General features: G+C 40.1%; 2 long non-coding RNA genes across 2 annotated transcripts; both read right to left on the minus strand.

Annotated features, from left to right (window-relative positions):
• Positions 1 to 4,948: 4,948 nt before the first annotated feature.
• On the minus strand, positions 4,949 to 18,047 carry LOC306767414. Its single transcript, XR_013771627.1, has 3 exons — positions 17,971 to 18,047; positions 14,111 to 14,196; positions 4,949 to 7,571 (listed from the first exon to the last, which is right to left on the minus strand). It is a non-coding gene; the product is annotated as an uncharacterized lncRNA (long non-coding RNA).
• A 16,011-nt stretch (positions 18,048 to 34,058) lies between these two features.
• Positions 34,059 to 44,910, minus strand: LOC306767313. Its single transcript, XR_013771616.1, has 5 exons — positions 44,824 to 44,910; positions 36,719 to 36,803; positions 35,332 to 35,523; positions 34,346 to 34,492; positions 34,059 to 34,218 (listed from the first exon to the last, which is right to left on the minus strand). It is a non-coding gene; the product is annotated as an uncharacterized lncRNA (long non-coding RNA).
• Between the last annotated feature and the right edge of the window lie 27,179 nt (positions 44,911 to 72,089).

The following is a 72,089-nucleotide window of genomic DNA, read 5'->3' on the forward strand; positions in this document are numbered from 1 at the left end:
GAAGCAGAAATACACTCAGATGTGCCCTTATCCCAATATTAACAGCAGTAAAAGGATGATTAAGTCTTTTAATCCGCAAGCATCCAGATAGCCTTCTGTATAACTTATTCAGAAAAAAAATTCATGAAAAAAAAAAAAAAACCAACAACAGAATGGCAACTATAACTCAAAAATACAGGCAATTGTAATTTTATTTTAAAAATGTGTAAGACACTTTTGCAAAAACTATTAAGCCAAGTTTGAACATTTGAGTCTCCTCTAAAGTCTCCCCTAATCAATGAAAAGGTTGAAATCCAACTAATATGGAACATATTCAGGAAAAAGTAAAATCAAATAAATAGAAAGAAAAAGCTATAAAAAAGAAAGAAATGACCACTTTAAGTTATAAATGGAGCAAACTATCTTCATGAAAAAGGGGGAAAAGTATGTTTATAGAGATCCATTTCAAACAAGAAAACCAATACAAATTCAAAACTGGCTAAAATTCAATTAAATTCAACTTTATTTTTATAGCGTCAAATCACGGCAATGCCATCTCAAGATGCTTTACAGACAGGAAAAAAAACATAATGAAAGCCAATTCATAATAGTCTATATAAGGAAACCAACAGATTGAGTTGGAGGGTCCAACTCAATCTCCCATCCAGAGCAAGCACACTGGCAACAGTGGGAAGGAAAAAACTCCCTTTTAACAGGAAGGAACCCGGCTCAGGACAGGCAGCCATCTGTCTCTGCTCTGTGGGGGGGAAGAGGACAGAAAGACAACAGACAAGAAAGATAACAGACAATAGGAAGTGCTACTCCTGGCTGGGGAGACCTGCTGAGACAGGAGACATACATGTTAATGATGGAACACTGTTATTGGGGGGGAAATAAGAGAGAGATAAGAGAGAGAGATAAAAGCACAGTGTATCAGGAAAAATATGAAGTATCTAATGTAAGCCCAGAAAGACTTTTTTTTTTTAAACGTTTACATTTTTTCGTAGAAAACAAAAGCAGGTTTGACAGTATTAAACTTATGGAAGACCATTTGAGTCCCAAACAGGAAAAAGAAACAATGAAAAGTTAAATATCCAATAAATATGGAAAGATTAAAAGGTCAAGAGAATTTTATTATTTTATTTGTGTGTTTATTATAGTGAAAAAAAGACAACTGAAATTAAGGCAACAGACACAATTAGTCTCATATTTCTTTATTTGAAGGATTTTCTCCTTCCAAATCTAGACTTCATTTCCTTCAGGTCAATGTCAACAATCACATTCAGTGTGCTGAGCATATAAATATAACATAAATTAAGGCAACAATCATTCTGAGGTCTTATACTTCAGATGTTACCTATGCTGATAGTCACTGTTTATCCAATATAGCTGAAAATAAAATTAGAAAAACAAAACAGTACAAAAGCAGAAAAACCCTAATTACTAGCAAGTGAATCGTTACTCTGAGGGAAAACAGCTCTGCTCTGAATAAGACAAAGTCAGTGAAGCTAAGGTTAAGATGCTTACCAACTTCTTTAGTTTTATTAGTCCTGATCTGGAAATGTTGCTGTTCATATCTCTCTTTCTCCTTAAATTTAAATTAAAGTTACAGATTTAAACTTAGCACATGTGAGTTTTCATATGTACAGACTTTTAAAACACATCTACTGTAAGTCTAAGCAAATGCACTGAAGATGTCTACCGAGCTGTTGTGATCTGTTAAAGCATCAGCTCGCCAGATGTTCTGAAGGCCTTTCAGAACCAAGCCTGGAGAACAATTCCTAAAGAAATGACAGATAATATTGGATAATGAAGCTGCTCAGACTGAATACTGACCAAATTACCATCTCAGTTTTACCCACTGGTCAACAAACACAATGCTGAAGCAACCAAGTGGTCAGGGTGTCCAGACATATTTGTGTTAGTTTTTTTTTAATTGGTTTTGTGGTTTGTGACGGACATCTGTCACCCTATTACAGACCCCAGAGCCCTTTTGTTGCCGTGCAACCAAACCTCCTGCCTACTACAACAGCTAAGCTCACAGCTTACTGCAGTGGGTCAGTTTGACATTGCTAGGAGTCCTGGATAGAATTTAGACTTCTGAGCTAACTTTAAATGAATAAAAAAGTAATTATTTCCCCTTTTGATAGATCCTCTCCTCTCCTGGCATTTTTCTCAGTTTTTCTGCATTTTTCTGCTTTTTTCCTTATATTTACTGGCAAGAATTTGAAGAAACAAAGACTGCTGATCACTTATAAAACACTGGAGCGATACTTTTTGGAGAAATGTTACTGTTTGTCTTCGAAGCACAAGTAGAATGTCTCAACCCTGTATCCGTGAGCTGCACAGAGTTTGAGCAACTTGTTTTTTTTAGAATAACAGAGCTTGAGAAGAGGATTAAAATGAAAATAAGAATTTATTGACTCATTTTTAGCGCCTGTCCAAGCTGTTGAGCCTTTTAACAAACTCAAATTTTTGCATGCAGGAACACATCAGATGTGAAGCCTCCCACTACAAATCTGGCTGACACACTTCCATGGATTTGTTCAAAGAACAACTGAGAAAGATCCCAAACTAGATGGTCAAACTGATCTCTCCTACTGGAACCATGCCAGACCAAAGTCATAAACCCCAGCCAGAACCTGGTCTGATGTTGTCCATTGCAAGATAAATCCAGCAGAAAATTTAAAGCTCCAGCACTCTACCACCTCAAATCTCACTGCACAATAAATTTGATCTGTTGACTCCAAGTAAAATGTATACTAAAAAGAAAGTGAGAAATGGCCCCAAAACCCCACCAAGGGCAAACCAAAACATGTGGAGTGGTCATAATTCACCATCACCAACTCCACTGAAAAAGAAATGGATACAATTCTGATTGTGTACTCGATAAAGCAACATGTGAAAATGGCAAAGACAAAAAATATAAATTTTCCTGATACATAACTTTTCTGACAGAACTGACAGAGATCTTGCCGACCATTCTGTTCCCACGTCCAGATGGCATTGAGATCGTTGTCCAAATGGGGTCTCGTGATATTCTGAGGAGGAAAACTGGCTCTGAGATTCTTTCTGAAGAAAGACTTTTCTCTACTTTTGGAGGGAATATGTCACTCTGGAGCACACCGTCTCATTCCTACAGCAGGGTAAGGAATTGAAGTTTTCAGCAGACTTTTGGGTCTAAACACAACACAACACACCTGGATGAGAGAGAAATTTTTTCAATGAAGAAAAAACAGATCATTCTGGTTGGTAGCAAAAAGAAGAGGGTCAGTGTTGGTAAACACCTGGAGACTCAGGCTCTCACAAAACTACCAATCAAGTGTAACCTTGGAGTGTTGATAGACTCAGATCTGGCTTTCAGCAGCCACATTTTTTACCAAAGTAGAAACATCAACAGAATTAAAAGTTTGGTCTCCCAAAAAGACCAGAAGAAAATCATTCATGCACTGGAACAGCCTTTTACCAGGACTTCCTAAAAAGAGCATTAAACATCTGCAACTCATCCAGATGCTGCTGCAAGAGCTTTTACCAATGCGAAGATCTGAACACATCACACCAGTTTTAAAATCTTTATCAAATAAGAATTAAGCTAAAGCAATAAACAAAAGTGGGAAATGTCAGGAAATAATGAAATTTGATATTAGGAATTTAGCTATTTTATTTGGAAAGAATTGCCAAAACTAAAACAGAAAAAAAAAAGTTCAAAATAATTACCAAAATATTGGGACTGTCTGAAACGGTAAATTTCTCTAAAGAGAACTCGGAGAATTGGCAGCATTACAACTCAAATTAGACAAAATTTATTAAATAAAAAATGGTTAAAACTAGGATTAAAAAAGGCACAACATATTTTTTTAATTTGGAAAAAAACTATGAATCATCTTTCATGTCTAAACTCAAAATTAATGACCAAATATGTGAAGATCAAAAGCAATATATCCCTGCATATTATTGATTTTTATAAGAAGTTATATGCTTTAACTCTGAAAGTGACAAAAGCATCAAGGCATTTATTAAAGGTGGAGTATTTAAGATTTTCAATATTTTCAAAATAAACTAAAAAAAATAACTACAATCATAATTAGATAGTTTTTTGAACATGTAGGTTCCAGTCTGTCCATATTTGATGCGTTATTAAATTACAAGTTTAATTAACGACAAATGACAAAAAGCCCTTTTTTTTTTTTACTGGTAGGCAAACATTTAAGAAGGGTCTGTCATTAATTAAACTTGTAATTTAATAACATCAAATATGGACAGACTGGAACCTACATGTTTAAAAAAAACTATCTAATTATGATTGTAGGTATTTTTTTAGTTAATTTATTTTGAAAATATTGAAAATCTTACATACTCCACCTTAAAGGTATATAAAAAAAAAAAAGGACAAGGATTTAAACTTGTGACCAGAAGATCAGTTTGGCAGAAGTGCAAAAGTGTATTGGCTCCCTTAAAGACATGAAGTCACCCTGTAGTAATGGTCCCATAAATTACTTTTACAAGACATTTGGGAAGCATTCAGCCCCATTTCTAACGGAGGTTTTTGAAGAAGCCATAGACAAAGGAGAATTACCACACACTCATTGCCAAGGCCTCATTAAATTGTTCCCCAAACCAAAGATTAATTACAGTAGTGAGAACTGGAGATCAATTAGTTTAGATTGATCTCGATGCAAAGATATTTGTCATGACCTTCGCCAAAAGATTAAAAGTAGGATTAGGCTATATTATTGATGAGGAACAATCAGGTTTCATGCCTGGCAGACATATATGAATAGCTTTGGTTTTGGACGCAGATTTTTGAGTAGTCAGTGCACTTTATAAAAATTATAATAGTGTTGTAAAAGCCCATGGCACGACCCCTAGATTCAACATTCATTAAGTTATAAGACAAGGTTGTCTTCATAGTCCTTTATTATTTATTTTTGTTTCAGAAATTGTGGCTGTACATATAAAAATAGTCCATTTAAAGGCATTATGACAGCAGATAGAGAATTTCAACAATCACAACTCGCAGATGACAAGAAGTTTCTTATCTAATAACAAAATTGCCAAAGTGGTCCAATATATAGAGATGTTTTCCAAAGTATCAGGACTTAAAAAATGAACTTAAGCAAATCAGTGTTTTTGCCACTAAATCCTAAGTGACATGATGGAGTTAAATGGTTTTCCTGTAAAGTATACCTGTACATATTTGGGTATTGTCATTAAAAAGCCCCGAACCACCTAGATTTTGACTCAACAGTTGAACAAAAAACAAAAAAATTAAACATGCGGTCAACGAGGGATTTTCCCTTAAATGACAGAGCCTTACTGTCCAAGGGTGAAGGGATATCACGAGCTGTTTATGTATCTTTGGTTCAAGTAATGCCTACTACATATAAAAAAATTGGATAAGATTCTGTTCAATTTCATTTGGAGAGAAAAACTTCATTACGTGTGGACATGCATGTGTCCTTTTAAAGTTTCAAGCCACCAAAATGATTTACCAAAAACCTGGTCCAACACCTGTGTGGATTGTCATGTTTCCGTTTTAGTCTTTTGACTAAATCTTTGTCCACATTCACCACAGCTGAATGGGTTGACTCCTGTGTGGATTCTCATGTGCTGGTTAAAGTGTGTTTTTTCACTAAATCTTTGTCCACATTCAACACAACAGAAGGGCCTCACACCAGTGTGGATTCTCATGTGTTGGTTTAGGCTGGTCTTTCTACTAAATCTTTGTCCACATTTATCACAGCAGAATGGTTTGTCTCCTGTGTGGATTCTCATGTGCTGGTTTAAGTGTGTCTTTTGACTAAATCTTTGTCCACATTCATCACAGCTGAATGGTTTGTCTCCTGTGTGGATTCTCATGTGTCGGTTCAGATTGGTCTTTCTGCTAAATCTTTGTCCACATTCATCACAACTGAATGGTTTGTCTCCTGTGTGAATTCTCATGTGTTGGTTTAAGTGTGTCTTCAGACGAAATCTTTGTCCACATTCATCACAACAGAATGGTTTGTCTCCTGTGTGGATTGTCATGTGTTGGTTTAAGTTTGTTTGTTTATGAAATCTCTGTCCACATTCTTTACAGCTGAATGGTTTTTCTCCTGTGTGGATTCTCATGTGTCGTTTTAGGTTGGTCTTTTGACTAAATCTTTGTCCACATTCATCACAGCTGAATGGTTTGTCTCCTGTGTGGATTCTCATGTGTTGGTTTAGGGATACCTTTAGACTAAATCTTTGTCCACATTTATCACAGCTGAATGGTTTGTCTCCTGTGTGGATTCTCATGTGTAGGTTTAAGTGTGTCTTTTGACTAAATCTTTGTCCACATTCATCACAATTGAATGGTTTGTCTCCTGTGTGGATTGTCACGTGTTGGTTTAAGGTTGCCTTTTGACTAAATCTTTGTCCACATTTTCCACAGCTGAATGGTTTGTCTCCTGTGTGGATTCTCATGTGTCGGTTTAGATTGGTCTTTCTGCTAAATCTTTGTCCACATTCATCACAACAGAATGGTCTCACACCTGTGTGGGTTCCCATGTGTAGGTTTAAGTGTATTTTCAAACTAAATCTTTGTCCACATTTATCACAGCTGAATGGTTTGTCTCCTGTGTGGATTGTCACGTGTCGGTTTAAGGTTGTCTTTTGACGAAAACTTTGTCCACATTCATTACAGCTGAATGGTTTGTCTCCTGTGTGGATTGTCACGTGTCGGTTTAAGGTTGTCTTTTGACTAAATCTTTTTCCACATTCACCACAGCTGAATGGTTTGTTTCCTGTGTGGATTCTCATGTGTTGGTTTAAGTGTATCTTTTGACCAAATCTTTGTCCACATTCACCACAGCTGAATGGTTTGTCTCCTGTGTGGACTCTCATGTGCATCCTTAGATTCACTTTATGATGACAGATTTTACTACAAATGTCACAAGTGACTTTTGTTTTTCCTGAGTGGACTCTTTTATGGAAATTTACATTTTGTAATGGTTTTAAACATTTTTCAGTGTTAAGACAGCTGAAAGACTTTTTGGTTAAGTGTCTCTGATGAGATCTTTCGGAGTTACACACACATTCAGAGCTGAACGATTCTATGGTCACATTAGTGTTTGCATCGGATCCATGTGCCCTGCTGACATTCCATCTTTTATCACCACTCTTTGTTTCAATTTCAACATGTGACAAATGTTTCATCTGTGAAGAACCTGAAGCCTTTCTGTCACTATTTAGTTGTAAATAACTATTTGGGTGTGGATCACTGGTTAGTTCTGATCCTCCACAGTCCTCTTCATCAGTTTCAGATTTAATCTGTTCAGCTGGGTTACTGATCACAGCTTCTATGTCTGTGTTGCCTTCAATTTGGGTTTGATGAAGGACAGCTGAATATAACCAAGGCTGAAATTCTTTTTCATCATCTTCACTCTTTACAGTAGCTATCATTGGTACTCTTGAGACACTGTCCACTAGTCCATCATCAACTGCTCTCCATCCTGGCTGGGCCATAGTTCTTCTGGTTCTTCTATTATGAGATGGGACTCAAGGCCCTGCTTGTCCAGACTCCATTTACAAGGAACTCCCTCTGAAATCACCAACATCTGCAGGGAACACTGAAATAAAAAGATAAAGTTGGTTTTCCAGACCATGCAGCAGATAAAATAAAATAAAAATCTAATCTTCTCCCCTTCAGAACTTCTTCAAATTCACACCTTTAAAATGTTTGCATGCACAAAGCCTTGGTCAACAAGAGGAGCAGTGTTGTATAAAATATTTAGTGTTGCAGAGAAGATCTTGTATTACCAGCTAAATCTTATCCATTGACAACAAACATAACACAGTGCTGCAACAAACAAGTGGTCAGGGGTCCTCACAAATTTCAGTTTTTTTGTTTTTATTATTCTCTCACCCTATGATAGACAGTGATGTTGGTAGGTTTTCAATGTCATGAGTCTCTGGGACTCAGATGGCAATTTGAGTAGGTCCCTTGGAAATTCCATGGGTCCCCAATTTAAAATTAAAGTGTTTATTTATTCATTTATCAAATTCTTTTAAGGAGTCATAACCTGGTCTTTTGATGTATCCACTGTCCTATAAGTGTTTTTAAAAATTGTTTAAAAACTTAAAACAAAAAAAAATTAAAAAGTGCTTTTTCTGACCCTTTATTCTTAATTAAACTTTTCTCATGAGATTTCATACAACATTTTGAAAAACATAGATGTTAGTTTAAATGATGTCAATGAGGTGCATGCTGATTGATCGCTGGAAGTCCAGTGCTGGAAGGGGGCTAGGCCCAGAATGTTTGATGCTAAAAACATTAAACTTTATAAAAAACTTTCATGCCAAAGTTTTTTTTTTGAAAAAGTATATTAAAAAGCTCATTAAAACATTGTGTTTATTAGTGTACAGAAATAAAATCAATGCAAATTTTTAATGTATAAAATGAAAATGACATTTTTCACTCTGTTATTGATTCTGTGAACACAGTAGCTCAGTTTTCTGGGTTAAATATGGCTAAATCAGGTGTCTGGTGGTTCTGGAGCCACTGAGCTAGGCTCCAAAGAAATCTTCATCTTCCTTCAGACTGAGTTGAGGCTTCTTCAGCAATGGCTGTTAGGACCAGGGAAGGCTGGAACCACGAAATCAAGAGATGTGCAGACTCCTGCATCATCTTTACTGCTGTTGCTTGGGTTCCTTTTCTGCACAAAACCAGATATTGACATCAAAACAAGCAATAAAAGTGCCTCTTAGCTTCCACTAAGAATTTATAATTTGACTGATATAGTTTGATTAATTATAATTTTCTGAATGTAAAATGAATGAAAAAGATGACAAACCCGTACTTCTCAAGTGAGGGTGGAAAGTCCTTGATGACAGCTGTTATCTGCATTATAGGGTCAGTCTATCAGCAAACATCTACCTGTAAACCACTGGTGCTGCGCATGGCATGAGATGTGCTGGACTAAAATCTGCAAATAGAAGTTAGAAAAATATCAGATCATCTCATGAATAAATGGTAGCTGTAAATAGCTGCAGTTTATGAGTCACCAAATTATTAGGAAACCAAAAGGTGAAATCAAACTTTATACAGAACTTTCATGCAAAGTTAAAAAAAAAAAAAAAAAAAAAAAAAAAGCCTATTAAATGAAACAGTTTTTCAAAATATACAACAGAATATTAAAAAACACACCAATTTTATTTGACACACTGCTATACACAGACAACGTTTTGCCCCCCACAAACCTCATGTTGATTAAAAATATATTAAAATAAAAGTAATAAATATCTGGCTTGATGCGAATGTGACGAAACATATATTCCAGATCCATATAGGCCATAAGTTAGACACCCGCAGCCACAGAGACTGTTACCATGGCAACCACCCAGATAAAAGCAGGTGGGGGTCCACACCTCAGCCGTAACATGTAGGACCCTCCACCACCGGACTTTACGGGAGCAATACAGTAATTATTGACTACACATTACAGCCTCGAACACAGTTCAGCAGCTTCAGCCTCCAGTAGGTTTATTTCTTCCCAGTGTTACCAGTAAAATGTATCTACAAATGTTACATCCTGCACAGCTCCTGCTTTACACACATTACATGAAAATAGAGAAATTAATAGTTAATGGTTCAGTGATTAAATCTGATGCTGTTGGAAATAAATTAGTAAGATGCCACTTTTTTAAAAAAAATTCAAATACATATCTTTCCTGATGAAATGATGGCAGATGACAGTCACCGTTAGGGCTGGGCAATTAATCAATTTAATCGAAGAATTCAAATTTGCTGTTTATGAAGATTTATTTTCAAGAAAATCTGTTTTTTCCCCCCCCACCATCACCTTTTGGGCTTCTGTACCTGATAGTGACGTCAGCACACTCCCGCTGGTTTCCCACAGAAACGCATAAACACAACAACATGGCAGCTAACAACGGACAACAAGTGTACCCTCTGCGTTTCCATTACATTTTTTTGCAAATTAAAACGATAAATTATTATTAAATATTATTATTAAAACTTGTACTTGCTGCAGACAATTTGCTTCTGATTTTTGCAGCTTTTCTCCCTCACGTTTTTTTTCCAAAACTTTGAGATTCACTGTTTCTTCCACACTGCATAATCTTAATTGGAAATTAACTTGTCACAACCACAGATGGTCATGACCCCCCACGTCACGTCTGGGGACACGTAAACGCAAAAAAAGTGTTTCCACACTTTTGCAATATATTTCAATATGGAAATGTCTGGAAAAACCACCTCTTGATATCGTAAAAACTTTAGCAATATTTGAGACTTTGTTTTTAGAATGTTGGTGTTTCCATTAGCGGGTTTTTATGACGACATTGTTTTTTTGTGCAGTTCTAGGTGTCATGGAAACACAGGATTTTCAGTGTGGGAGGGGGCATTGTCACATGCCACAGAGGAAGCCAGATGCAGTTGACAGGGTTGTCTTTCTTGCCAAAAAATGTGTAAATTAAACAAAAAACAACAAGAATGTATTAATACATGTATGTTAGAAATATAGCTTTAATTAACATTCAGGGATTTTTTTTAAAAAAATGTTTTTGTATCAAAGAGGTCAATTTTCTCTGAACACATGTTAAGTGTAAAGAAACATTCATTTTTATTACCTTATTGCCAATGTGGGAAATTGTTTTGGTTATTTAATGTCAAAATACTCTAAAAGTAATCACTATTTTTCTTCAACTCTTCAATAAGAGTTGGCACTTTTATTATTTTATTTATTATTTATTTTTATTTTAGAATAAAGTTACACAAGTGAAGTGAGGCCTATTCTTAAATGTATGATCAAAAGTTAAAAACTATCTCACAGTGGAAATGCACTAAGTGCAAACATGTTTCTTATAATGTTTACAGTGGCAGTACCTGCCATCTCTTTTTACAATCTTGTTTAACAGCTTGTTTAGTTGCACTTTATATTCAGGTAAACTCCTAGGCTGACTGCAATAAAAGCATTTTTTAAAAAGAATACTTTTTGACATTTGTAATTTATTACTATTTTTTTCCTCTTTACAGTAAGGGAAAAAAAAAAAAAATCAATTAAAATCGAAAATCAGATTTGGTTTAAAAAAATCTGAGATTTTATTTTACAGCCATATCGCCCAGCCCTAGTCACCATGTCACATTAAATGATACCTGCCATGTCGTGGTCGGAAGAAAACACCGGCATCACGACAAACCAACCATCATGAATACTGTACTTACTGTGTGGTAGCAGAGATGAAGAATAAGAAATAGAGAAGTCTTTCACAAATATTTACGTGGCAGAGCACAAGATAGATAAGAAAATTAAATACGGGGCATATTTGTACACAGCAGGAGGTTAAACGCTTAGGCTTGTCTCGTTAGCATTAGCGTTAGCATTATCTGCATCAGGTTAAGTCACGTCTCAGCCACAGTAAAAAATAACTTTATATCAGTTATTATATATATAGCAAAACTTACCGACTGCATGGATGGTGAGCCGCTTAAAGTTCCAAATGCCCCTCTTTTTAGCCGCAGCAGGGTTGATGCAATCTTCACCTGGTTTTTGCCTCAAATGCTTGCAAAATCCACAAGCAGGCTGCAGCCGCCAGAGATGCAGGTGCATTTTCAACAAAACCTAAGGTAATCCATTTTTCCCTGGTAGTGATGATGAAGGGAGAGCAAAGACATCCCGGTGTTTGTTTTGGCAACAGACAACCGAGCAGTGGACATGGGACCGCAGTTTCCACATTTTCTCAATGCTTGTTGATAACTGCGACTGAGGCAGGCAAACAGATGTAGTTACGTCTAGAACAGGGGTGGGTTTATGCAATTAGCTTCCCGGGATGACGAAATGCTGGGGGCAAAAAAAAACAAAAACAAAAAAACATCTTTGCAAGACTTCCGCCTTGGACAGTTTTGCTGTGAACAGAGCACCCAGACGGAAAAACTCGACCGTCTTCAAAAGAAAGGCTTCCAGGGATGTTACCATTTCCAGCCAACACCAATACACACATTTTAACTTGAAAAAGTGCAATTTCTTGGAAATAACCCCCTTTAATGGTTGTAACTAAGAAGGAAGAGCAGTAATCTACCAACCAGAAGATCAGTGGATGGATTTTAGGCTTCTCCTGACTACATGTCTACTGCCCCTTTTCCATTTTTAAATACTGGACCAGACCTCACTCTACAAGGTTTCAGGGTCTTTCCACTTGGCGTTTTTGGGGCTGAGTAGATACTTTGACCTATTTATCAACGCTCAAGCAGGAAAAGTCAGGCCTAAATCGTGACATCTCTTGACTGATGTGATGTTTGTGCAGAATATTTCAGTTCAGGTTTGGAGAGTGTAAGTGTTGATTATTTATTTATTTATTTATTTTTTTTTAATTCAAGATCTGTTTTAATGTGATCCAGATGCACTAATCATAATAAAACAAGCCTAATTTGCTTTTTCAAAAATAGAATTAAGATTTCTCATATCAGAAACTGAATCTGCACTATGTAGAATATTTCACTCCAGGTTTGATGGGTCCAAGTATTGTAGTTTTTTGTCAGAACCTGGTTCAATGTGGTCCAGATGCCAAATAAAGTCCTAAAACTTGCATTTTCACAAATAGAACAAAGGTTTCACAAATCAGAAACTGTGTTTTAATTAAACTGTATGGTATGTGGAATATTTCAGGTTTGATGACTAAGTATTATAGTTTTTTCTCACCACCTGGTCTATTGCAGTCTAGTTTCCCAAAAATTCTATGGAATCACATTTTACAGATATGGCGAATCGAAAGCTAACTTCAGCCTCGTCCTTCTTTTTATGTCCGAAATAAACAATTACTTAATATATTACTTTATACTCTTCTCAGAATCTATAACCTTAGTTATTTGCATATACAAGTAGGTGGAGGTATTTTCGAGGAATTCTCACCTTTAATGCTTAAACATACTCATTTGATGCTTGGTGGAGCTGGTAAACTGTGACAGCATGTCCTGGAGTCACAGGACACAATATTCGGTTTACCGTATTTTCACGACCATAAGGCGCACATAAAAGTCTTAGATTTTCTTCAAAATGTGCGGCGCGCCCTATAGTGCAATGAGCCCTTTGTGTGCGTGTTGTTGTTGTAATCGGACGTAGTAGAGAACACCATGAGAACGTTAAAGGGTGAAGCTTGGGCGTTGATCGCATATAAAAGAACAGGTATGTGCGTTATGCAGAACACCTTTTTCTAACAACCCTGAAAATGGCAAAAAGACACGCTTATGACACGCCAAGCAACGTGGAAATCGAGCAGCCGAGAGAGAATTTAAGATTAATGAATCGATGGTTCGCAAGTGGAGGAAGATGGAAAACGAGCTCCGACAGGTAAAGAAGACGCAGCTGAGTTTCCGTGGACATAAGGCAAGGTGGCCCGAGTTGGAGGACAGACGCTTGGGCTAACGTGTCTGCTGGCACTGTTGTCCGCGCTTTCGCAAAAGCCGGCATCATTTCCGAGGAACCGCACGGCACGGAAAGTGACTGACAGTGAAGAAAGTAAAGCTCGCATGTTTGCTGGAGATTTAGCGCAGCTGTTCAATTCAGAAACAGAGGATGAGGACTTTGATGGGTTTGACTGATGACGATTACCGGTAAAAAAAATGTGAGTACCAAACTCAGTTTTGGTCCCGGTCTATTTTTAAATACGCACAATTGTGTGCTTGTTTTATCCGTGTGTTTTACCATGCCCGCACCTATTGATGATTGATTGATGATTAAAAAATGTTAGTACTTTGTAATCAATACTTAAATAAAGCACAACCAAACTCGGTTTTGCTCCCGCTCTATTTTTAAAAAGGCATACTTGCATGCTTGTATGCATTGAGAATGTTAAAGGGGGAAGTGTGGGTGTGGATTGTACTGGTATATAAAACCCGCGCCCTATGGTCAGGTGCGCCTTATGTATGTGTTAAATACAAAAAGGGCGCACATAACTGAGACTGCGCCTTTTAGTACGGTGCACCTTATGGTAATATCCGCAACACAAAATCCAAATCAACGCCAAAGAGCCTCCACTCTGCCCCTACAACAACAGCACCAAACATCACAACCACACAATTCCCCGGAATATTACCCTTTACTGATCAAGGCAAACATGTGGGAATGTAAAAAGGAATGTAAAAACTCACCTTATTACCGAATGAGGCTCCCTCCATAAAAAGTCCCTGATCTCATCCTTCTCAGGCTGCGGAGCTTCTCTCCAGCAAGCCTGTCTCTGTTGAGAACAGAAACAAATAATAGTCAGTATTCAAGATACTTTGAAATCCCCAGCTGTTGTGAAAGTAGGATATCAATTAGGGCTGCACGATTATGATCAAAATAATACTCACAATTATTTGTTCAATATTGCAATCACGATTATTAATCACGATCATTCATTGTATATGGAAAACATGTATTTTTTTTATTGCACCACTTGTAAAAAACCTACCTAGCAACTCTACACACATATATATATATATATACATATATATATATATATATATATATATTTTTTTTTTTTTTTTTTTTTTTTTTTGTCTTGTCCAGCATTTGAGCAGGCAAAATGGATTTTCTGGATGCTGTATACTGCTGGCCAAATTTACTTTGCCAAGGGAAGCATCATAGATATAATGCTCCCCTTGATATTCTGGATTTTTAATTTAATTTTTTTAAATTTATTTTGCATAATTGTTTGTATTACAAAGTTTGTACTGCTGGACCGGAACGGAGAGAACAGAAGAGGGACAGAAAGAGAATCGTAAAGAAGAGAAAACAGAAAACACCTTGTAGAGAGAAAAACAGAGAGAGAAAGGGGAAAGAAAAAAAAAGATTGAAAAAGAGAACAACCTACATACATTTGCGTCTATATAGGCACACATACACACCCACTTATATATACACACATCCATACACCTATACACACTGGAGTCATGTTCCCCCTGCGGGAGGACAAAGCAAGCAACTATCATGAAAATCCAGAGCTCACAAGCTAAAGACACACAGGAAGAAAACCAGCCATTGTTAGGAAATGAACCTGCAGGCGACTCAGTGACTGTGTCACACGCAGAACATGCAGAGTGGAACGTTTTCAGAGAATAGTGATCATGCCAATGTGGCCCTGCCCGCACGCAGGCAAGAGGAAGGCCCGGAGAACCCTGAGGCTCGAGCAGCTGGCGGCCGTCCCCAAGCACAAATTCCAACCACCCCGCTCCAGAGCCAGCCATGCATCTACCCAGGAGGTGGCAGAGGGGGGGGGGGGGGGGGGGCACCAGCTGAGCCCCCCACGGTCAGGGGGAACAGACCCCAGCAGGCCCAGACAGGCAAAGCCCGGCTCCGCCGGGCACCAGCCACCCAGGGCAGACAGAGCGCGGGCCCCAGGGCCCCAAGAGCCAGAAGGCAACACCCCACCCCCGTAGGCAGAGGGCCCAGCCCACGCCAATGGAGAACCATGATCCCCGGACCGCCGCCGAGTGACAGTCAGGCCGCACCCCAGTGCACCAGCCGTGATCCCCGGACACAAGACACCCCCCAACACACACACACACACACACACACACACACACACACACACACACACACACACACACACACACACAGACACCATCCCCAACTATCTTGGTCCCGGGGCCACTACCAGGCACCAGGACATGGACGTCAATTGCAGCGGCAGATCAAGGTCAGCCCAAAAACCCCGGCTGAGGCCGACCCACCACCCCTGAAAGACAGGGGACAGAGCCTGGGACCCCTGCCCAGTCCATCCCGCCGCAGCAGCACGGCTGCCCACCATGGATCCAATACCCATCAACCCAGCCCCCACCAGCGGGCTTGCCCCACTGCCACAAGGCACCTCCAACTGCTGACCCATCCAAGTCCCCCCACCAGGACTGGAAACACAGCCGCCCCAGCAATGAAGCAGCCAAGATCCCCACTCAGGGGCCCACCACAGACCCGCAGCTACCAGACACAGGGGACCAGAGGGAATAAAAATGCAGCTGATTGATCCTTTGAGGAGGTAGACATGGTCTCTATGCTGATGTGATCTAATAAGAGATTTCTAAATCTCTTTATATTTTGAACTGTTGCTGTAGAGCTGCAGAAGGTAGGCCTATATTCTACAGATTCAGGGGTATACAGGGTTGACAACTGTTTTCTTACAAATTAAGTTGCAATCATTTTAAGCATTTATTTTGCATGTAATCTTTACTGGCTTGAAAATGCACTTACAGCTCTGCAATGCTGCTTCTATATGATAACTCTCTTTCTTTATTCAGACTCTAGGTCCATTAAAAAAAAGTACATACATACAAACATATTTTAAAAAAGGCATTTGTACTAGTGTTTCTACATATCAGACTGATATCTCATGGTACTAAATGCAGGCTGGATAAATATTCTCATAATCTTATAATGTAAGTGTAGCGTGGTACAAAGGGATGTCCTCCACTACACATTTAATTTTTAGACTCTTTTATTTTTTATCTGCAAAGAGCAACAAAAACATGTTTTAATGCCAGTTCGCCACACACAACTGCTTTGCGCTTATGTGTTCTGATTCACTTAACACTCCGATCGGTTACTAAGCAACCAGGCTTGCTACTAACTAGCCATTATTAGCATGCAACCGGCTGTTAGATGAAAAAGAAACGTTTATACAACATAACACATTAAACCTTAATTATAAGCACACATTAAACATTTTCACCGAGCAATCACAGTTCCCTATCTCCCTTCTTACCTGCAAAGAGCAACAAAAACATGTTTTAATGCCAGTTCGCCACACACAACTGCTTCGCGCTTATGTTCTCATTCACTTAACACCGCGAGAGTTCCCTTTTTCCTGAAGAGTGCAGTGAACGCGCCCTCCGCTGGTAGAAGTTTGGCACTACATCATGCTGGATAACATTAAATTTCTGAACAATAAATCAACTTTTCTTCATCAGAAAAACAGACACTTTTCACAACCCTTTGAACATTAGCTGTACTAAGTACAAATGATTAATAATCAAATTAACATGAAAATAACTGTAATTTGAGTGCAGGGACCCACTGATGACTGTCTGCCACATAAGGAACAGATTATAAAATTGATCTGATCCTGTATAGACACTTTTTGATTTTTTTTTTTTTTTTTTTAGCAAGTTGTAGTGGCCTGTAAAACAGGGCAGATCGACCCAAAATCAACATTATAATACCCAGGCTTGTAACGGTATCAAATAAATTCCAGCATTACATCTATATTTTCCTTGCATAGGGATTTATTTTTAAGCAAAAGAATTTTAATGAGAACAAAACTGTTTTTGCATTGGACTTTGTTTTTCCTCAGGCAATTGTGTGACAATATGGAAAACTGTTATTTTATTTTGTGGCATTGTAAATAATATAAAATAACAACACAAACTACACAGCTTTAAAAAAAAAAAAATCTATTAAAAACTTTTATTTGACAAAGATCTTTGTACTTTGTTTTATTACGATCCTGATCAACAATGAAAGGCAAAAATATATAAATGATTGTGAAATTGAAAGCATAAAGCATTCAAAAATAAAATGAAGGTTTCACAAATCCAAAACTGCATTTTCTTGAATCTGCATAATATGTAGAATATTTCAGTCCAGGTTTTAAAAAAAATCTAAGTATGATCGTTTTTTTGTCAGGACCTGGTCTAATATGGTCCCACAAAACGCCAGAAAAACGTCCCCAAATGAGCCTAATTTGTATTTTCACAAATAGATTAAAGTTTTCACAAATCAGAAACTTTGTTTTAATGACTCTGTATAGTATGTAGAATATTTCAGTCCTGGTTTGAAGTCTTATAGTTTTTTGTCAGGACCTGGTCTAAAGCAGTCTAGTTTTCTAAAAATTCAGTAGAATTGCCCTTTAAACATTTTGCGAATTGGAAACTAAATTCTGCCTCATAAACATCATAACCACACATTTTTCCGGGGAATATCAGCACTTACTGGTGAACCAGAACACATCACAGCAAGAAATGTAAATTCTCACCACCTTTCATGACGACGCTTCCCCCATTCAAAGGTTTTCATTCTGCTCTGATCCTCCTTCTGTCGCGTGCGTTTTTCTTCTTCGTCTTCTGCTGCTTCTACTTCTGTTGTTTCATTGGCAGTTGGCAAACATCGAGAAGGCGTATTACCGCCACCAACTGGTAGGGGGTATGGGAGCCAAAACGCAAAGCACTTCTATTGAAGCAAAGGCTTAATGCTTCCTCAGTATTCAGATGGAGGCTGCATGGTGACGTGCTGGTTTATCAAAAGCGGCAGTGGTACAAACCAAAGGGGGGGGGGGGACCCAAGGCGGTCCTAGACCGGCCGAGAGATATAATCCCCTCCAGCGTGTCCTGGGTCTTCCCCTGGGGCTTCCCAGAGGGACATGCCTGGAAGACTTTGCCCAGGAGACATCCTGACCAGATGCCCGATCCACCTCAACTGGTTCCTCTCGATGGGGAGGAGCAGTGGCTCTACTCTGAGTACCCCCCCGGATGACCGAGCTCCAGTGCTTTAAGTGAGCCTGTATGCAGCAATATGCAATACCGGCACTTTTAAATTCTATCCCTTTGCATACTGGGACTATTGTTTATTGTGTATAGTGCACTCCAGGGCTATTTTTTTTTACAGCGTATAGTGCATACCGATACTTTTACCGGCTTTCCTCAACAATCAGTATACCCTCCTGTGACTTCACCACATATTACAGCTTATATTTGTTGATTTAAAAAAAAAAAGAAAAAAATTGTCGTCTCAAAAGAAATGTATTGCTAAGACCAGTTTAGACGCACATCACTTTGTGTAGCCCACAACATCACGCCGGACCTCACATTGTTTACTCGCTTCTGTGTTTACATTGAAGTGGACGTGCTTTCAATGAGAGGAAAGGCGGAGAAAAAAAACTATCGCAGCTGTAATGTTAGCCTGGCTCCAGAAGGGCTTGAGGTCATGAACTGGAGCAGAGTTGAGTGATGACAGTCGTACTACTTAACAGTCATTTACTACACCAGAGATTGAAGGTCAGATGCTGCAAACTAAGTGTATTGCTGGTCAGTAGTTTGAGTTTTTGAAGATTATTTCTTGATAAAAGATAAGATAATATTGCTAAGTGGCATGGACCAGGTCTAATGCTGTGAAAAAAATATTTCACAAAGGAAAAGTGTAAGAGACTAGTTTTTAGCTGGGGAAAGTTGTGACGTTCAGACTTTGCCTGCATCTTCTCGGACTTATGGCGTCGGTCATTTCAGTGGTACAGCTCGGGTTTTTGATGATGCAAGATTTTCAGCGGTGGGTCGCGTCTTTGTGGATGTGCACCTGCCGTCAAAATCACACCGGCATGTATGGCAGCTCTTTTGCCATGGAGAGAGCCAACAACTCTCACTGCGGGAGTGCCGCTCAGTGCAGTGTCATCCAGGGTTACCCTGACAATGAATGCTTCCTTGAAAGGTTGGGGCACAACTATGATGGACAGAGTGGTGAATGGCGTTTGGTCACAGAAGATGACCCGCCTTCACATAAATATGTTGGAGGTGCAGGCAGTTTTCCTGGCTCTGAGACACTTTCTGCCCCACCTGGAGGGCCGTCATGTCCTGGTGAAGACGGACAACTCCACGGTGGTAGCCTACATAAACTGTCAGGGTGGGACCCGCTCACTGCACCTGCACAAGCTGGCCAGGAAGATTATAGTGTGGTGCAGCGCCATACTCCTGGTAGGTGAGTTGCTCGAATGGATAGGAGCCTTGAACAGAGGTGCAGATTTATTGTCGAGGGGGAACCCCCTGTGTGGGGAATGGAGACTCCATCCTCAAGTTGTGGAGCAGATTTGGCAGAGATACGGCTGAGCTGCTGTAGATCTCTTCGCCTCATGGGAAAACACCCACTGCCCACTGTTTTTTTCCCTATCCGAGCAAGACGCGCCACTATGGATGGATGCTTTAGCCCATCCATGGCTGAACGTGCTGCTGTATGCATTCCCACCTCTCAGCCTGATCCCCCCCCCCACTTTAACCAGAGTGAGGGAGCAGGGTCTGACACTGCACTGATCCTGGTGGCTCCTTGGTGGCCATCCAAACCTTGGGTAGCAGAGATAATTCAAATGCTAACTGCGGAACCGTGGTCTCTCCCCATCCGCAGGGACCTTTTGTCTCAGGCAGGGGGAGAGATTTACCATCCTCACCCAGACCTCTGGGCCTGGTCTCTGAAAGTTGGATTTTAAATGTTACTGGTCTCTCCCCAGGAGTAATTAATACTATCCAGAGTATTAATTACAATGCATGTGCCGCCTCTACACGCTCTCTTTACAGCTGCAAATGGCGAGTGTTTGAGAAGTGGTGTGAAGAACGGCAACATGTACCGTTCCAGTGTTCTGTTGCAGATTTGTTCTGTTTTTTACAGAATTTGTTGAAAATAGGGAAAGCCTTCTCCACCCTCAAAGTTTATTTGGCAGCAATTTCAGCCTGTCATGTTGGATTTGGTGACAAACCAGCGGGTCAGCACACCCTGGTGTGTCGTTTTATGAGGGGTGCACGCTGTAAATTACATGTCTCCAAACTATTCATCCCATTATGGGATTTGTCGCTCGTTTTGGATGCCCTCTCTCAACATCCTTTCGAACCAATTGAGGGGGTGGGACTGAAGTTTCTCTAATTTAAAACAGCACTGCTTTTGGCTTTGACCACAGGCAAACAAGTCAGTGATCTGCATGACTGTGTCTCAATCAGCGCACTAACACTACTTCGCGCACTATGTTTCAGTGCGTAGTGCGTTTACACTGACTTTTGTGCCAAAGGCTCAGTGCACTGAAAGTACCCGGATGCTGCCCTAAACCCGCCCAGAAATGCAGTGTGGAACGATGGACACTTCGCGCACTAAATCGACGCCATTTTGCTGACGTAGCGGAAGAGGATGGACTTTCCATCAGTTTACCGGGTAAATAATGGCGGAGTTTAATGCCGGTCCAGGCGGGGATTCATTTGTATAAATGTGAGTATTAAATTATTCCGTTATGGTTATGATGTATACTGCAGCCTGCTAATCTATCCCTGACGACAGTTATGGATCTGATCATTTGTCAGACTCTGTGGTTAGCACCGTAGGTTAGCACACTGTTAGCAGTTTTTATCTGCTGTAGTGGACGTATACAGGTTATATGTGTTATAAATGATGAATGTTATAGGATCTGTATGTTCATTGATCCTCGTTGAACGTCCAGATGAAGCATTGTGGTGTTTATACCGTAAACTATTAATACCGATATAGCGCCAGTTTTTAGAGAGCGGTCCGTTACTATGGTTACCACTGATGCCATAAATCTGCATCGTATGGTCAGATCTGAACTCCTGAGACTGAACGAGAAAATATAGATATAAAATAAACATAGTAGTGAATTTAGTTGGTTTGATTATTAGAGTGCAAAGTGTGAGGTGTGTAACTTTCTTCTGCATGGCTCCACCTTGTCTGTCCCTGATTGAAAATCGATCGAGTGTGTGTGTGTGTGTGTGTGTGTGTGTGTGTGTGTGTGTGTGTTTAGTTTACGTTGTAGTTGGTGTCATGTAATATTTACTGAATGTTTCGTGTGTTTTGTGTATGGTAATAAATTAATCATTACAAAATATTTAATTATATTTGAAAAATGTAAAGAGAAGTTCATTGTAGATCTTCATTATATAGAGACACACAGAATTTGTTTCCCATTTGCCAAATTATTTATTGTTTAGATATAAATGCAGTCATGATCTGGGGAGTAACACATCATTGCCATCCTCTGCTTCTCATCAGTCTCACAGACGGTTCCTGGAGATGCTGCTGCTGGTTCTCCTTCTGGTTATTTCCCAGCTGCCCACCTGACATCTTCATCATCATCTGGCTCCAGAAGGTCACCGCTGCTCATGCAGATGTTGTTGGGGATGGTGGAAGTACTTCACCTCCTTCCAGAGCCTTTAGGAAGACGGACCTCCACCTGGTCTCTAGGATCCTGAAAGACCTCTCCACACACACCTGGCTTCTGACAGGCAGCAGTTGAAGTGAGCTTGCAGGTGGATTCAGACAGGCTGCCTGAGGAGCGTCATGAGGAAAATGGACTGCAACAAGCAGGGGGAGATTCAATAAACGATTCAATAAAATGTTTCAATAACAACTTTGCTGCATCCCTGTGTCTGAGCATCTTCTTTACAGCATTGCATTCCCTACATTATCATTTATAATCCGTTTCCTGTGCCAAATGTGCACAGCATCAGAGTAAACAACAGTTAAAACAGATGTGTTTAATGTAAAGGACATTTTTTCCACTGAAAATATCTTTGCATATTTAAAAGCTGTTTTATTAGTGTTTTGATTTGCACTTTATTATACTAATAAGCATGTGGGAGACATGCAGAGACACATGACAGTCTGATGTTGCTTTGTATTGTTAACAACTGAGATAGATCACTCTAGTGTAGGCCATAATATATGATGATATGATACATAAAGTTAAGTTTGCTGGATTTGTTCATTTATTTATTACAACTTCCTAAAAAGAATTTAGTGGGACGAACCGTCCCTGAAACGATAAGCCAACAATGATGCAAGACTGGCAATAGGTCCGCACTCTGGGCACGTATGCAGGCAGGTCATACACGTTACAAGTAAATAAATATACGTACCAACTCATGTTCAGCCAATCGGAGGAGGATCCTTCGTCACCCTTAATGCGATGGAGTTTCATAAGAGAAGCAAATTCATTCTCGTAATTTAGCGCTTTATTTTACTTTTGACGGCAGAATAATTGTGGTCAAATGCGAGTTCGTCACTACCGGTTAGTGCACTACGTCCAGTGTTCCATTTGGGACAGTACTTACCCACCGTAGTGCGCACTAGAGAAAAGTGCGTAGTGCACACTATGCACTATACACTAACGAATTGAGACACAGCCCATGTCTTTTCTATCCACCCCTCTTGCTTACAGTGGAGTCCAGGAATTACCAGGGTGTCTGCAGCCCAATCCTGCTTTTGTGTATAAGGCTATGGAACCATTATACAGGTGGTCTTTGGTGGAGCTACAGGCATTCCACTCGCCACGGTGGAGGAGCAGAGGCTAAACACATTGTGCCCTGTGTGAGCACTAAGGGTTTATGTAAACAGAACAGCTTGCTTCAGGAGGTCTGACTAGCTGTTTTTTTCCTGGGTCACTTCCCACAAGGGCAAACCTGTGTCTCGTCAAAGTTTATCACACTGGATCGCTGAGGCTATACATCTGTCTTACAGATGTAAAGCGGTGCAGCCACCCACAGGGATAAAGGCTCATTCTACCAGGAGCATGGCCACATCATGGGCTTTGTTTAAAGGGGTGTCTATTCAAAACATCTGTGCTAATGCTAGTTGGGCCACACCACACACATTTGTGCAGTTTTACAGGATGGATGTTGCTCAGCCGTCTCACGCGGTACTGGAAGTTGGGAGTTAGGTCTAACTTTTATCTGTCAGTAGCTATTTCTTGCGCTTCGGCATTGTTCATGCAATCCAGGAGTGGGCTATATCTCCCGTAGTGAAACATCGAGCAAAGTTAGAAAAAAAACGTTGGTCAGAATCTGGTCAGAATGGCTCCTGGATGCCTCCCTGGTGAGGTGTTCTAGGCACGTTGCTCTGGGAGGAGACCCCGGGGAAGACCCAGGACACGCTGGAGGGATTACATCTCTTGGCTGGCCTGGGAACGCCTCGGGATACCCCCCACAGAGTTGGCAAATGTGGTTGGGGAGAGGGAAGTCTGGGCTTCCCTGCTTAGGCTGCTGCCCCACGACCCGACCCTGGATAAGCGGTTGAAAATGAAGATGAAGATGAAGAAGATGATCTCTCCTGCTAGTCCTCATTAGAACCCTCGCTGCAGCATTTTGGATCAGCTGAAGACCTTTCAGGGCATATGTGGGACAACCCATAAATAAAGAATTGCAGTCATCCAGTCTGGAAGTAATAAAGTCATGGACTAATTTTTCTGCATCTTTCTGAGACAAGATGCCTTGATGTCTGTAAGACATCTCTGTCATCTAAGAAACTGATTTGATTCATCTGGCTTCATGGAAAGGTAGATCTGAGTGTCATCCGTATAGCAATGAAAATTTATACTATGCTGCCTGATGATATTTCTTTAGGGAAGCATGTATAATGTAAAAAATATTGGTCCAAGTACAGAACCCTGAGGAACTCCATGACTTACCCTGGTGTGTGAGGAAGACTAATCATTTACATTTACAAACTGAAATCTATCCGATAAATATGACTGGAACCAGCCTGATGCTGTCCCTTCAATACCAATAACATGTTCCAGCCTCTGTAGCAGAATATTGTGATGAATAGTGTCGAATGCAGCAGAGATCTAAAAGAATGAGTACAGACAGAAGTCCTTTATCTGAGACCATGAGAAGATCATTAGTGACTTTCAATAGCACTGTCTCTGTGCTATGTTGAGCTTTAAATCCTGACTGAAACTCTTCAAACAAATTGTTTCTGCTCAGATAGGCGCATAGTTGGGTTGAAAAAAAATCTTGATTTGACATACATGACTACACCACCACCATTTTTAAGCCTGTCAGTAGGATAAACATTGTATCCCATTACACTGCTAAAAAGAAAAATAAAGGGAACACCTAAACCTTCCTATATAGAAGGCTGGAGTTTCTTTTGTTACAATCGACAACTATGTATCTGAGCAAGTGGCCATGACTTGTAGAGTACGTCAGGGGTCAGTCCTTGGAGAGTTTCTGTTCAACTTGTATACCCTGCCTTTGGGTCAAATAACGCAGAACTTTAACATCAATTATCACAGTTATGCAGATGACACCCAACCATACCTATCAAGTTCTGGATTTTAAAGTACAGTAAATTCTCTGGCAACAGTGGTGGGAACAGAGGAGACATCGTTCCCGATTATCATCAGCGGAGGGGGCTGCGCGCAATTCTTCCCGTGTCGGAAATGAGGTTATGGTTGCTGCTGTGCGATTATTCTTCACAGAGGTGGGGGGTTTCTCTTCTTTTATTGGTGTATTTTCTCATTTTATTTGAAAATACGGGAAAAATACATGAAAATAAAAATATGGGATGACAAAACTGGGAAAAATATGGTAGTTGCCCGGACAAAACAGGGTACTTGACAGCCTTGCACGTGACTTTATGTGTCTTTGTCACCAGATGACCACAGTTCAACAGTTGTACTGTGTCAGTGTTTGGAATAATAAATAAATAAACACCTGGATGAGAGAGAACATTTTTTCAATTAAATGAAGAAAAAACAGATTATTCTGTTTGGTAGCAAAAAGAAGAGGATCAGTGTTGGTAAACACCTGGAGACTCGGGCTCTTAAAACTACCAATCAAGTCTGAACCTTGGAGTGTTGATAGACTCAGATCTGACTTTCAGCAGCCACATATAAGCTTTGTACCAATAGAAACATAGAAACATCAACAGAATTAAGTTTGGTCTCCCAAAAAGACCAGAAGAAAATTATTCATGCACTGGAACAGCCTTTTACCAAGACTTCCTCAAAAAAGCATTAAACATCTGCAACTCATCCAGATGCTGCTGCAAGAGCTTTTACCAATGCAAAGATCTGAACGCATCACACCAGTTTTAAAATCTTTATTTAAGAAGAATTAGGCTAAAGCAATAAAGAATAATGGTAAATGGAATTAATGAAATCTGATAGTAGGAATGTAGCTATTTAATTTGGAAAGAGAATTTACAAAACTAAAACAGAAAACAAAAAAAAAAACAAAATAATTACCAAAATATTGGGATTGTCTGAAAGAGTAAATCTCTCTGAGGGGAGCTCAAATTAGACAAAATTTATGAAAAAAACAAAACAAAACAAAAAATCGTTAGAACAAAGATAAAAAGGCACAATATATTTTTTTAATTAGGAAAAAAACTAATTATGAATTATCTTTCCTGTCTAAACTCAAAATTGATGACCAAATATGTGAAGATAAAAAGCAATATATCCCTGCATATTATTGATTTTTATAAGAAGTTACATGCTTTAATTCTGAAAGTGACAAAAAACATCAAGGCATTTATTAAAGGTATAAAAAAGGACAAGGATTTAATCAACTTCTGACCAGTGTAGTTTAGCAGAAGTTCAAAAGTGTATTGGCTCCCTTAAAGACATGAAGTCACCCTGTAGTAATGGTCTCATAAATTACTTTTGCAAGACATTTGGGAAGCATTCAGCTCCATTTCTAGTGGAGGTTTTTGAAGAAGCCAAAAATAAAGGAGAATTACCACACACTCATAGCCAAGGCCTCATTAAATTGTTCCCCAAACCAAAGATGAATTAAAGTTGTGACAACTGGAGATCAATTAGTTTAGATTGATCTCGATCCAAAGATATTTGCCATGATCTTTGCCAAAAGATTAAAAGTAGGATTAGACCATATTATTGATGAGGAACAATCAGGTTTCATCCCTGGCAGACATAAATAAATAAATAGCTTTGGCCTTGGATGCAGATTTTTGAGAGTCGTCAGTGCATTTCATAAAAAATTAGTGTTGTACAGGCCCATGGCACAACCCCTAGATTCAACATCCATCAAGTTAAGAGACAAGTGTAGCAACCTCCCAAGGCCGAATTAACCCCCGAATCAGATAAGAACTCATGACTTTCTACTTCAAAAGGAAGCCCATCCACACATCTCCAAAACAGGGCTCAATGAAAGCCCTAAAAATCAGATCCATCTTAATCCGGGTAGACAGACCTCCACTTTAAACCAGGAACCCTGCTGGTTTTATCTTGTTCCTGGTAGGAAATGTCTACACAGACAGACTGTGACACCCTTTTGAAGTTGGACCCTGGTAAGAGCCTGTTGTCCATCACGCCAGGAGGTCCCTTTGTATCCACAGCACACAAAGACCAAATTCCAGAGCAGGACCTTTCAGCTCTGAACTCTAAAACTGTATAAAATCCTGAATTCACCCTCAACACACCTGGATAAATGGACTCTCCTGACTTTCTCAATTAATCCAAGACTTTAACCGTTTTTCAGATGTGAAATCCACAGAAGTTAGCAAGTTAGTTAATTTCTGTGATTCCTTGGATGGAGCAATGGCGCCATCTAGCAGACGCCCTCAAACAGGTTGAGATATGCATTTCAGGCTGATTAAATACACAGTGTTATATGTATTATATGCTGTTGTTATTAACGACTCTGACTCAAACTTGTGTGGAAATGATTTCTTGACCCACCAGGTCCGTAGAAAGTGAAAACCATCGATGAAATGTATTTGAAATGTCTTGTACCTGTTAACAAACCTTTTTCCTCTTTTGACAGCAGCAAAACTGTTTTTAAGGTTCATGGTTATAAGAATCATTCATACTTTTGCTCATCTATAAATGGATTTTATAGACATGTTTTGAGGTTGGAAAAATGTTAAGTTTAATTCCCCAAGAACTTAGTATTTTGACCAAACTTTCAGACCCATGTCCTGACCCCTGCGCTCTGATTGGATAATCTAAAGTCCGCCCCAGAGTGCCGGCAAATTTAACTGCGGGTCTTCCCGGAACTCGTTCTCTTGTTTTCTCTTGTTTTTTTCCTCTTTTGTTGTCCTTTTGTTTCCTCTTGCTTTCTTTTTTCCCTTCTTTTGTTTTTTGCTTTTCTCTTGTCTTGTTTTTCTTGTTCTCTTTTTTTGTTTTTTTTTCTCTTCATTTTCGTTTGATGTTTGCTTTAGTAGTGTTTTTGTCCGTCTGGTGCCGTGTTCGTTTTTTATTACAGTAAGCTCGCTCGACTCCTTAACACCAGAAAACTCATCCAATTCTGGCTGAACAGTTTATTTGCTTCTGACACACCACCGAAGCTACTCTCCTGGCCCAGCAAAGACTGTGACCAGTAACGTACGGACGACCCGAACGTCACTACTCCAGCTGATCCCAGGACTTTGCCGGCACCCGTGACCCGTGGATTCTAATCGGAGTTGGGTCCAGCTTCAGACGTCGAACCAGGCGGTTCCAGGCGAGCTCCTGACTTCTGCGGAGGTCCTCTTTGGACAAGTATCAGGACGACCACTGAATTCTTGCCCACTGGACCCAAGGTTCGGGTTCTCTGGGTAAGGCTGACCCATTATTCCACTGTCTCCGATCCAGCTGTTGTCTTAGCAGAAGCTGCCCCTTTTTAAATCTGTTCCCCCGGTATCCGCCTGATAGTCTACCCTGACATATTTAGTTAACTTCATTAGACTTGCCATCTTTCCAACCTTCCTAGTTGTGTAAGTTATGTAAGCTGCTTACATAACTAACTTTAATAATTTTATTTTACATTTTTGTTGGCTCGGCTCGAGCTTCCATACTCTCTCTCTTGGCTAATTCAGTATTTGATGCTTGCTGACGCTATTTCTAGTTTACATTATTAATTTCATTTGTGCCTGATGATTTTAACCGCTGTGGTTTTTAATAAAGTGTGTTATATTTTAAGAAGTTGTGGTAGCGTGATTGATCTTTGAGAAGTGATTTGTTCCCTCTGACGAGAACTTACGTAAGCGTATTCTGAGACTGATGGTTATCTGTTATTAGACAAATATCATTGTCACATTACGGTATTCCCTGCCCGAACATATAACAAATTTAGGGCTGGGTGGTGCCCCGAGATCGTCCGCTTGTCTAAGGACACAGCAAATTAATAATTAAAACACCCACTGTTGCTCCGACATTGGATCACAGGTCAATGTTAATGATAATACGCTACACAAGGTTGTCTTCCAAGTCCTTTATTTCTTCTTGTTACAGAAATGATGACTGTACATATTAAGTTAATTTAATTATTTAATTTAATGGCATCACGGCAGCAGACATAGAATTTCAACTATCACAACTCACAGATGACACGTTTCTTATCTAATAACAAAATTGCCAAAGTTGTCCAATGTATAAAGATGTTTTCCAAAGTATCGGGACTTAAGCAAATCAGCATTTTTGCCACTAAATGTTAAGTGACATGATGGAGATAAATGGTTTTCCTGTAAAGAATACCTTCGGCATTGTTAACAAAAATATAAAAGCCCGGAAGATTTAGATTTTGACTCAATAGTTGAACGAAAAACAAAAAATGACCTTTGTGATGTTCTAACATGCACAGAACTACAATGTACACAAGACGTTGTTTACAGATTTGCATTGTGCAGCTTTTATTTTGTGTGGACATGCATGTGTCCTTCTAAAGTTTCAAGCCACCAGAATGATGAACCACAAACCTCACAGAAAAATGGTCTCAGACCAGTGTGGATTCTCATGTGTTGGTTTAAGTGTGTTTTTTGACTAAATCTTTGTCCACATTCATCACAACAGAATGGTCTCACACCTGTGTGGATTGTCATGTGTTGGTTTAAGTTTGTTTGTTGACGAAATCTTTGTCCACATTCTTTACAGCTGAATGGTTTTTCACCTGTGTGGATTCTCATGTGTCGTTTTAGGTTGGTCTTTTTACTAAATCTTTGTCCACATTCATCACAGCTGAATGGTTTGTCTCCTGTGTGGATTGTCATGTGTTGGTTTAGGGATACCTTTAGACTAAATCTTTGTCCACATTTATCACAGCTGAATGGTTTGTCTCCTGTGTGGATTCTCATGTGTCGGTGTAAGGTTGTCTTTTGACTAAATCTTTGTCCACATTCATCACAGGTGAATGGTTTTTCTCCTGTGTGGACTCTCATGTGTCGCTTTAGATTGGTCTTTCTGCTAAATCTTTGTCCACATTCATCACAACTGAATTGTTTGTCTCCTGTGTATATTCTCATTTGTTCGTTTGGGTATATCTTTAGACTAAATCTTTGTCCACATTTATCAAAGCTGAATGGTTTGTCTCCTGTGTGGATTTTCATGTGTCGGTTTAAGTGTGACTTTCGACAAAATCTTTGTCCACATTCATCACAGCTGAATGGTTTTTCTCCTGTGTGAATTCTCATGTGTTGGTTTAAGTGCGTCTTCAAACTAAATCTTTGTCCACATTCATCACAACAGAATGGTCTCACACCTGTGTGGATTCCCATGTGTAGGTTTAAGTGTGTCTTCAAACTAAATCTTTGTCCACATTTATCACAGCTGAATGGTTTGTCTCCTGTGTGGATTGTCACGTGTCGGTTTAAGGTTGTCTTTTGACGAAATGTTTGTCCACATTCATTACAGCTGAATGGTTTGTCTCCTGTGTGGATTGTAACGTGTTGGTTTAAGGTTGCCTTTCGACTAAATCTTTTTCCACATTCACCACAGCTGAATGGTTTGTGTCCTGTGTGGATTCTCATGTGTTGGTTTAAATGTGTCTTTTGACTAAATCTTTGTCCACATTCAGCACAGCTGAATGGTTTGTCTCCTGTGTGGATTCTCATGTGTTGGTTTAAATGTGTCTTTTGACTAAATCTCTGTCCACATTCAGCACAGCTGAATGGTTTGTCTCCTGTGTGGATTCTTATGTGTTGGTTTAGGTATATCTTTCTGCTAAATCTTTGTCCACATTCATCACAGCTGAATGGTTTGTCTTCTGTGTGGATTCTAATGTGTAGGTTTAAGATTGTCTTTCGACTAAATCTTTGTCCACATTCATCACAGCTGAATGGTTTGTCTCCTGTGTGCTTTCTCATGTGTCGGTTTAGATTGGTCTTTCTGCTATATCTTTGTCCACATTTATCACAGCTGAATGGTTTGTCTCCTGTGTGGATTCTCATGTGCATCTTTAGATTCACCTTATGAAGACAGATTTTACTACAAATGTCACAAGTGATTTTTGTTTTTCCTGAGTGGAGTCTTCCCTGGAAATGTACATTTTGCAATGTTTTTAAACATTTTTCAGTGTTAAGACAGCTGAAAGACTTTTTGACTATTTCAGAGCTGAACGATTCTATGTTCACATCAGTATTTTCATCAGATCCATGTGCCCTGCTGACATACAATTTTTTATCACCACTCTTTCTTTCAGTTCCAACATGTGACAAATGTCTTATCTGTGAATAATCTGTAGCCTTTCTGTCACTATTTAGTTGTAAATAAGTATTTGGATCTCGATTACTAGTTAATTGTGGTCCTCCACAGTCCTCTTCATCTGGTTCAGATTTAATCTGTTCAGCTGGGTTATTGATCAACGCTATTATGTCTGTGTTGCCTTCAATTTGGGTTTGATGAAGGAGAGCTGAATATGACCAAGGCTGAAATTCTTTTTCATCATGTTCACTCTTCACAGTAGCTATCGTCATTGGTGAACTTAAGACACTGTCCATCAGCCCATAATAAACTTCTTTCCATCCTGGCTGGGCCATAGTTCCTGTGGTTCTTCTATTATGAGATGGGACTCAAGGTCCTGCTTGTCCAGACTTCATTTACAAGGAACTCCCTCTGAAATCACCAACATCTGCTTGAGATCTGCAGGGAACAAATAAAATGATAAAGTTGGTTTTCAAGACAATGCAGCAGATAAAAATCTCATCTTCTCTTCAGAACATCTAATTCACACCTTTAAAATGTCTGCATGCACGAAGTCTCGGTCAACAGGAGGAGCAGTGTTGTATAAAATATTTAGTGTTGCAGAGAAGACCTTGTATTGCCACCTCGATCTTATCCATTGATAAGATCGAGGTGGCAAACAGAACAAAGCACTGCAACAAACAAGTGGTCAGGGGTCCTCACAAATTTGTCAGTTTTTTTGTTTATTATTATTCTCTTACCCTATGATAGACAGTGATGTTGATAGGTTTTCAATGTCATGAGTCTCTGGGACTCAGATGGCAATTTGAGTAGATCCCCTGAAAATTCTGTTGTGATTTTTATTTATCTATTTATTTTAAGGAGTCACAACCTGGTCTTTTCATGTCTCCACTGTCCTCTTAGTGTTTTTAAATAATTCTTAAAAAAATTAAATGAAACAAAATTTAAAAAGTGCTTTTTCTGACCCTTTATTCTTAAACTTTTCTCATGAGATTTCATAGGGGATTTTGAAAAACATAGATGTTAGCTTAAATAATGTTAATGAGGTGCACGCTGATTGATTGCTAGAAGTCCAGCGCAGGAAGGGGGCTGGGTCCAGTATGTCTGATGCTTAAAAACAGCAACTAGTGACAGCAGGTAACGTGACAGCAGCAGCTAAAAAAACAAAGGAAACAATCAAGTAACACATTCTAGATCTGAATGAATGAAATATTTTTATTAAATACATTGTTCTTTCCAAAGTTGAATGTGCTGATAACAAAATCACACAAAAATGTTCAATGAAAATCAAATGTATCAACCCATGGAGGTCTGGATTTGGAGTTACTCAAAATTAAAAAACACACTACAGGCTGATCCAACTCTGATGTAATGTACTTAAACAAGTCAAAATGAGGCTCAGTAGTGTGTGTGGCCTCCGTGTGCCTGTATGATCTCGCTACAACACCTGGGCATGGTCCTGATGAGGCGGCGGATGTTCTCCTGAGGGATCTCCTCACAGACCTGAACTAAAGCATCCCCCAACTCCTCCAAAGAAGTGCCACCCCACACCATTACTGACCCACTGCCAAACCAGTCATGGCAGGCAGCAGAACGTTCTCCACGGCGTCGCCAGACTCTGTCACGTCTGTCACATGTGCTCAGTGTGAACCAGCTTTCATCTGTGAAAGGTGTCATAACCTTGTCTTTTCATGTGCCCACTGTCCTCTAACAGTTTTTAAATAACTGTTTAAAAACTTATTAAACAAAAATGTTTTTTAAAAGTGCTTTTTCTGACACTTTATTCATAATAAACCTTTTCTCGCTAGAATTCACGCAAGATTTTCACCAACCTGGATATGGATTAAAATGTTAATGAGGTGCTCGCTGATTGATCGCTGGATATCTGGAGTCGGAAGGGGGACGAGGCCAGTAGTCTCCATGCTAAAAACATAGCGGCTAGTGATAGCAGCTAACCTGACAGCAGCTTTCTGAATTCAGTATTTATGTTTGAACCGGACTCTGAGCCTTAGAGAGAAGATACCGAGATGGTGGAAGGAGCATGTTTACAACAAACTGTCTCTGAATGGTAAAGTCGTCACTTTTAATGTCTGCTCGCCTTGCCTGTTCAGATAGCATGTTGACAACGAGGCATGTTGGTCATGTTAATACGTCTCAGTTTTATTCCGTATTGGACCGTTTTTTAATCAACAAATGTACTTTTTAACACAATCCGAAGTTACAGTAGTAAAAAAATTAAACGGATGTTGACTGAACCGGTCAGTGTCCAGCTGCCGGCCGGTCTGCACCCAGATAAGCACACACACATTTTAACCACACAGAGTTTCACGAAGCTGCGCTTTTTATTGAGGTTTTATTTACCGTCAAGTGTTTTTCCAATTAGCTTATTTTTTTTATCCCATTTTAGGAGTGTGAAAAATGTCGTTATGTCAACATGAGATCTCTGGCTGATGCAACCACTGATGTGGGCTGCTGTGTTACTGTACAGATAAATAACATGCAGTCATATATCTTGTATCATTGATCAGGCTTCCTGCTGACTAATAGTCGTGTTTTGTATATTCCAGCATCACTTACCATCTATTATGTTGGTCTAATTGTCTCTGTTGGCATGTGCAGCTTAACAGGCAGCAAGATATTATTACTGTGCTTAGAAAATAAAATTTCTTTTTTCATTTCCTTAGGTGCTGAGAAGGATAAAGCAGGTCCAAACTGCTCTGTCTGACCCAACATCCTGGCGTGTAACCAGTCTGCTTCAATGCTTTTTCATTACAAAATGCAGGAAACATTTATAAGCACGATTATGTACATTTACCTGTCAGGGAATGAGAGGCAAGTTTCTCTTCAATGCCCAAAAATTCAGAAATATGGCTACTCAAATGGCAAATAACTGTAAAAGGTGATTATTTATGTTCTTGCCATTTCATATTACATATAACAAATAGTAACTTTGCTGCAGTCACTTAGGACAAAAGCAATTGAATTAAAGTAAATACACAACTTCACCATATACACATTAATGCATCTGACTTCTGAATGTAAAATGTAAACCTGAAGTAAAAAAAATAAAGCTCTTTAAAACACAATATCTTTATTAGTGTACAGAAATAAGATCAATGCTCATTTCAATGTAATAAAATAAAAATGATAATTTTCACTCTTAGTTATTTATTCTGTTAACACAGAAGCTGAGTTTTCTGGGTTTTATGTGGACTCTCGTGGTTCTGGACCCGGATGAGCAAGCCTCCACAGCACTCTTCATCATCATCTTCCTCTGGACTGAGCTGAGATCTCACCTTCACTGCTGTCACCCTGGTTCCTTTTCTGCTCAGAACCAGATACTGACATCAGAACAAGCAAGAAAAGTGCCTCTTCGCTTCCATTAAGAATGTATATGTGTTTGATGTGTTATCATTTTCTGTATGTAAAATTGATCAAACAAACGACAAACCTGTATTTCTGAAGAGAGAGTGGAAAGTCCTTGATGACAGCTGTGTTCCAGTTGTTGCCTGCATTGCAGGGTCAATCTGCTCCAACATCAGTAGACATCAGTAGACCGCTGGTGCTGTGCATGCCATGAGATGTGCTGGACTAAAATCTGCAAATACAAGTTATAAAAATATCAGATCACATAAATAGATTGTAGGTGTAAATAGCTGCAGTTTAAGAGTAATAAAATATTGTAATACAAATAGATCAAATCAAACTTTATAAAGCACTTTCACGCCAAAGGCAACACAAAGTGCTTTGCAGACTTTTTTTTTTTTAAAAAGCTTAATACAACAGGTTTTCACACACTGAAATATTAACATAGAATATTAAAAACACACATTTTATTTCACACAGTTATACACAGACAACTTTTCCTAACCTCTGTGTCTTCACTGCATGTAGATAATAAAATAAAACATATCTTTTAGATCCATCATACCAGGAGTCAGACCTCCACATCCATAGAGGCTGCAGCTGCAGATATTAATCCTGCACAGCTCCCGTTTTACAAACATGAAGTGAAGATGTCAGGAATAGAAAGTTTGCATTCTGGTTTGGTGAATAAATACGAGGATTGGAAATAAAATATCCTCCTTGCCGATATCCTATAGGTGCCAATATCAGACGGTCACCTTGTTAAATAATCATTATTACAGCTGCCATGTCATGGAGAGCAAGCTACATCCATCATGAATACTGTACTTACTGTGTGGTAGCAGGCGTGAAAAAATTATAAATAGAGAAGTCATTTACAAATATTTACGTGGCAGAGCACAAGATATAAGAAAATTAAACACGGGGCATATTTGTACACAGCAGGAGGTTAAACGCTTAGGCTTGTCTCGTTAGCATTAGCGTTAGCATTATCTGCATCAGGTTAAGTCACGTCTCAGCCACAGTAAAAAATAACTTTATATCAGTTATTATATATATAGCAAAACTTACCGACTGCATGGATGGTGAGCCACTTAAAGTTCCAAATGCCCCTTTTTTCAGCCGCAGCAGGGTTGATGCAATCTTCACCTGGTTTTTCCCCAATAGCTTGCAAAATGCACAAGCAGGCCGCAGCCGCCAGAGATGCAGGTGCATTTTCAACAAAACCTAATGTAATCCAATTGTCCCTGGTAGTTTGGTCCGCTGATGAAGGAAGAGCAAAAACATTCTGGTGTTTGTTTTGGCAACAGACAACCGAGCAGTGGACATGGAGCCACAGTTTCCACATTTTCTCAATGCTTGTTGATAACTGTGACTGAGGCAGGCAAACAGATGTATTTAGGTCTAGAACAGGGGTGGGTTTATGCAATTAGCTTCCCGGGATGACGAAATGCTGGGGGCAAGAAAAAAAACAACAAAAAAAAAAAACGCATTTGCGAGACTTCAGCCTTGTGGACAGTTTTGCTGTGAACAAAGCGCGCAGACAGAAAAACTCGACCGTCTTCAAAAGAAAGCCTTCCAGGGATGTTGCCATTTCCGGCCAACACCAATACACACATTTTAACCTGAAAAAGTGCAATTTCTGGGAAATAAAACCCTTTAATGGTTGTAACTAAGGAGGCAGAGTAGTAATCTCCCAACCAGAAGATCAGTGGATGGATTTTAGGCTTCTCCTGAATACATGTCTACTGCCCCTTTTCCATTTTTAAATACTGGACCAGACCTCACTCTATAAGGTTTCAGGGTCTTTCCACTTGGTGTTTTTGGGGCTGAGTAGATACTTTATCAACACTCAAGCAGGGAAAGTCAGGCCTAAATTGTGACATCTGCTGATTGATGTAGTGATGTGTGCAGAATATTTCAGTCCAGGTTTGGAGAATGTAAGTGTTCAATGAATCTGTATAGTATGTGGAATATTTCAGGCCAGGTTTGATGACTAAGTATTATAGTTTTTTCTCAGCACATGGTCTAATGCAGTCTAGCTTCCCAAAAACTATGGAATCACGCTTTACAGATATGGCGAATCGGCAGCTAACTTCAGCCTCATCCTTCTTTTTATGTCTGAAATAAACAATTACTTAATATATTACTTGATACTACTCTCAGCATCTATAACCTTAGTTATTAGCGTACAAGTAGGTGGAGGTAATTCGGAGGAATTCTCACCTTTAATGCTTAAATATACTCATTTGATGCTAAGTGGAGCTGGTAAAATGCTACAGCATGTCCTGAAGTCACAGAATACAATATTTGGTGTAATACCACAACACTAAGTCCACATCACCGCCAAAGAGCCTCCATTCTGCCACTCCAACAGGACTAAACCACACAATTCCCTGGAATATTACCCTTTACTGATTAAGGCAAATACATAATACCAAGGAATGTAAAACCTCACCTTCTTTCCTGATGAGGCTCCCTCCATAAAAAGTCTTTATCTCATCCTTCTCAGGCTGTGTAGCTTCTCTCCAGCAAGCCTGTCTCTGTAGAGAACAGAAACAAATAATAGTCAGTCTCCAAGATACTTTGAAATCCCTAGCTGTTGTTTAAGTAGAATATCGATTAGGGCTGCACGATTATGATCAATACTCACTTATTTGTTAAATATTGCCATCACGATTATTAATCACTGTCATTCATTGTATATGGAAAAACATGTATTTATATTGCACCACTTGTAAAAAAAATAAAAAAAAATTTTAATATTATATATATATTATAAATACAAGAGCACTTTCAGAAATAATTTTGTACAAGTAGTTATTCTTGGATATCTTCTAACAGGATGCTGCAACTTCTCATGATGGCTGGTAAAAACATGCATAAACCAAAGAGGCATTAACTGGGCAGGGCTAAATTTTAGAGATTCTGTTTGTTTTCACAGCTCAACTGAAAGAATCAGTAAATTAAACTGCTTTGAAACTGATATGCGTTCACAATATAACATGATAAAGGTTTAGGTGCCAGATTCTATTACTTTTGACTGTAATAAAGTTTTAAAACTTAATTTTTGTAAAAACAAGCAGTTTATGTTGTACTAGAATAATACTGTTTTTATATTTAAAACATTTATGGTCTATTGGTTACATGTGAGGAGATCTGAGACCAAACCATTTCTCATAGTTCTTTTAGAATATTGCTGTATCAAGGTAAGATGAGGTTTTACATCTAAAACATAGAAAAGAGATTCCTAAAAATGAATACAGCTACAGTTATTGTGTTATTGTCCAGTCCTTGAGGACCACAGTCCTGCAGGTTTTATATGTTTCCCATCTTCAGCACACCTAGATTAATGGCTTATTGTGCCAAACTGAACCAACTGATCCCTATCACTTCAATCTGTGGAAGGAAAGCATGTAAAACCTGCAGGACAGTGGCAGAGGACCAGAGTTTAAATTCCCTGTCTGACTGGATCTCATACCAATAAAAAATGATCCAGCCCACATCACATCCAGGTGGGGTCCAAGTCAGACTTGGTACACTTTGGGCTCACATCCACTCCAGACCCGGCCTGGAGTCCACCAAAGATTTGGTCCCAATTCGCATAACAGAACTGGGTCAGAGTCCTTTAGCACAATGGGTCCATACTGGCCAGGATCTGTAATGCGGCTCAGAGCCAGTTCTTTGGTGGAATAATATTTATAAATAATGTTTTATAAATAATATTTACCATCTGAGTTGGTGGAGGATTTCCACCAAAGTCAACGCATAGTGACTTAAACGCAGGGTATGTGTTATGTAGCTGAATCAATAATAAAATATAATAAATTGTATTATTCAGTCATTCATTTTCCAAACCGCTTAATCCAATTCAGGGTCACGGGGAGCTGGTCACCTATCCCAGCTGGCTTTGGGTGAAAGGCAGGGTACACCCTGGACAGCTTGCAGGGCCACATAGAGACAAACAACCACTCACACTCACTCCTAGGGGCAATTTAGAGTGACCAATTAACCCAACTTTGTCTTTGGACGGTGGGAGGAAGCCGGAGTACCCGGAGAGAACCCACGCATGCACAGGGAGAACATGCAAACTCCACACAGAAAGGTCACTGACCAAACCTTGCCCCAGCCAAGGATCTTCTTGCTGTGAGGCCACAGTGCTAACCACTATGCCACCGTGCAGTCTAAATTGTATTATTTTGGGCACATTTATTGCAGGAAGCTGGAGCTCATCTCAGCAGTCACTGGGTGGGAGGCAGGGTCACCCTGAATGAGTTGCCAGTTTATTACAGAGAAACAAACTACCATTCACGCTCACACAAACACCAAGGGACAATTTAAAGGGAACCAATTAACCTAGCATGCATGTTGCATACACAGGGAGAACCTGTAAACTCCACAAAGAAAGTCCGCTGTTAGAACCTTCCATAGCCAAGGCTTGAACCAGCAAACTTCTAGCTGAGGCCACAGTCCAGGATATATTAAATGAAATTAAATAAAATGGAAAAAAACAAAAAAACAAAAAAAAACATACTATTACAGGGGTGTCAGAACCCAGTCCTCGAGGGCCGGAATCTGGCAGGTTTTTGTTGTTTCCCCTCCACCAACACAGCTGATTCAAATATATGGATCCAGCAGCTTCTTGTTAACCTGTTTGAGTGTCAGTCAGGTGTGTGTTGGAGCATGGAGACAACAAAAACCTGCAGGATACCGGCCCTCCAGGACTAGAATTTGACAACACTGTACTATTATACTTATATGTGCGTGTATATGTAGTATACCCACTTCTTTTTCAATCAGCATTAAGTATACCCACTTCTAAACCCCCTGTGACGCTGCTATTACAATTACAAAAGTCTCTACACTGTGTTACACTGGGTATGGTTTAATGGTGTTTTTTTTATTTCAGAATTAATAATTTGTAATTAAATAATTCTGAATTAATTTAATTCTCTTACGCGTTTACATGAAGATAATAATTCCGAATGAACGTTTACATGAAACACGTCCTCACTTAATTCCTCTTTAGAGCGGTGGGTCAAGAAGGGTTCTGATTGGACAGAGGGTGCACGTGACATGACGTATATACCATATACCGGAAATAAAGTTGGCTCCCTGCTTATCGTCTTTTCAGTCATAACTTGTAAAAACTATATATTAAGTACCAGTTTATTTGCTATTTTTATTACAATTTTGAAGTACCAGCTCAACACGAGCATACTACCTCACTTTTTGCAGCAACTGAGAAGAAGAAGAAGAAAGACCACCGAACACGGGAGGCAAAACATTGTGCGACATCGGGACAGGACAAGGTAACGAGCATGTGCAGAACGACCGGAATTAACTTAAGAGTGGAATGAAGGTTTACATGACAGAGGAATTAAATAGATCGGAATAAAAATGCAAATAAACCAGCCAATTACATCGAAATTAAGTTTAATTCCAAATAGAAATTAGCATTACAAATTAAGTGTATTCATGGTATTTTTTTTTTTTTTTTATCAGTTTAAAGTGGAATTAACTTTTATTCGGAATTAAAACTCCTCTTCACTCAGACTGTCTGTGTCAGACTGAAGCAGATTATCCAGCACCGAGTTTTCCCCTGGGACACAACCCCTCCTCTTCTGCTGTAACACAGGGTCATCATGCATCCCAGTCTCTGACTTTGTTACTTTGATAGCAAGAACTTCAATTGTACTTCGCACCCTTGTGCCATCTTCGGGTGAGATAATTTCAGCTTTCTGAATCTTGGGTCAATGGCAGCTGCAAGAACAAGTGAGTTGTCTCTCTGCAGACACAGTGTTAAGATTCTCCCATCTCTCACTTATTCCTTTTCCTGCAATGGCTTGAAAGGTTTTTCCTGAGCTTGTCTCAAATTTGGTTTGCTGCATGGACTGTTGCAGCGCTTTGACCAGCTGTGGAAGACAAGAAGCAGTAGCATACTCCTGTGCACTGAGGTAGTGAACAGTTGAACATTCAAAAAGCACCAACCCTTTCACCAGCTCTTCAAGCAGCACCCACTGCTCTGGCTGCAGGTCAAAGTAATGCTTGCCTCTTGGTGTTACCTCAGGGTCTGAGAGAGTTGCAGTGACTGACTAGCGCTGCTCCAGGAGTCTCTCTACCATGTCATTTGTACTATTCCATCTAGTAGCGATGTCCTAGATCAGCTTGAGCTCTGCAGTGTTCATTTATTGCTGCTTCTGCTTCAGTTCCTGAAGTGTGCCACTGAGTTTCTTGCAGCACCAGCAGCTTTGTTGATGCTGAGGTCTTTGAGGGCACTGTTGACAATTAGTTGGAGGGTGTGCCCAGCACTGCGGACTGAAGACCAACCATGTTTTTCCTCCAGCAGTCGAGTTGCCGCCACCATGTTGGACCTGGTGTCATGCACTACTGCATTAATTTTGTTTGGCAAGATGTCAAATTTCTCAATGACCTCCTCCATCCACACAATGATGCTTGCAGTGTCCCTCTCCTCCAGAGGTAGAGTGGGGAGGTTTAAAGTCTTCATTTTCCAGTCTTTGGCTATGAAATGACATGAAATCCCAAGATATGCCCCAGCAGTCAGTGAGAGGGAGCTCTTCTATGATCTCCTTCACCTTTAAAGTGGAAATTAAACAGTCAAGCAAACTAACATTTACTAGACTCAGTCATCATTTCATCAATAATAATATTCCAAACGTGAAAAATATTAATATACAAGAAAACCGTAGTTTAGTTTTATCTTTTGTAGCAAGAGCGCTGCCATCTTGCAGTACCGTAAACGGTGACGTCACGGGGTTGGTTGGTTTTGCGGTCCTGATGAGAGTTCCATTGTGCGCATCAAATTAAGAGAGACAACAGAGTAAACAATGGAGACTTGTAAACCAAAACAGAAGAGGAGGCAGAAGGGGGGCACTACTGCGTTGCTCCCGGGTGTAAAAATGAGTTTTACGGAGTTCGGGCTGAGGGCAAAACAGTTCATTTTCACAAACTTCTGCAAAAAGAAGAACGGTGCTTCTGCGCTGGTTGGCAGCACTGAAGAGGAAGAACCTTCCGATTGGCCCTGAGTTTTGTTTGTATTTGTTCAACAAGCTAATATAAATTTAACTTAAGGGTTTTTTTTTATCTTTAAACTTTATTGTAATAACAAAATTACAGTTTTTATACACTAAAAATGTTTTGACAGCAGGAAACAACTTCACACATAAGACGCGCTCCTAATGTTATTGTTAGCTAATGCTAATGTTTATCTAGTAATTAGCTAGCAGCGTTAGCTGGGAGCAAAATAAATTTAGAAATTTTATTAGCTAATTGCAAATGGAAATATTGTTTGCATCTTTTCCATCATACTGCATACTGTTTCACTGCACCGTTGATTTTATTTGAGATTAAACCACCAGTGATTTCTAACATTAGCTAGCTTTTCTCACAGTTACATGCTGTTGACCGGACACTCCAGTGTCTCCGCTCGGACATCCTTTAGGGACAGCATGGCCATCTCCAACACGTCCACCTCCCGGCACATAAATAAAAAATGCGAACTTCAGTTATGCACGATTTACCGTGCAAGACATGGTCTAAGTCTGCCTCTTGGCAGCAGATCGACTCCATTATTGTGGGCATCACAGAACAGCAGCCACACTTACACAGGTGGTAGTGCGCTCCGCCTCATAGAGATGCACCGGCTCCGCATTTTCCTCCTCTCCTCATCACTGCTAGACTCACCCGACGTATCGGCTCGAAAGCGTAGGCAATGGGATTATTATATTCACTCAGTCTTTCAGTTTCGTCCTCCATTGTACCACTCTTCTTAATTGTGTTAATGCTGTAGGTAGCATGGATTCATTCAGCTCACAGCCAAAGAACCAACCAAACACGTGACATCACCGTTTACGGTACTGCATGATAGCGGCGCTCTTGCTACAAAAGATAAAACTAAGCTACGGTTTTCTTGTAAATGTTGATATTTGTCACGTTTAAAATGTTATTATTGATGGGATTATGAATGGGTCTAGTAAATAATGTTAGTTTGCTTGACAGTTTCATTTCCACGTTAATTACAGAAGTTGAATTTTGTAAATATTTAAAATGCAAAACCTACCATGTAATCAGAAACTATTAAACATACAAGTTTTAACATTTTAACAATAGCAGCTATTTGAACATATTAAAATGTAAATAAATATTTACTTGCATAATTTAAACATATAACTGCTTTAAAATTAAATTTGTGATTGCTTGTATTAGATGTGTGATTTTTTTTTTTTACATAAATCATCAAATGTGTGTGTGATATTGCCAATATGAAATGTATATAATTGCTTCTACATGAAATGTGTGATTGCTTAAGTGAACTGTGTGTGTATTTTAAAAAATTACCTTCAGAAAAGTTGCCTTATAAAGTGGGTAAAATGGGTTGTAGAGGGCAGCGTGTAGTCCGGGTTGAACTGTTTGATCATCTGTATAAAACCTTCGACCATAGAAAGCGGTCTCATATCGGAAATCAGCATCTCCAAAGACTGACTCTGAAGACAGTCGCCTGTTGCAGAATGCACGTCTGCTGCCTTTGCAGATGCGTGTCCTTGGTGACTCTCTTCAAACTGCACGCATTTAATTTAAAATACTTTAGTCAGGCACAGTCAGTCAGACAATATGTTTTACTTATGTGTCAGTCTGCCAGTGAGCGTAGAAGGTAATCTTACCGAGGCGAGTCAGACTCCGTCTCATGCAACTGCCCGACGTGCTTTCTCTTTAGATGTCCATGCATCACAGACGTGCTTTGCAGATCTCGCAGATCTTTTTATTTTATTTTTTGCATCAGTATGAGCTTTTTTTTTTGTTAGGACCTGGGCAAATGTGGTTCAAATGTCAAAAAAAAAGTCCCCCCAATGAGCACAACTTGCATTTTCCCAAATAGATTAAAGGTTTCACAAATCAGAAACTATGTTTTAATAACTCTGCATAGTATGTGGAGTATTTCAATCCTGGTTTGAGGGGTCTAAGTCTTGTAGTTTTTTGTCAGGACCTGGTCTAATGGTGTGTTCAGACCAAACGCGTTTTGAGCATCAAGAGCGGCAGGTTTCCGTGAAAAGTCTATGTGGAGGCGCGGCAAGGGTGGGGCAAGCTTTATCGCGTCGCGTTTTGGGCATCAGCGTTCCGCGCGGAACACGCCGAAAGTTTAAGAAGTTTTTTTAAGCTTGACGTGCGTTCGATGTGCCAAAAGCCAGAGATGGGCAAAGCTGAACTTTGGCCGCTTGACACGGGGCGTCAACCAATCAGAGCGATCAGCTCGCAGCTCCTGGGGGATTTCTGTGGTGAACCCAAGCGGCAAGCTCCGGCGGTTAAAAGTGAAGCCTATGCGGAAGTGCATAAAACTGCAGTCCCCGCTTCATCCGCTAGGGGCTGGCTGCAAAACAAAGCAAATCCCCATAGACTCCCATGTTAAAAAGGCCAACTTCACAGCAGAAATAAACATGCCTACAGCCTGGTTCAAAAATCCATTTTCGGTTTATAGGTAAGGTTTATCTTCATGACAACTGTGGGGGGAGTGAATTTTTTTCTAACTCGCTCGTTTTAAAGTAATCTAATCTCGAAGTTCGGCAAGTTTAGGCGCGTGTCCTTTTGATTGACAGGTACCAATCTCTGGCGTCAAGAACAACCGCGGTTTTTAGCTGGTTAACAACATGACTTAGCTTTAGCCCGATTACCTCCGTTAGCTGGGTAGCTCCCGTTATCTTGGGGTTAGCTCGGTTAGTTTTTCGCTACAGAAAGCTCAGAGTTCGCTCGATGTCAATCATCCGCCATGACGCTCACGGCTGCCCTCTCAGCTCCACCTCTTTGCCCATATTTGTATTTTCCGGCCGAGACGACGCGCATGACGCGGCCAACATGGCGACGGTACGAACCGCCCACCGAGCTTCAATTCAGCTCTTCAGAAACCTATGGGTGACGTCACTGAGACTCCGTCCATCTCTTTATATACAGTATATGGTAACCCAGACACGGGGCTGAGATGCTATTACTCTGTGCAATATTTAGGATAACAATTCCTTGCTAAAAAGCTGAATGTTACTGATTTGGCAACGTAACAGGATACGTTGCCTAGCAACGCCTTGTTTGGGGACGGCGGCTCTTGTTGCATTAAGTGACTATCACTGCCCTACAACGACGTTCTCTAGCTTTATTTGTTAAATAAAACCATGCCATCGCTCTACTGAATCCGCTATCATTTAAACTGACCGAAATAAAAGCGCCGACTCCCTCCTCTCTTTTCCGCCGCGTCTGCCGCTCGCTCCAGACACAAGCAGCAGACGCGGCAGGAGCGTTTTGGGCGTCGGACACAAAAGTGGCAGTTTAGTGACCAGCGTAGAGCATTCAGCGTTTTGTGCCTTTTTCGACACTCAAAACGTTTGGTCTGAACACACCGTACAGCAGTCTAGTTTTTTAAAAATTCAGCGGAATTGCCCTTTATACATTTTGTGACTCGGAAGCTAAACATCGTAACCACACAATTTTTTGGGGGGAATATTAGCACTTAATGGTGAATCAGAACACATCACAGCAAGAAATGTAAATTCTCACCACCTTTCATGACGACGCTTCCCTCAATACAAGGTTTTATTCAGCTCCGATCCTCCTCCTGTCGCGTGCGTTTTTCTTCTTCGTCTTCTGCTTCTACTTGTTTCATTGGCAGTTGGCAAACAACGAGATGACGTATTACCGCCACCAACTGGTAAGGGGTGAGGGAGCCAAAACGCAAAGCACTTCAATTGAAGCAAAGGCTTAATGCTTCCTCAGTATTCAGATGGAGGTTGCATGGTGGTATGCTTGTTTATCAACAGCGCCAGTGATGCAAACCAAAGGGTTACGAGACCTTTCGCCAAAAATGACTTGACTTGCACATGCAAATCTCGTAGGACAGTTTATAAACTGTGTAAATAACCACAAGTAATTTTTAAGGTAATATTTTATTTTCGCACTTGCTACTGTTAACGTTCTGTCAACGCTTTTATTTTGAAGGTACTTCCGCCCATTAGTTGTGGTGGTGCGAGCGCACTTAACGGCGACTAAAAAGACGGTAAAAATGTTTTACAGACGAATATATAGTCTTTTCTTTTGATGAATAGCAGCCCCCTTGTTAGAGGAACAAGGTTTGTATAATATGTATGTAACGGGACTATTTGCATGTTGATATTGCCACAAATCAATTTTATGAGTTTACTGCCAGTTTTAAATTTATTGTAATGGATGTGACAGTCGGGTTGTCACTTGAATGCCTTTTCTGTGTATTTCCCAGCTCTTACGGTGAATTTGCGGGTTTACTGCCATTAAACCTAAAAAAAAAAATCATCAGTAAAGTCTTATCCTTGAGTCAGGGGGTCTCTACAAACTGCTTTTGGCAAACATGCTTATTTTTAAACCATTATTAAAATAAGAAACGTTTGTTCATTGCTCAACAAAGTATTAACACAAAGTACCACAAGCTGCTGTTCATCACTTGAATCACCATGAAGCAAAATGTTTGTGTAGGCTGCATGGAGAGGTTGGCTGATGGTTTTGTTTTTGTTTGCAAGGTTCAGTAATTATGTATGGTATCTGAGCAAAGAAGGAAAAAACAGTGAAAATTTTAAATTTGTGTCTGGAATTTATTTTTTTTTTTAAGTTTCCATTTACACCATTTTAAATAAAACTGATGGTAAAAAAGAAAAGAAAAAAGCAATAAAACTGTTGAAAACTTACAGTAAAAATAGAAATATGTAAAAAAAAAAAAAAAAAAGTATAATGGTAAGTTGTCCATCCATCCATCTTCTGCCGCTTATCTGGGGACGGGTCGTATGGGCAGCAGCCTAAGCAGAGAAGCACCTCACAGAAAATGGTCTCGCTCCTGTGTGGATTCCCATGTGTTGAATTTATCCTGTCTTTTGACTAAATATTTGTTACATTCATCACAACTGATTTGTCTCCTGTGTGGATTCTCATGTGTGGGTTTCAGATTGTCTTTCAACTAAATATTTGTCCACATTCATCACAACTGGTTTGTCTCCTGTGTGGATTCTCATGTGACGGTTTAAGTCAGTCTTTCGACTAAATCTTTGTTCACATTCATCACAGCTGAATGGTTTGTCTCCAGTGTGGATTCTCATGTGTTGGTTTAAGTGTGTCTTTTGACTAAATCTTTGTCCACATTCATTACAGCTGAACGGTTTGTCTCCTGTGTGGATTCTCATGTGCCGATTCAAGTGTGTCTTTCGACTAAATATTTGTCCACATTCATTACAGCTGAACGGTTTGTCTCCTGTGTGGATTCTCATGTGTCGGTTTAAATGTGTTTTTTGACTAAATCTTTGTCCACATTCATCACAGCTGAATGGTTTGTCTCCTGTGTGGATTCTCATGTGTTGGTGTAAGTGTGTTTTTTGACTAAATATTTGTCCACATTCATCACAACAGAATGGTTTGTCTCCTGTGTGGATTCGCATGTGTCGGTTTAAGTGTGTCCTTCGACTAAATATTTGTCCACATTCATCACAGCTGAAAGGTTTGTCTCCCGTGTGGATCCTCATGTGTCGGTTAAAATTAGTCTTTCGACTAAATCTTTGTCCACATTCATCACAACTGAATGGTTTGTCTCCTGTGTGGATCCTCATATGCATCCTAAGATTTAATTTATGAGGACAGATTTTACTACAGATGTCACAAGTGACTTTTGTTTTTCCTGAGTGGACTCTTTTCTGTAAATTTACATTTTGCAATGTTTTTAAACTTTTCTTAGTGTTCAAACATCTGAAAGACATTTTTGTTAAGTGTTTTTGACGAGCTCTTTGTGAGTTAAACTGTTCATCATATTCAGAGCCGAGTGATTTGATGGTCACATCAGTGTTTGCATCTGATCCATGTGCCCTGCTGACATTCCATCTTTTATCACCACCCTTTGTTTCAATTCCAATATGTGACAAATGTTTGATCTGAGAAGAACCTGAAGCCTTTCTGTCACTATTTAGTTGTAAATAACTATTTGGGTCTGGATTACTGGTTTGTTCTGATCCTCCACAGTCCTCTTCATCAGGTTCTGATTTAATCCGTTCAGCTGGGTTATTGATTGGAGCTTCTATGTCTGTGTTGCCTTCAGTTTGGGTTTGATGAAGCGCTGAATATAACCAAGGCTGAAATTCTTTTTCATCATCTTCACTCTTTACAGTAGCTATCATCATTGGTAAACTTGAGACATTGTCCACCAGTACATCATCGGCTCTGCGTCCTGGCTGGGCCATAGTTCCTCTGGTTCCTCTATTATGAGATGTGACTCAAGGTCTTTCTTGTCCAGATTCCATTAACAAGGAACTTCCTCTGAAATCACCAACATCTGCTCGACATCTGCAGGGAACACTGAAATGAAAAAGTTGGTTTTCAAGATCATGCAGCAGATAAAAATCCCATCTTATCCCAATCAGATCTGCATGCACAAAGCCTCGGTCAACAGGAGGAGCAGTGTTGTATAAAATAGTGTTGACGAAAAGACCTTGTACAGAAGAAAAGCTTATTATCACCTCAATATTTTCCATTGATCAACAAACAACACAGCGCTGCAACAACAAGTGATCACACATTTGTCAGTTTTTTGTTTTTATTGGTCTGTGGCTTGTGACAGACATCTCTCTTACATTATGATAGACAGTGATGTTGATAGATTTTTTTAATGTAATGAGTCCCAGGAAGCCCTGCGATGGACTGGCGACCTGTCAGGGTGTACCCTGCCTTTTGCCCAAAGACTGCTGGGATAGGCTCCAGTTTCCCCATGACCCTTCATTGGACTAAGCGGGCAAGAAAATGGATGGATGTATGGAGTCCCAGGGACTCACAGGTGGCCATTTGAGAACATGCCCTGGAAAATTCAGTGGGTCCACGATTTAAAATAAGTGTGTTCAACGTCTTTAATGGCTGGAGCAAAGTAGGAAAAGCAGTCATCTTCCAACCAGAAGGTAGGCGCACGGATTTCAGGCTTCCCCTGAGTACATGTCTAATGTCCCTTTTCCACATGTACCCACTTTATCCAACCATACTATACAAGGTTTCCCGGTGTTTCCACTTGGGGTTTTTCAGGGAAAGTAGATACTTATGAGGTACCTACTTCATTAAAGTTCCAAGCAGGGAGAGTCAGGCCTAAAGGGGACATATGCAAAAAATCACTTTTCTCAGTGCTTAAAATGATCTCCTTTGGTGTTTTTAAGTCATGAACAAACCAAAACTAAAAAAAAAAACTCCAGGATGTGATTAGGGTGTAACCGATGGACCAGGGTTAAGTGAGTAACCTAAAGTTCTCTCTCAGAATGCCAGACAGCTTATCTCAGGTGACCACCAGAACTTAAGGACAGGCAGTCTGCTCCCCTGAGCTCCCACCGTGAAACACTGAGTGTGCTACACTTGAGGCAGAGACATTCAGTTTGTAAAACCAAATGAAAGCCAGGAGTAAAGATTAACATGCAGCTGCACAAATGTCCTGCATGGAGATTCCTCTTAAGAGGGACCAGGATGCAGCCAGGCCTAGAGGGGAATCAACATGCAGGCCCACCGGTGTCTGTAAACCACAATTCCTACAAGCTACATCAACGGCATCTGCAATCCAGTGGGAGAGCTGTTGCTTTGTGATGGGCCAGCCCATGTGGGACTTAGCCCAGGAAAAAAAACAAAACTGGTCACTCTCCTGGAGTCCCGGTGTCCTTGTTATGTAAGCTCACAGAGCACAGACAGGACACAACTTATGAAGCAGCTGTTCTTCGGGTGAGGAGGAAGGCGGTAGAGAGAGTGCCACAAGAATAATGGAAGAGCATGAGCCAACCACCTTGGGCACAAATGGTGGATTGGGCTTGAGTGACACCCTCACATCCCCTGGGGCTAACTGAGTGCATGAAGGATGTACTGAGAGAGCAGGGATATCACTGACATGCTTTACAGACGCTAAAGCCAGCAGCACCACAGTCCTAATCGACTAGTGTTTGAGGTCAGCATCCTCTTGTGGTTCAAAAGGAGGTCCAGATAGACCCTTCAAGAATATTGCCATGTCCCATGAGGACACCAGGGGCCTGGAAACAGCTAGAAAACCTGCGTGCCTCTCTCATTAAACGGCAGACCAACAAATGATAACTGGCCATTTTTCCCTCAAAACCAATATAGCATGCAGAAATGTCAGCCAGGTAAACTTGAACAGTGGAGAAAGCCCTGCGTTTGTCAATCAGCCACAGAACACTGAAATGAGATGTGCCCCTTTTTGTGACACCACTCCTAAAACCCCTTCCACTTCCATTCATTGAGTGACCGAGTGGAGGAGACCCTCGCTCTCTGAATAGTGCTAATCAAACTTTGCGGATGCCCCACTGTATTCAAATTGAACCACTGATGGGCCAGGCCCATAGTCCCAGACGTTCCGGGTGCGGTTGGAACACTCTCTCCTCTGCCTGCGACAGCACATCCCGACAAAGTGGGACCTGCTGTCGCAAGCAGCCCGCACCAAAGCTGATAAAACTCCACTAGCCAATGCATTGCCGGCCAGTGCAGAGCAATTAGGATTAGTGTGTGTCCCTGTTCCCTCACTCTTGATAGCGTGGGGGACACAAGAGCTAGTGGGGGGGGGAGCATAAAGTAGGAAGCAGGGTCAGACGTGTGCCAGCGCATTCAGATTGGCGTGCTCGGGTTGTGCACTGAAAAGAGCAGCGGACATTACGCATTCTCCCTTGATGCAAGCAGGTCCAACGAAGCTCTGCCGAAGTATGACTTCACCTATTTCGTAATAGCCAGGTGCAAGGTGCAATCACCATACCACCATCGGCACAACCCTGGAGAGCGGATCCACTTCCCTGTTCTGAAAGCCAAAGGCATGCGTTGCCCTGAGTGATAGGAAGTGCTTGCTGCAGGATCAGTCTGTGTGCCAGTGTGTGTAACTGGCAGGAGTGCAATCTTCTTGATGGTTGATGTAGGTCACCACCGTTGTGTTGTCCAGTCTCACTGGGACATGGTGAGAAACACTGCTAAGAGCTCAAGGTAGTTTATGTGAGATCGCTGGAGACCCTGGCTCCAAAGACTAAAGACCAAACACTTGTGTGATTTGAAAGCATGGATAGATTTAAAATTTCTCCACTTAACTAAAGAAAAAACTGATATTGTGGTGTTTGGAAGCTCTGAACCTTTGAACGGTACTGTCAGTGGTCTGGGTCCGCTTTCCTTATATTGGGAAAAAAATCACTGATCCACACCACAAGGATCTACAGCAGGTACATCGGAATGTCATTTCATAGTGAAAGAAGCACAGTGTGTGCATGAACCAGGGGCTTGAATAGCCGCCCGGGCCTGTTCCAGCCTGAGGCAGTTTGAGCAGACCTGGATCCTTGCTCGAGATATTGTTTCCGCAGACACAAGAATGAGCCCCAGAGTCCCCATCCCCTCTGGTATGAGGGAGGTTTCGAGCCATTTCGAGCTAGCTGGAGTGCTAGTCAAAAACAATATTTAGCTGGAGTGCTAAACACATAACACGCCATTAGCTGGTGTGCTAAACCCGAGCAAATATAACCTTACAGTTATATGTCTTAGTCTATGGAAAAGATGTAGATAAATAAAAAAAAAACAAAAAACTCCACCCTCCCATCTCCCCAGGGTAGGGCGGGTTGCTGCTCATCTCTCACGCTCGGGTTCTCTACCAGAGTCCTGGAAGCTTGAGGGACCTACGCAGTATCTTAGCTGTTCCTAGGACTGTGTTTTTCTGGACTGGAAATGTCTCATGTTTCACAAGGTATCTGCTGGAGCTACTTCTCCAGTGTGGGGGACACGGCCCCCAGTGCTCTGATCACTATGGGTACTACTGTTGCTTTCCCCCTCCCGGCTTTCTCCAGTTCTTCCTTGAGGCCTTGGTATGTCTCCAGTTTCTCCTGCTCCTTTTTCCTGATATTTCCATCATTGGGGATGGATACATTGATCACTACGGCTTTCATCTGCTGCTTATCATGATCACTATGTCCGGTTGGTTGGCCATGGCCACCACCATTTTATCTGTCTGGATCTGGAAGTTCCAGAGGATTTTAGCACTCTCAATCTCCATCACCTTGGGGTAAGTTTCCCACTGGGACTTAGGGGTCTGCAGTCCATATTCTGCACAGATGTTCCTGTACACTCTGTTGGCTACTTGGTTATGGCGCTCCATGTATTCTTTGCATGTCAGTGTCTTGCACCCTGCTGTAAGGTACTGGATTATTTCAGGGGCTCCTTTACATAGGCTGCACCTGGGATCCTGCCTGGTATGGTAGATCTGGGCCTCGATGGCCCTGGTGCTCAGGGCCTGCTCCTGTGCTGACATGATTGGTGCCTCTGTGCTGTCCTTCAGTCCAGTCCTCTCCAGCCATTGATAGCCATTGATCACACTTCAGTGATCTGTCGGTGGTACATCCCATGCAGGGGCATTTCTTCCCATGATGGTTCTTCTATCTCATGTTCCTCCATTGTCTGAGACATTCACTAAGTGCTTTATCCCTTTGTGCCTTCATCTTGATGTATTCATGGAGCTGACTTTTCAGTACTTGCCTCACTCGTTACATGTATTTAGCTGTGGCAGCTTTCCTTTGGGTTCTTAATGGTTGCCATTCACCTGTGGTATGCCTAGGTACTTGTAGCTTTCCTCCACATCAGTTACCCTACCCTCCGGGAGTTCAATGCCGTCCGTATGGATTACTTTCCCTCTCTTTGTTATCATCCGCCCACATTTCTCCAGTCCGAATGACCTTCAATGTCCCTGCTGTAGATCCTGGTGGTGTGGATCTATGTCTTGCTCACTCTCATAGGTGCTTAAGCTTGTAACATACTCCAGCGTGAATTTTTTTCTTGTTCTCAAGGCTCCAAGAAGAAAATGACGTAATTTTGTTCTTGCGGACGCGTTTGAAAACAGTTCTCGTCACATCAGGCTGGCAGAACCTTTTTCTTGCGGGGTTCCGAGAAGTAACCCCGCACTAAGTATCAGAAACTTGCCTTGTTCAACGTGCACAGTTTCCTGTTGTTGACATGTTGCACTTGGTTGCAGTTTTAGTGGCTGTAATTACTGTTTCTTGCCCGTCTAACTATGGCTTTATTGTTCTATTGCCAAATTGATTTTTTTTATCATGTTACCAACAACACATCACAATCACACAATTTCCTGGAATAATACCACTTAGGTGATTAATTAAAGCAAAAATATCCCACCAAGGGATGTTAAGTCTCACCTTTCCTAATGAGGCTCTCTCCATGATAAGTCTTTATCTCATCCTTTTGGTGCTGCGGAGCTTCTCCCCAGCAAGCCGGTCTCTGCAGAGGACAGAAACGAATAATCGTCAGTAACCAAGATACTTCAAAATCCTGAACTGAAGTCTGAAGTGGGATATCAATTAAATTAATGTTGCAGAAAATACCTTGCAAGGACATTAAGCAGATCCTCAAGATCTTTCACTTGAAACACATCAGCTTAGCTTCATTAAATGTTAGGTCTTTAACTTGGTTAGACCATAAAAACAATGCAGCTGTTCTTTTTGAGCTGCTCCTAACTTCAAATTTATCAGTGTGGTTAGAGCAAACAGGATGGGGAGGGAGACTTTTTTTCAGTGAACTGTTGTCTATGATCTGTGCCGATTTTGACTGTATAATTATTGCTGGTGATGTGAACATTCGTGTTGACAAGCCACAGGACAAAGGAGCTAAAGACCTGATTAACAGTCTGGACAACATTAGGCTGACTCAGCAATTTAACAGAGAGAACACACATTAAAGGACACACAAATTTGGTCATTTCTAATGGTTTAGACATTTCCTAGGTTTATATGTGTGATGTGGGCCTGTCTGACCATTACTGTGTTTTCTTGAAGAGTAAGATCCCTGCTCACAAACATGTGTATAATTCCATCCATCTTCTGCTGCTTATCCGGGGTCAGGTCGCAAGGACAGCAGCCTAAGCAGAGAAGCCCAGACTTCCCTTTCCCCAGCCACATTTGCCAACTCTGCGGGGGGATCCCGAGGCATTCCCAGGCCAGCCGAAGATATAATCCCTCCAGTGTGTCCTGGGTCTTCTCCATGGCCTGGGCAAACTCCTCGTGCGCCTGAGGTTTTGCCTTGGAGACAGCCAAAAGCCACCTGCTGCTTAGCCTGTCGGTACGCATCAGTTGCCTCCAGAGTCCCACAGGCCAAGAGGGCCCGATAGGACTCCTTCTTCAGCTTGATGGCATCCCTCACTGCTGGTGTCCACCAACGAGTTCTGGGATTACCGCCACGACGGGCACCAACAACCTTATGGCCACAGCTCCGGCTGGCCACCTCAACAATAGAAGCACGGAACACAGCCCATTCAGACTCAACGTCCCCCGCCTCACTTGGGACATGGTTGAAGCTCTGCTGAAGGTGGGAGTTAAAGCTTGCTCTGATGGGGGACTCAGCCAGACGTACCCAGTAGACCCTTACCACAAGTTTGGGCCGGCCAGATCCCCCCCCACCACCACCATCTGAGCCAACTCACCACCAGGTGGTGATCAGTTGACAGCTCCTACCCCTCTTCACCCGAGTGAGAAGGCATGTGGCCGCAGGTCAAATGAAACTACAAAATCGATCATTGAACTGCGGCCCAGGGAATCCTGATGCCAGGTATACATATGGACACTCTTATGTTTGAACATGTTGTTCATTATGGACAATCCATGATGAGCACAGAAGTCCAACAACAAAAAACCATTTGGGTTCAGAGGGGGAGACCATGCCTCCCAATCATTCTCCTCCAGGTCTCACTCTCATTGCCCATGTGAGCATTGAAGCCCCCCAACAGAACAATGGAGTCCCCAGAAGGAGCAGCCTCCAAGGACTCCAGAAAGGGTGGGTACTCTGAACTGCTGTTCGGTGCATAAGCACAGACAACAGTCAGAACCCGTCCCCCCACCAAAAAGCCGGAAGGAAACTAATCTTTCATCCACTGGGATAAACCCCAATGTGCAGGTACCAAGTCGGGGGCTGATGAGAATGCCCACACCATGAGCAACTCCAGAGTGGATGACGGTCCAGCCCCTCTCAAGGGTACTGGTTCCAGAGCCCAAGCCATGCGTTGAGGTGAGTCCAACTACATCTAGCCAGAACCGCTCATCCTTACGCACAAGCTCAGGCTCCTTCCCCACCAGAAAGGTGATAATCCACGTCCCTAGAGCCAGTTTCTGCAGCCAGGGATCAGACCGCCAGGGTTCCCGCTTCTTGCTGCCGCTCACATTGCACCTGACCCCCACGGCTCCTTTCCGGTAACCCTTTCCGGCTAAGCCCGACCCCCACAGGCGAAAGCCCAGCCACCAGACGTTTGCTCTTATTCTCCATACCTTGGCCTGGCTCCAGAGAGGGGGTCCTGGTTACCTGCATCCGGGCAAGGGAACATTTATACCCATGGTTGTAATCATCGAGGTCTTTGAGCCGTACTTAGTCGGGCCCCTCCCCTAGACACTTGTTTGACACTTGGGTGACCCTACCAGGGGCATAAAGCCCCAACTACAGAGATGCTAGGATCTTCAGGACACACAAACCCCTCCACCATGATAAGGTGATGGCCCAGGGTGGGGCGGTGTATAATTGAAAACACAATTTAGATGTATAACCAGGTCTTTTTGTGAACACCTTCCCTGTCAGAGGGTTCAGTCAATAAGCTTGTCACTAGTTTCAATGTTAAAATGTTAGATATTATGGATGCTATTGCTCCAACTAAGGTGAAGGTTGTCTCTGGAAGAAAAAGGTCTCCATGTAGAAATTTCACACTGCTAAAAAAGGGGGGGGAAAAAGTGTCGGAAAGCTGAGTGCAGATGGAGAAAAACAAGTTTACAGGTTCATTAAAAAATGTATTAAGACAAACTACACTCTTATAATTTACAACTGACAAATACAAGAACGTCTTATTTCTCTGACATTATGACCAGAAACTGTCATAATGCTCAGACCTTATTCGCTGCATTCAATAGGCTGACAAACCCTCCTGTGTCGGTAGTGCCTAAACTTTACTCCACCAAGGCCTGCAATGAGTTTGCCAAATTCTTCACCAACAAAATACGGAATATTAGACAAGCAGTTAGTTCATCATCAGTGGGTTCAGGAAATATACTGTGTCCACTGAACACCATTTTAAACATCATGGCGCATGTCCCATGCAGATGACACAAAGGGGCAATCCAGACAAGACACAAAAAAACAACCGCAAGCCGACCTCAAATCTTCCATTTTTGAGTAAGTTAATTGAAAAGATCGGGTTTTTTTTTTTTTTTTTTTTTTTTTTTTTTTTTATCAGCTAAAGGATTTTTTAAAACACAAAATAACAGTTATATTGTCTTCCAGCCAGGTTTTAGACAGCACTGACACTGCTCCAACAAACGTTAAGTGAGTGCATGTGGGGGGGGGGGGGGGGGGGGTTGTTTGTTTATTTATTTGGATCCCCATTAGCCACAGCAGATGCTGCTGCTATTCTTCCTGGGGTCCATAAAAAAATACATTACTACAATGACATACAACAACCATTATACAATCCATTGTACAACTGATAAAACAGTTCTTTGGAGAAAAGACACTCAACAGTAAATTTTTCAGTACAATAAATCAATAAAAAAAAATTTTTTTAAAATAAAATAAAAAATAAAATAAAAATAACATCCAATAGATATGATTATTTCAAATTACAGACTTTAATCTGAAACAGAAGAGCACATCTCTATGTTTAATTAGTAAATCAGTATTCAATATTTAATTTGTAAATTTACTAGTGGTATTTAGTAACTTTACAAATTTATATTTATTAGTAAACATTATAGAACTACTTTCTAAAGAGTCATCCGTTTAGTAGAATAAACTCTTTAAGAGAAATTTTGAATCTTAGTTGATTTTGCATGCAAATAATTTGCTTAGGCAGTAGATTCCATTCATTCATGCCCCTATATGCAAATGTTATTTTCCTGTAATTTGTCACAGCTCTTGGTAAAATAAATTTGTTTGCAGATGCATGTCTAGTTGCATAATCATGTATGCTGGAACTAAACAATAGATTTTGGTAGAGAGTCTGTGGTACTTTTGTGACAGAAACATTCGTGAACATACACAATAAGGAGTATAAAAGCCTATCATGAACCCATAACCACTTTAATTTTTGATGCAGTTTAGTGCTGGTGTAATAATCACAATGAAGTACTAGACGTGCTGCTCTATTTTATTTTAGTTGTAATTTTCCTATATTTTCAGTTGAAGTATTAGACCATGCAGTCGGGCAGTAGTCAAGGTTTGATCAAATTAGAGCCTGTACCATTACTTTTGTAGCTTCTCTTGTCAGAAAGTATGCGTATCTCCTAATCATAGTAATCACGCTCCCCATTTTGGCACATAACATCTGTACATGTTTTGACCATGATAATTTATTATCTACTTTTATTCCTAAGAGCTTTGTTTCATTGACTTGTTGAATTGAGCTATCTTGTATTTTAAGATGCAATAGAGGATTTAGGTTAATGTTATGGTTAGAACAGATTACTATACAGTGTGTCTTCGAAATTTTAAAAACTAATTTATTTTCATTAACCCATTTAACAACAGCATTCAACTGTATCTGTAAGACACGGTTCAACTCTTCTACAGTAGCAGCTGATGCATAAATTGTTGAATCATCCGCATACATAACAATCTTGGCCTTTGAGAGAATGAGTGGTAAATCATTAGTATAAATATTGTACAATAAAGGACCAAGACTGCTGCCTTGCGGGACTCCGCATGTCAACCTTCTGATGTTGGAATAACAACCATTGAAGAAAACAGTCTGAGTTCTGCCTATTAAATAGCTGTTAAACCATGTTATAGCAGAATCATCAAATCCATAGGTCTGTAGCTTCTTGATTAATATTGTGTGATCTATTATATCAAAAGCTGCAGAGAAGTCTAGCATGATACTGCCAACCAGTTTCTTTTCCTCAATGCCTGTCAGCCAGTCATCAGTCATGGTGGTCAATGCTGTTGCAGTTGAATGCCCTTTTCTATAGGCATGTTGGTTTGGAACAAATAGTCCATGGTTACTAAAATAACTGTTAACTTGAGTATATACAATATTCTCAATGATCTTTCCAACAGCTGTTACCAGACTTATTGGTCGACTATTTTTTTTTTTTACCAGAAAAAGGTTGTTTTTTGTTTTTGAGCAAAGGAATAATTTTGGCATTTTTCCATTTTTGTGGACAGACACCTGTCGTTAAGCTTAGATTTATGATGTATGTGATAACTGGCGCAACAAAATCAGCTACCATCTTCAGGAGGTTTCCATTCATTTCATCGACACCTGGTGGTTTATTTTTAATATTTTTTATTAGATTTTCAACTTCACTTATTGTTACTTCTTTAAACTTAAAAATATATTATCTTTTATTATTTCTTGTTTTATGTGTAAACAGGATGTATTATAGTTTGTTGACATTCCCTCCCTTAGTGTATTAACTTTATTTCTAAAATATTTAAAAAATTTGCCACATCTGCAGGATTAGTTAAAAATGTACCATCTGCATCAATGAAATTTGGCATAGATTTTCTATTTCTGCAAGTCAAATCATTAATTGTGTTCCACATTTTTTTAATAATCTCTTATTTTGTTCAATTTCTTTTTCATAATATAATTTCTTCTTAGTTCTATTGAGCTTTGTGACATTGTTGCGTAAGTTTCGATAGACTTTCCAGTCTTCTTGATTACCAGTTAAAATTGCTGTTTCTTTAGCTTGATTTCTTTGTTTCATTAAAAGCTTTATGTCTTTATCCAACCATGGTGTTTTAATATTCTTAACCGTAAACCTCCTGAGTGGTGCATGTTTGTCAACTATGGACATAAATTCTTTGTTGAATTCATTTAATGCATCATTAACATTTGTTTCTGTAAATACATTAGACCAGCATATACTTCTCACATCCTCCCTGAATGCATCTTGGTTGAAAGTTTTGAAAGATCTTTTGTAAATAAACCTAGGCCCCACCTTCTCCATTTTTGCTTTCCGCAAAGTAATAATTAAATTATGGTCACTACAGCTTGTTGGAACAGAGATAGTCCTTGTACACAATTCTGGAGCATTTGTAAAAATATAATCAATACAAGTTGAAGTAATTGTACCATCATTTTTCAGGTAAATTCTTGTTGGCATGCTTACTAATTGTACAAGTCCTATTGCAGTTGCAACATCAGATAGTTTTGCTCTCAATGAACAGTTATTTGATAGCCAGTCAATGTTAAGGTCTCCCATGAAATACATCTCTAAACCCATAGTACTGCTGTAGTCCAACATCTCAGTCATTGTAATCAGGTATTTGGTAGCTGCACTGGGAGGTCGATATACATGGGAGGTAATACTGTAACACTGGGGGGTGTTACAATATTACTTTTTAAACAAGGTAAAGTATGGTTTCCACACTTTTATAGTTTTTTTTTCTTTTCTTTTAGTGTAATCATTTAAAAAAAAGATTTTAGGTATGCTTTGGTTCAGTCTAAGGGTGCTTCAGCACCCCCAAAATGGGCTAAAAACACCTATGGTCACAGCAGGACCTGGAATAAATAGTCCATGTTTTCATCTTTAGTCGTCTTATTTACTGTAACAGTGTTTTTACGAGTGTTCCTAAGAAATCAATTTGACACCTGCAGCTAATTCAGAACTTTGCTGCTCCAGTTCTCATTAAAACCAAGAAAGTGGCACACATCATTCCAGTGCTGAGGTCCTCTCACTGTCTGCCTGTCCACCAGAGGATAGACTTTAAGGTTCTGCTTCTGGTCTAATAAGGTCTGAATGTTTTCGAAGAAAGTATATCGGATACCTCCTGCCTCACGATGAACCTACCAAACCCCTCAGGTCATCTGGTTATTTATCAGTTCCTAGAGTCAAAACAAGACATGGAGATGCTGCATTCATCTTCTATGCTTCAAATATCTGAAACAAACTCCCGGAAAGCCTCAGTTCAGCCGAAACACTCAATGTTTAAATCAATGTTAAAGACCTACCTGTTTTCAGCTGCATGTTAGGTGTTTCTATTATAATTAGTTATTTTGAGTTTATTTAAAGTCCAAATCTGGATGTATATTTATTTAATGTTTCTTTTTTTACTTGCTTTTATGTTTTAATTTTAAATTCTGCTTGTTAATTTAAAATATTTTATTGTCTCTGTAAAGCACTTTGATTCACCCTGTTGTTCAATTGTGCTATATAAATAAAACTGCCTTGCCTATTAACAGTGTTGTAGTGTTTTGCTCGATTCCGCCTCAATCTTATGAACCAGAAGTCTTGAGCCTCATTCACCAAAAAACAAACAAATTTACACGTTTACATTCTACATGTAGAACTGTGATCCATAAAGACCAAGGTAGTTTTTAATCAGTCTGTTCTGGGAATAAAAAAAAAGCACCAGCAGACACCAAAAACCAAGCTTTTTTTTGTCATTTTTTTCATTTTGTAAAAATCAAATAAAAACCAGGAAGCGGTTTGTTTTTATGTTTTCACCAATAAAATCAAAATACCATTCTATATTTTGTTTCATTGGTGGGCGGGACTTCAAAGCCCGCCGGTGTGGTGCCTTTTAATAAAGCTCCGACTAAGGCAGTCATGGAGAAACTCAGTTTAATTGTGTTGCTTCCTTAGCATTTTGGATAAAACTGTATAGTTATGGATGTCAAACTTAACAAGGGCTTCTTTCTTTGTTTTCAAGATAAATATTACATTCATCCTGTCCTAAAACAGTTTAAATGTCACGTTTGTCTACTTTATTGAAAATTAGCAAAGTGGAATGATGGGACAGGAGAAAACTTGTAATAGTTTTATCGAAACTATAAATCTAATTTACAACAGCGGTCGGGGTGTTTCTTTATCTACAGAGAAATATTATGTTCGTTGGTTTTAAACAAGTTTGCCCCAGTGCTTTGCGCCTCTACTGACTGTCCCTGCAGGAAAACATTCTGCTTGTAGGACATGCCAACAGCTACCCACTTAGCATGTAGAAATGACAAGATAAAAAATTTTTTTTTAAAAACTTATGATAAAGAAGTGAAACTAAAAATGTTTGACAAGATATTTATTTTGACATGAGCAGTAAATATATGGTAAAGTACTTTAAGAATTATATTTTTGAGACTAAAATCTAATTAATTTGCTTTAGTGAGTTTATTCATCCGTATATTGTGTTATGCTCTTATTTAAATAAAGGATATTTAAATAAGACAATCTCTATTCATCTTAGGTTCTGCCTTAAAGCAGACAAGAAATATATGTGAAAGCAACGAGGTAACTCGCAAGCATATATGGGCTTATTAAAGGGTGATCTGATTAATAGGCCATCAATGATGAAAAAAATATCGTAAAAGTTCAATTGTCCTGTCTCTTGCTAGATCAGATCATTTTACAAAAGAAAGAGGAAAAAGATGGCATGTCATTTCTTTCCAAAGTAATCTCACATTATTGGGCACAGCAAGAAAAAAAAAGTCATATTCAGTTTGGTTGACATATCTAAATAAAAATGTGTTTTCTTGATGTTGGCATGAAATTGATAATATAAATGAAATTTTTTTCTGTGATTCCAGCAAAGTAAAACCCCATTGTAGGATTGTGTTACTAAAAAGAAATAGTTGTGTACATGTTTCATGGTGTGTGCATGGGGTATATAATATGTGCAGGCCAGCGTATTACACATTACCAGATGACAGTACTTTCTGTCATTTGCACATTATAACCCCTTAACTATCAGGGGTCCATCCTCAGCCATATTGAAAATTATGACAATCTTGTGCAAATAAAGTGGGCTTTGTTTTTTTGTGTGTTTTAAAGTCCCAGAAGAGAGGTTTCTTGTGAATAATATACATATACAGCTAATATATATTATTATTTTATCCAAAAATTGATACCTTCATTGACAGCATAGCATTGCATTGATACCATATTTTAAATTAATGACGGATTGGCAGATGCATGATGGACCACAAGGTCTGTCATGCACAGTAGTGTTGAAATATTAAACGTCTGGCACATTGGACAATATTTTATATGAAAAGATACATAAAAACGACCCACTATGCACCCTGGTTCAGGGGTTAATTGTAGTGTTTGTCTCTTCACTCATCAAAAGCTGTTGAGTTGACTGCAGCTGGAAGGGTTTGCCTGATGCTCTTTGCAGTGAGAAGCGTTTTTATTTATTTTTTTCCCTTTTGTCTTGTCCAGCAATTAAGCAAGAAGAATGACGATCTGGATGATGTCTTCTGGTGAGCAAATTTACTTTGCCTTGATATTCTGGATTCTTATTTTAGTTTTTTCCCCTTTATTTTGCATAATTGTTTGTATTACAGAGTTTTTTTCTGCTGGACCGGACCCGAGAGGATATAAGAGGGACAGAAAGACAATTGAAAAGAAGAGAACACAGAAAAACACCTCATAGAGAGAAAAGAGCGAGGAGACACGGGTACGTGATGTTGTAGTATCGTGAGAACTCACGAGACTCTGGAATATTCAACATGGCCCACCACTGAGCTAACAAATATTTCTTATCCCATATAAAAAAAAATCGTGCCAATATATTAAGTAATGTCCTGATGAACAATTTTCTTCTCACAAACATACTGGAGCAAAACAAAGTTTTGAATCCCCCGAAAGATTATTTCGACGAGTATTACAAGCAGATTATCATGGGGGAGCCCAGCGCAGTGGCATCAGCTACAACCAAACCGCTTTTAACATGGAGATCACACGAAAAGGACTCACCCGGAGCAATTTCTCCCTCAAAAGGCGACACCACCAATATCTTTCTTTCCATTTATCAGCATTCTTTCCATTGTTTTGAAGTTTGAGGGAGTTTTATCATGTTTTCTCCATTTTGTGAACAGCTTTCTACACCTTCCTGTCACCTGAGCGGCCACTATCCAAGCTGCTGTAGTCAAATACGGGGACTTAATCCACTTCTTTAAAGTGTGTTTAATATTAGTATGTAGTATTTTTAATCGGTTTTAACATTTTAAATTTTCATAATCTCTTTCCTCTGCACAGAGAGGACAGTACACCCCAGTGTCCATGTGGCATCTGGTGAGAGAAGTATTGTTGGAGTGACGTGGACGTATACAGAAACATGTTAAACATGAACACTTTAAGCAATAATTTTTTACAAGTAGTCATTCTTGGATATATCGCCTAACAGGAGCTGTAACAAAGGACCAGTTGTCTTCAGTGGACTTGGGATTCTTCAGTCATATATGGCCATGAATGCTGCAACTTGTCATGATGGCTGGTAAAATGGTCCATAAACCAAAAAGGCATTAACTGGGTTAAATTAAATATTAGTTTTCCAAGCTCGATTTCATTGCAGTTGTGCTCAGTGTTCTTTGCTGCTACATGTACTTCTATCAGCCTTTTATGGAGATTTTCTTTTTGTTTGTCTAACGATATAGGCCTTAAAAGGTGGAGTATGTAAGATTTTCGATATTTAAAAAATTTTTTTTAAAAAAACTAAAAAAATAACTATGATAATTAGATATTTTTTAAACATGTAGGTTCCAGTCTGTCCATATTTGGTGTGTTATTAAATTACAAGTTTAATTAATGACAAAGGCCTTTCTTAAATGTTTGCCTACCAGTAAAACAAAAAAAAGTGCTTTTTGTCATTTGTCATTAATTAAACTTGTAATCTAATAACGCATCAAATATGGACAGACTGGAACCTACATGTTCAAAAAAACTATCTAATTATGATTGTAGTTATTTTCTTAGTTAATTTTTTTTTTTTTTAAATATTGAAAATCTTACATACTCTATCTTTAACATGTTGAAAGAATTCAAAATCAAACATTGTTTTTTTAATTTTATATTTTATCACCAATATGAACATAATATTGAGGAATTTTATAGACCCTTGGCAAACTTGTTGCTGTTTATGTGAAAGGTAAATGTTCTATACGTGTACAGCACATTTTAACAATGTGAATTGTGGAAAATAGTTAAGACACCTAGTACGTAAAGCTAGCAGTGGGTTCATGGGCACATCTGGAACACTATGAAACACCTGACTCATGTTTTTTTCCCCCGTATGTGTGTATGTACTCCATGACCAAAACCACCTGCTAAATTGGTTATTTTATAAAGTTCAGTGCAGAGACAGTTTTCACCACAGTTGTACTTGTGGGCGTGGTTAGTGGCCAAGAATGAGTTCTAAGTGTAAGACTGTAATTGATCTGCCACTTCGGCCTCTAATGTGGTTTTATTGGTTCTTCCCAGCAAGTTCGACAACTGAACAAATCAATTAAATTCCATGGCTTCGAAGCTGATATGTGCTCACATATAACATTATTAATGTTATGGTACCAGATTCTATTACTTTTGATTGTAATAAAGTTTTAAAAACTTCAATCTTGAAGCATTTTTATAAAAACAAGGCGTTTATGTGCTATTAGAATAAAACTATTGTTTTTGTTTGAGTGAACTTCACTGTAGTACAGTTCATTGGTCTTCCTCCATTATGATTTATATTTAAACCTTTGTGGTCTATTGGTTTCATGTGGGGAGATTTGAGACATAACTATTTCTTAGAGTTTTTTTTAAAGAATATTTCTGTATCAAGGTAAGATGAGATTTTACATTTAGTATATGGAAAAAAGAAATTCCTAAAAATGAATACAGCTACAGTTATTGTGTCATTGTCTAGTCCTTGAGGACCAAAGTCCTGCAAGTTTTAAATGTTTCCCATCTTCAGCACACCTAGATTAATGGCTTCTTGCACCGAACTGAACCAACTGATCTATATCTCTTCAATCTGTAGAAGGAAAACATCTAAAACCTGCAGGACAGTGGCAGAGGACCAGAGTTTAAATTCCCTCTTCTACTGGATCTCATGCCTCTAAAAATTATCCAGCCCACATCACATCCAGATTGGATCCAGGTCAGATTTGGCCCACTTTGGGTTCACATCCACTCCAGGCCCAGCCTGGAGTCCACCAAAGATTTGGCCACAATTGGCATTACAGAACCGGGCCAGTGTCCTTTAGCACAATGGGTCAATACTGGTCTGGATCCATCCCGCAGTGCAGGGCCAGACCTTTGGTGGACTCCGGGCTGGACAATTTTTGCTATCTGGGTTGGTGAAGGATTTCCAGCAAAGTCAACACATTGTGGACATTAAATGCAGGGTATATGTTATGTAGTCACATCAATAATTACATTTTATAGTTGTAATATATCAGGCACAATTATTGCAGGAAGCTGGAGCTTCTGGCGAGAGTCAGGGTTCCCCTGAACGGGTTGCCAGTTCATTACAGGACCAATACAGAGAAATAACCAACCATTCACACTCTCACACACACCCCCATGAACAATTTAGAGTAACCGATTACCTTGCATGCATGTCTCTGGACAGTGTGAGGAAGCCTGAGTACCTGAAGAACACCCACACATATGTGGGAAGAACCTGTAAACTCCACAAAGAAAGGCCACTATTAGAAACTTCCACAGCCAAGACTTGAACCAGCGACCTTCTTGCTGAGGTTGCACAGTGCTGACCACTACCCTGAATTGGACAAAGTGGTGTAGTCCAGGATACACGCGGTTATATGTAGTATACCCACTTCTTTTTCAGTCAACATTGAGTATACCCGCTTCTAAAACCCCCTGTGATGATGCTATTACAATTACAAACGCCTTTACGCAGTACTACACTGGTGCAGTTAACCATGAGCTGCAATAACTTCAGCCTGAACGTAGACATAATAAAATAAATAAAGATATATGTACATATGTCTATGAGCCTGTCTATCACTAGTCTGTGTGCTAGTGTTAGTTTAGTCATTTCAGAACTCTCCCTCCCTGAAACCAGAGAGCAGAAATTATTTGACAATGAGCAAATCTACAGATGGCTCTTTGAGGGAAACTATATAGGACATGTCACTTTTTCTAAAACTGTTTTCTGGGCTATTTTTTCTAAATGTTTGTTTTTTCTTTTATTAAAAAAAAAAAAAAAAAAAGGAGGCGAAAATTTGAAGGATACCCATTTCTTGCGGGGCCACTAGATGACTGACTAAGCAGTTAAGAAAATATATAGACTATTATATTATATGATATTATATTGGGCTGTATCATAACCTAATGTAACTGGTCTATTGCAGACTGGTTAGCCTTTTTCGCCACTTCAACGGCAAGACATGCTCGTCATTTTAAATACTCACATTGAGTATGCTTAGTCAGATACGTCTTGTTTGTTTGGTCGCCAATAAATACGGAAGCGTAGAGCTGTCTGCACATGAAAAACATTTGGACCGTATTACATTGTGACGTGATAGTTTATTCCTAGAACATGAAACTCTTCACTATAATTACATGCAGTAGATCGGAAAAATGTCTAATTGAGTTAAAGTTGTGCATCATACTAGACTGAAACACGGAAACGGTACAGCTTTGAAGCTTGAAGGACACATGTTGGCATTGCAGCCTTAAACCGTAAACACTAAACATCACAACCACTCGGAATATCAGCACTTACTGGTGAACCTGAACAATTAAAGGAAGAGATGTAAATTCTCACCACCTTTCATGACGAAGCTTACCTCAATAAAAGGTCTTGATCGGCTCTGATCCTTCTTCGTTCTGCGTTTTCTGCTGATTCTACTTCTGTCATTTCATTGGCGGTTGGCAAACAACGAGAAGGCGTATTACCGCCACCAACTGGTAATGGGTGTTTGGGAGCCAAAACCCAGAAACCTCACCTACGGTGAGTGGTGTGTATATATATATATATATATATATATATATATATATATATATATATATATATATATATATATATATATATATATACATATATATATATACATATATATATACATATATATATACATATATATATATATATATACATATATATATATATATATATATATATATATATATATATATATATATATATATATATATATATATATATATATATATAAATATAAAAATACACATATATAAATACATACACTTGGGGTGGGAAAATCTAATTGAATATTTGGGATTTTTGCTTCTCAATTAAAAAAAAAATCCTTTTTTTTTTAAATAAATAAAAATAATCTATTATCTTTTTTTTTTTTTTTTTTTTTTTATTATTATTGATCTTTTTATTTGTCTTCTTGGGCATTATACCAGCAGAATGATGGTCCGGCCACGAAGTTGTTTTCTCCCAATTTAAATTTGGAAAAACAACTTGCAAAATTGAGTTTTTTTTATTTGTTTGTTTTAAGTCTACAAATATCAGCAATATCAAAGAAATGTGAGAATTGTAATTTAAATTGAATCTGCACATATTCCAACAAATTGGAATTGAATCGAGTCACAAGGATATTGTCACAGCCCTAATATACACACTCACATCCATCCATCCATCGCTGATCATCTTCATTTTTGATGATCCCAGACTTCCCTTTCCCCAGCCACATTTGCCAACACTGCGGGGAGGATCCCGAGGTGTTCCCAGGCCAGCCGAGAGATATAATCCCTCCAGCGTGTCCTGGGTCTTCCCCGGGGTCTCCTCCCAGAAGGACGTGCCTGGAACACCTCACCAAGGAGGCGTCCAAGAGGCATCCTGACCAGATGCCCGAGCCACCTCAACTGGTGCCTGTCGATGCGGAGGAGCAGCGGCTCTACTCTGAGCCCCTCTGGGATGACCGAGCTCCTCACCCTATCTCTACGGGACAGCCCGGCAACCCTGCGGAGGAAACTCAATTCAGCCACCTGTATACGAGATCTCGTTCTTTCGGTCACGACCCACAGCTCATGACCATAGGTATAGAAGACATGTATTCTGTGGAGCACTATGCGCGATTGTGTGGGCGTATACAGGTGTTAGTGCGTGCGTGTGTGGGCGCGGTTAGGTGTAAGTGCATGTGGGTGGCGCAAAGTTTTAAAAGGTACACTCTCACTTGGGGAAAGGGTTTTTGGGAGAGGCAGCTGGGTAGCCGTAATTTTTGTTGACCGTTTTTCACTTTTCGCTTTTTTCGCTTTTCGCTTTTCTCCTTTGTAATTTGCTTTAGCCTTTTGTGTGTTTTCTTCAATATTATTCCGGTTTATTTTCTGTCAAGTCATCACAGCACGTTCTCTGTATATATAAAGCAACGCTGATCCCAATGAAAATAAACCATCTTAAAACGCAACTGGATCCAGCATATCTTTGGAAGGACGAAGCGCGTCACCAATATTACAGGACCCAACACCTCTCAGCGGCTATAGGAAAAGGAAGCCGCAACATTTGTCAACAAAAAAGGCATCTATGAAAAGCTTCACGCTGCGCACCTGCCAAAGGAACGGGCCAGTGGTAGGAGAAAAGGAGCAGCTAAGTGCGCAAAATGCAATTCATTCATCTGAATACAGGTAAGCCAAGCCTGTTTCATGATTTTGTGGATTACGCTGAAAGCAATCCCGCTGTTGATGCCGCCGAGCGTCTTATAAGGAATGAATGAATGAAGCGGACATTTTGCGCCAGAGGAAGCGCTACTTCCTTCTGCCTGGCCGTGATTGAAACAGAATGGTGCGCAGCGCCGATGTTGTCTGGATATCAAGTTGTTGAATTGTGAAATCTGAATGTAAAAGGCATGAACCTCAAATATATCTCGGAACTTTGAATGTTGAGTAATGTGAAATGAAGTTTAATTAAAATGAGTCAAGCAAGCATGGGTTCAAACATGATGGAAAATGAAAGAGGGACAAGGGAAGTTAAACTCACCATAAAAGCTCTGGAAAACAAAATCGAACGACTCCAAAATGAGCGTAAAACTGCTACCAATAAAATCAAAGCATTAATACCACAAATTAAATCTCAGATGAAATTAAAGGAAAATGGTACAGAAATTTCTCTGGGACTTGAAAACTTAAATGTACTGTGTGAAAAGGCCCACTCAGCACACAAGGAGCTGTTGCCATTACTTCCAGAGGAGGAAAAGGGAAAACAAAATGAATGGTTTTCCACCATTATGGAATATTCGGAGGCATTTACTGATGCAGTGAAAGACTGGCAAAAGGAGAATTTGCATAGAAATGCAGAACCACCACCACCACCAACTGCAAGCCCAGGCAGCGCTGACGAGCTGAAACCCTCTCATGAACCTGAAGCAGACATTCAAGTGGAACCTGAGGACAGTGTTTCAAATGTAGGGAGTAAAAGATCACATTACTCCTCCACAACCTCAAGATCCTCTGCACAATGGAAAGCGGAAGCAGAGCTGGCTGCATTAGAAGCAAAACAAAAACTGCTTGACGAAAAGCATGCACTTCAAGAGGAAGAAGAAAGACTACGAAAAAGAAAGGAGAAGTTTCAGTTGGACACTGAAATTGCTGAAAAAATGGCAACTCTAAATTTGCTAAAAGCCAGAAGCAGTATCGTCAGTGGAAGTCACAAATCAAGAGCTTCTGACGGGATGAACTCCTACCTGGAAAAGAAACAACATCCACAAAAGCCAAAACTTCTTAATGTGAAAGCATTAGAATTTATCCCATCGCTGTCCACAAAACCGAAGAGGAAAACCTGTGACGACGCACCTCCAACAGTAGAGCCATCTGTTCCTGCACTGACGCAGAATGGAAATGCATTTTGTGATGACAGCAATGGCATGTTTGATATAATGAGAAAGCAGAATGAAATAACATCACTTCTCATACAACAGCAATGCCTGTCTGCTCTTCCAAAAAGAGAAATCCCAGTATTTGATGGCGACCCTCTTAAGTTTTACTCTTTTATGAGAGCATTTGAATATGGAGTGGAATGTCATACAAATAACAACTATGATCGACTGTATTTTTTGGAACAATACACAAAAGGAAATGCAAAAGAGCTTGTGAGAAGTTGCCAATATATCGATGTACAAAGAGGATATTTCAAAGCAAAGGCGCTATTAAAGGAGCGTTACAGAAATGAGCAGAAGGTGGCATCGGCTTATATGGAAAGAGCATTGTCTTGGCCACAAATTAAACCAGAGGATGTGAAGGCTCTGTCGGAATACAGTCTCTTTCTCCGCAGCTGCTGTAATGCTATGGAGGACGTGCAATACCTACGTGATCTGGACACACCATCTAATATGCTGGACATTATAAAGAAATTGCCATACAGGATGAGAGAAAAATGGAGAAGTCATGCCTGCGACCTTCAGGAGAAATCAGACAGAAGAGCAAGGTTTATTGACATCACAGCCTTTGTTGAAAGGCAAGTGAAAATACTCACCAATCCAGTTTTTGGCAACATACACGATGCACCAACAATGCATAAAGGAGGAAGCAAACTCAAAGTCCAGCTCCGCCCTGGAATTAAAGGGACAAGTTTTGCCACAACTGTAGACCCTGTGGAAAGGAAATGTCTGTCTGAGAATAAGAGCAAAGATACTCACCAAACAAGGAGGCACATATGCCCCTGCTGTGAAGAAGGACATTCACTTGAGAAGTGTGTGAAGTTGGAAAGAATGGCTCACAAAGACAAGATGAGATTCTTCAAGGACAACGGATTCTGTTATAGCTGTCTGTGTAAAGGACACGTCAGTAAGGAATGCCGTAGAAGGATCTCTTGTTTCAAATGTGGCCTGAAACACCCAGCTGTTTTACACAGGGACAATGTGAGTAATGCTGATCAGACTGGGAGAAATGTCATGCAGTCTGTGGACAACACCCTGGTCTCGAGTGGTCTTACAGGGGCTGGAGAGCAGAACTGCAAACTTCCTATCGTGCCAGTCCAGGTCAAAGCAAAGAAGGGCAATAAAATTATCTGCACATATGCTTTCCTGGACCAAGGCAGCACAGCGGTATTCTGCACAGAGGACTTGTTGCATAAACTCCATCTCACTGGAAAAAGGACCAACATTCTCCTGAGAACCATGGGTCAGGAAAGAGTGGTGAACAGCAATGTGGTCCCTAAGTTAGAGGTAGCAGCACTTAATTGTGACAACTTTATTGACTTGCCGAGAGCCTACACACAGAAGTCAATGCCAGTATATCAGAGCAACATACCTACAGAAAAGGATGTGAGAATGTGGCCACACTTAAAACACCTCACCTTACCTCAGATTGATGCAGGAATTGATCTGCTCATAGGAACCAATATTCCTAAAGCCATGGAGCCATTGGAGGTGATCCACAGTGTGAATGATGGACCTTATGCCATAAGGACTGTACTGGGCTGGACAGTGAATGGACCACTGGCAGGAGGAGGCAGTGGGCAGGCCATTGACTGTGAGTCAGTGACAGTAAACAGAGTCTCCGTCATACATCTGGATGAGCTGTGGAAACAACAGTTCAAGAATGATTTTCCTGAAACTGCCATGGATGAGCAGCCAGGTCTGTCCAAAGAGGATCAACGGTTCCTGGAATTAGTGAATACGTCTGTAAAGCATCTGGATGGTCACTATCAGATCGGTCTGCCTTTCAGAGAGCCAGAGGTCATTATGCCTAACAATAGGAAAGTGGTGGAACAGAGGTTGCACTACCTGAAAAGGAGGTTTCAGAAAGACTCACTGTTTCACTCAGAGTATACCACCTTCATGAACGACCTACTTGCGAGGGGCTATGCTGAGAGGGTGCCTGAGAAAGAGTTGAATTGTTGCGACGGCAAAGTCTGGTACATACCACACCATGGCGTCCATCATCCAACTAAAGGGAAGCTGAGAGTGGTGTTTGATTGTGGTGCCAGCTTTAAAGGGAAATCACTCAATGATCAGCTACTTCAAGGCCCTGATCTAACTCGCTCACTGATAGGAGTTGTTACTCGATTTAGAAAGGAGCCTGTCATTATCATGGCAGACATCGAGTCCATGTTCCATCAGGTGCGAGTCCCTGCAGAGGATGCTGACCACCTGAGCTTCCTGTGGTGGCCGCAGGGGGAGCTAGACCAAAAGCCAGTCGAGTTCAGGATGAAGGTACACCTATTTGGTGCAACCTCATCCCCTGCCTGTGCCAATTTTGCACTGAAGAAATGTGCCGAGGATTTTGGACACCTGTTTAAGGAGGAGACCGTTAATAAAATCCTGTATTGTTTCTATGTGGATGATTGCCTTGCATCTGTGTGTACTGAGGAGGAAGCAGTCACTTTGTACAGGGAACTTGTGGCTCTGTGTAAAAGGGGTGGATTTTGCCTTACGAAGTGGCTAAGCAACAGGCCAAAAGTTCTAGAGCATATTCCAGAAATGAACAGAGCTAAAGGAGTCATGAATTTGGATTTCGAGCAGCCATCCTTGCCTGTAGAGAGAGTGTTGGGTGTGGAATGGTGCATTCAATCTGACATGTTCAAATTCAAGATTGTGCTCCAGGAAAGGCCATTCACCCGCAGAGGGATTCTTTCAACACTGAGCTCTATTTATGATCCTTTGGGGATGTTGAGTCCTGTTGTACTGGTTGCTAAATTAATCTTAAGGGACCTGTGTAGAAAAGCACTTGGCTGGGACGAGCCTATACCGGAAGAAGTCTCCAAAAGGTGGACTGACTGGATACAAGGTCTTCATCTGTTGGACAACTTTAGGCTAAACAGATGCCTTAAACCTGTGGATTTTGGAGATGTAATAACAGCTCAATTACACCATTTTTGTGATGCCAGCCAAGATGGGTACGGTTCAGTAACCTATCTGCTGCTGCAAAACAAGCACCAACAGAGTCACATTGCCTTTATCATGGGGAAGTCACGTGTGGCTCCGATGAAAGCAGTTACCATCCCCAGAATGGAGCTTGTAGCAGCCACAATGGCCAGTCGCATGGACACTTTGTGGCGAAAGGAACTACACATCAACTTACAAGACTGTATTTTGGACAGACAGTGAATCAGTGTTAAAGTACATCAGGAACAAGACAACCAGGTTC

Source organism: Telmatherina bonti (genome assembly GCF_933228915.1).
Source record: "Telmatherina bonti genome assembly, chromosome: 16".
NCBI classification, from domain to species: Eukaryota; Metazoa; Chordata; class Actinopteri; order Atheriniformes; family Telmatherinidae; genus Telmatherina; species Telmatherina bonti.